The sequence below is a fragment of the Myodes glareolus genome, chromosome 16, assembly GCF_982192425.1.
Source record: "Myodes glareolus chromosome 16, mMyoGla1.1, whole genome shotgun sequence".
Lineage (NCBI taxonomy): Eukaryota > Metazoa > Chordata > Mammalia > Rodentia > Cricetidae > Myodes > Myodes glareolus.
This window is the reverse complement of record NC_142041.1, coordinates 73,293,821-73,365,909: the sequence shown is the minus strand read 5'-3', so window position 1 is coordinate 73,365,909 and position 72,089 is coordinate 73,293,821. Positions and strand designations below refer to the sequence as shown.

At 36.7% G+C, this 72,089-nt stretch overlaps 1 protein-coding gene and 1 pseudogene across 1 annotated transcript; both read right to left on the bottom strand.

Annotated features, from left to right (window-relative positions):
- Positions 1-16,302: 16,302 nt before the first annotated feature.
- Positions 16,303-55,535, bottom strand: LOC125390890 (solute carrier family 7 member 12-like). The gene is made up of 4 exons (XM_048420045.3): positions 54,768-55,535; positions 22,045-22,176; positions 20,188-20,549; positions 16,303-16,790 (listed from the first exon to the last, which is right to left on the bottom strand). The coding sequence occupies exons 1-4, from the start codon at positions 55,432-55,434 to the stop codon at positions 16,545-16,547; spliced, it is 1,407 nt and encodes a 468-aa protein (XP_048276002.1). The 5' UTR covers positions 55,435-55,535; the 3' UTR covers positions 16,303-16,544.
- Positions 25,373-27,649, bottom strand: LOC148119615 (keratin, type II cytoskeletal 8 pseudogene; annotated as a pseudogene).
- Positions 55,536-72,089: the final 16,554 nt, after the last annotated feature.

Sequence of the window (72,089 nt, the reverse complement as noted above, 5' to 3'; positions counted from 1 at the left end):
TTTGTTAAGAAAATGATAAGGACTTCGGCTTCTAATGTCAGGGCTATCCCTCATGATTTCTTACAGTTAGCTTCAGTGGTCCTTAAAGATGAACCTTCCTTGATGTTTGGAATTTATTTCAGGGAAGAATCCAAACATATGGAACAACAAGGAAGAGCAAAAGGTGTGGAGGTTTCACAGGATCAAATTCTTGGCATAGGAGCTTATGCTGATCCACAGGTCCAAGTTCTTTATGGTAATGAAGTATTGTCCCTAAGTTACAAAACAGTCTTAAAATGCCTGGGATAGATTACCAGAGCTAGGAAGAAATATAGAGTCATATACCAGGGTTAGACAGGGACAGGGAAAACTCTGTACTGACTTTTTGCCAAGATTAATTAAGGCTCTGAACACAGGAGGAACAGACCCAGAAGCTAGATGACTAATTCTTGAATCGCTGGATTTTGAAAATGAAAACTTAGACTGCAGAAAGATAATTGGGCCTTTAAGGTCTAGATCAGCACCTACGGATGAATGGATCCAGCATTACATGAATTTTCAGATCTTTAATTACTATGACGAATCTTGGGTAGGATAAGCGATTTTCAAAGTGATGAGGGGACATTGACCTGCCAAATGTTTTAATTGTGGTAAATTAGGACACCCCAAAAAGATTGCATTTAAGGAATTAATAGGAATAACACTTGATCTAGGAATGGTAGAAATAGGAAACCTTGGCCTTCAGGTATATGTAGCAGATGTGGTAAAGGATGACATTGGATGAATGGATGCAGATCAACAACAGACAGACAAGGCAACCTGATACCATCAGGAAACTCCCTGAGGGGCCTCTCGCAGGCCGCAAAGCCAAAAGTGGCCCAGTCATTCCCAGTAACCGTGGAGGATGTGTCGCACCAGGAAAACTAAAAACTCTAGAAGCTTCTGTACAAGATCATAAGGTTCTAAATGATTCAAATTTGGAGGATAAGTAAGAAATTCAATTAGGAAATAAGAAGTGTATATTTTGGTAAACTATAAATGATCAACGACCAAAGCTGAGAGTACATATAAATGGAATTGTGATTGTTGGATTGATAGACACAGGAGCCAATGTGAGTATCATCACTCCAGAATCTTGTCATCCAAATTGGCCTCTTCAAGAGGCAGATGCTCAATTACTAGAAATGGCAACCATATCTTGAGTTAAACAAAGCACGAGATGGGGTGACTGTATTGGGCCAGAAGGTCAAAGAGGAAAGTTAAGGCTATATGCAGCTGATATTGCAATAAATTTATGGGGCCGTGACCTGCTACAACAATGGAATACCCAGAATAACATTCCTGCAGTCCCAGGAACTCAAAATTCTGGGAAGGATGTAATAAGGTACTATGCACAAAGGTCACCAGCTCTTCAGGCTGTACAAGAACATAAAGCAACTAACAAACCTTTAGAGGAACCAACAGTCCTACCTTTAAAATTGCTGAGAAGCCAATATGGGTTAAAAAATGGCCATTAGCTGAAGAAAAATTCCATGCTTTAGTACAATTGGTACAGGAGCAATTAGATGCTAGAAATGCTGAAGAGTCAACTAACCCTTGGAATTCTCCTGTGTTTGTTGTAAAAAAGAAATCTGGCAAATGGAGAATGGTGACAGACCTAAGGGCTGTCATCAAGGTAATTCAACCTATGGGCCCTCTACAGTCTGGACTTCCTCTGCCTTCTCTGTTACTCAAAGGATGGCCTCTTATAGTTATTGACTTGAAGGATTTCTTCGTCACTATACCATTACAAGAAAAGGATAGAGAAAAATTTGCCTTCACAATGTCTACTTATAATAACTCTTAGCCTACTAGGAGATACCAGTGGACTATCCTCCCACAGGGAATGCTTAATAGCCCCAGCCTGTTTCAATACTTTGTAAGTCAGCCATTGGAAATAATACGTAAGCAATTCCCTCAGTCTATAATTTACCATTACATGGATGACATGTTGCTTTCCAACAACTTTCAAACATAGATACTTTAGAAAAAATGTTTGAGGAAGTAAAGATAATTTTGCCTAAATGGGGATTATAAATTGCTCCTGAAAAGATTCAAAGAGGAGATTCTGTTAATTACCTAGGTTTATAGAAAATTAGGACACAAAAGGCACAAATTAGGAAACACTGGTTAGGAACTCTTAATGACTTTCAAAGATTGTTAGGAGACATTTCCAATCTATGACCAGTTGTTGGGATAACACCTGACCTAATAATTCATTTAAACAAAACCTTAGATGATGATGAAGATTTGAATAGTCCCAGAGAGTTAACAGCTGAATCAGAAAAGGAAATGATGATAGTTGAGGAAAAATTACAGGAAACACATGTGGAGAGGGTGGATACAAATCTTAGTTGCATTCTAGTCATATTGCATTCCAGAATTTCTCCTACGGGAATTTTAATACAGAGGGAAGATACTATTTTAGAATGGATTTTTTAACACAAAAACCAAGCAAAAAATTGAAAACTTATGTAGAAAATGTCTCTGAATTAATTATAAAAGGTAAACTGAGACTTCATAAACTAGCAGATATAGACCCAACAGAAATTATAGTGCCTTTCTCTACTGATGAAATGAAAAAGTTATGGGAAGACAATGAACCATGACAAAGAGCTTGTGCTAATTTATTAGGAAAAATTAATAGCAACTATCCCCAAAGCGGTAGACTTAACTTTATAAAGAGAACTTCTTGGATTCTTCCTCGAATTGTGCGTGATGCTCCAATAGCTGGAGCCTGTATATTTTATACTGATGAAAGTAAATCAGGGAAAGCTGGTTACAAATCAGATGAATTGAGTAAGTTGGAACAAAGCCCTTATAATTCTGTCCAGAAGGCAGAATTATATGCCATTCTTATGGTGTTAAGGGATTTTAAAGAACCTCTTAGGTACGGATTCACAATATGCAGAAAGAGTTATCTTGCATATTGAAACCACTGAATTTATACCAGATGACACAGAGTTGACTTCATTGTTTATCCAGGTACAAGACATAATCAGGAATAGGCTTTGTCCGATGTACATAACACACATTCAGTCCCATATGTGTCTGCCAGGTCCTCTAGCACAAGGAAATGTAGAAACTGATCAATTATTGATTAGAAGCATTTGCAGACCTCAGAATTTCATTAAAAAAATCACGTTATAGCAAAGGTTTAAAGAAAGAGTTTTCCATTACATGGCAACAAGCTCAGGAGATTATATAGAGATGCCCTACTTGCTCTTTATATAACCAAACACCACTACCTGCAGGGACTAACCCAAAGGGTACTCAAAGGAATGAAATCTGGCATATGGATGTGTTCCACTTTGCAAAATTTGGACAATTAAAATATGTACATCACACCTTTGACACTAAGTCAGGCTTTCAATGGGTAATTGTTTTAAGATCAAAAAAGGCTGACTCAGTAATCACACATTTATTAGAAGTCATGGCCATCATGGGTATACATGCACAAATATAAACAGATAATGATCCAGCTTATGTCTCTAGAAAAACAAGATGGTTTTTTGCTTATTATAATATTAAGTATGTTACAGGTCAAGCAGTCATAGAAAGATCAAATCAAACTATGAAGGATATGTTAAATAAACAGAAAGGGGTGGAAAAAGGCCACAGAAATAGATTACATAATGCCTTATTAATCTTGAATTTTCTTAACGCTAATGAGAAAGGAACAACAGCAGCAGAAAGACATTGGATAATGGAAAAGTCTGCTGAACTAAATCAACCAGCGTATTTCAAGGATGTGCTGACCTCTCAATGGAAGCCAGGAGATGTGCTACATTGGGGAAGTGGTTTTGCTCTTTTTTCCAGAGGAGAAGAAAAATTGTGGATACTAACAAAATTAATAAAGGTTAAATTTGAAGACAAGAAAGCTCTTGGAAATGAGAATTGACAGCTCATCCACAATGATGATAATCATACAGGTCGTAAGAAAAACATATAGAATGGGGGCAGGGTTCTGTTCTTATCTCTGCAGGAAAACACTCATCTTTGAAAAATTCAAGGGACCCTGGATGTTTGGATATTGACAGGTGGAAAAATAACTACCTAATAGGATCTCTCAAGAAAACTGAATAGGTTCTGTAAGTAAGATATAATAAATCATATTTCTAAATTTATAGAGCTGGTTTTGGAGTAGGACTCTGGCTCAGTCCCACTCTAATTCCAAGCCTTTTGTTAAGAGAAAAACCCAGTGTTTCTGGAGTTTCTGTCTCATGTCAGGAGCCATGATATGGGACAGAAAGAAATATGAGTTTAGAAAGCATCTTTACTTTTCTTCATATCTATCATACCTTTCATTAAATATATCCATCATGCCTTTCATTGAATATATGTATGTCTGTATATGTCTATATGATTATTGTTTAAGTTTTCCACAATGAGCAATGAATTTCTCCTGCACTGACATTTGAAGTTTCCAGGAAGAAGATGGGGCCCTCATAACAACAACTTCACTTGGTTGATATGACATCATGATACTGATAGCGCTACTACAAGACCTGTTTTGGGTACCAGCTGCACAAGACGGTTCCAACGTGGTTAGCTGAAATGGTGCACATCTTGTACAACATTCTGGCCAGACCTCCACAAAATACTCAGAGACTATTTGCAATGTTAAAAGACATTGATCTTGAAATTTAACCATCATTTTACTTTCACAGGATCCCCCAGAAAGAACGTCACCCCCATGACAGCTCTAAGTACTTCTAGAGGATGACATCCCCTCTCCCAGTAAAGTTTGTCCTTAGGTTTAGGGACATTATTTTGTGGTTGATTATAATTAGTATACGGTTGAGGGTTGGGGGAGGAATTTTATAAGCTCAAGATCTTTTTTGGAAAGAAAAAATAGGGGGAAAATTGGATGATAAGATAATAGATGGGTATTTGTGAGTTACTATTTGTAGATAATTACATTGGCATAGATTTTTGTATATGGATACAAAGTTAAATTATATTAAATATTGGATGCATACATGCTTCTACCTCTGTTTAAAACATTTTTATGTATGGATATATATATATATATATATGCCATATTGTAGTGTACATTTCTATCTTTGATTAAGATACTTATATATTGTTTATGTATTGCTATACATTGTTTACAATTGGGGGTCATTGTTCTAATTTATTGGACAGTTGTTTATTCTCTTAGTCTTTAAGGTATTAAGAATTGTAGATGAATGGTCATCTATGTCTGTCATATTTATAGTTAGACTAATCAGGTTCTTTAGATACATAGAGATTATATTCTGGGTAAATAACCTTCAACCTCTTCAAAGATCTGTAGAAAATGGCATTTAAGCTAATTTAGAGTTCTATGGTAGTGAGACACAATCACTCCTGGCAACACTGATCTATTCCCGAGAGATTGTTGAGCACCAAAGACACTCCAATTGGAGCTTGTCTTCTTCGTGGCAAAACTGGCCTCTGGGCAAGGAACTGCCCATACCTCAACTACTGAAAAAATAAGCAGTTCTGATAAGCAGAACTGTCAAATCTTGCCAAGACAGGGTAAGATGGTTTTAAAAAATCTCTTGCCTTTAAAAATATGAAATCACCAGATCCCAACGACCCTACAATAGAAGAAATTGAACCTCTTAATTCAGAAGAATTGGAAAAAAAATGCCATGATGAAAGCAATAGAGTCCCTTAAACAGGATATGAATAATTCCCTTAAAGAACTGGATGAGAAGTACAACAAAAGGATTGAAGAAATGAGAAAAGAAATGGATGAGAAATATAACAAAAAGTTTGAAGAAATGAGTAAATCCGTGAATGATACACTGGGAAACCAAGAAAAAAACAATCAAACAGGTAATGGAAACAGTTCAAGAATTGAAAACTGAAATGAGGCAATGAAGAAAACACAAAACGAGGGCCGGCTGGATATGGAAAATCTAGGTAAATGAACAGAGACTACAGAATCAAGCATAACCAATAGGATACAAGAGATGGAAGAATGAATCACAGAGTCTGAAGATACCATAGAGAAAAAAAATGCTCAGATCAAAGAAAACAGCAAATCCAACAAATTCTAACCACAAAACATTCAAGAAATCTGGGACACAATAAAAAAAAACCAAATCTAATAATAATAGGGATTGAAGAAGGAGAAGAACTGCAGATCAAAGGCCCAGAAAATATATTCAACAAAATTATAGAAGAAAACTTTCCCAACCTAAAGAATGATATTCCTATGAAGGTTCAAGAAGCATACAGAACACCGAAGAGACTTGATAAAAAAAAAAAAACATCCCCTCGCCATATAATAAACAAAACACAAAATATACATTAAAGAAAGAATATTAGGAGCTGCAAAGGAAAAAGGTCAAGTAACTTATAAAGGTAAACCTATCAGACTTACACCAGACTTCTCTATGGAAACCATGAAAGCCAGAAGGTCATGGATAGAGGTACTGCAGAAACTAAGAGACCATGGATGCAAACCCAGACTACTATACCCAGCCAAGCTATCGTTCACTATCAACGGAGAAAACAAAATATTCCAGGATAAGAACAAATTTAAACAATTCATAGCCACAAACCCAGGCTTACAGAAAGTAATAGAAGGAAAATCACAACCCAAGGAATCCAACATTGCCAACACTGCCTACAATAACTCAGACATCTAGCGACCCTTCATGAGCTTAACTCAAAGAAGGAACACATACAAACTCTATTAAACAAATAAAAAATAATAATAACCGGAGTCATCAACCACTGGTCATTAATATCACTTAATATTAATGGACTCAATTCACCTATAAAAAGGCACAGACTAAGAGATTGGACACAAAAACAGGATCCAACATTCTGCTGTTTACAAGAAACACACCTCAAACACAAAGACAGACATCTACTCAGAGTAAAGGGTTGGGAAAAGGTTTATCAAGCAAACGGACCTAAGAAACAAGCAGGTGTAGCCATTCTAATTTCCAACAAAATTGATTTTAAACTAAAATCAATCAGAAGAGATGGAGACGGACATTTTAAACTCATAACAGAAACAATTCACCAGAAGGAAGTCTCAATCCTGAATATCTATGCCCCTAGTATAAAGCCTCCTACTTATGTAAAAGAAACACTTCTAGAACTCAAGGCAGTCATCAATCCACAGACACTAATAGTAGGAGACTTCAACACTCCACTCTCACCAATGGACAGTTCAATCAGACAGAAACCTAGCAGAGAAATAAGAGAATTATTGGAGGTATTGAATCAAATGGACTTAACAGATATCTATAGAACATTCCACCCAAATAGGAAAGAATATATCTTCTTCTCTGCTGCACATGGAACCTTCTCAAAAATTGACCACATACTTGGTAACAAAGCAAACTTCCACAGATACAAAAAAATATTAGTAACCACCTGTGTCTTGTCAGACCACCATGGATTAAAGTTAGAATTCAACAACAGTGCTACCCCCAGAAAGCCAACAAATTCATGGAAGTTGAACAGTCAACTACTGAATCACCCCTGGGTCAAGGAAGAAATAAAGAAAGAAATTAAAGTCTTCCTTGAATTTAATGAAAATAAAGACGCAACATACTCAAACCTATGAGACTATGAAAGCAGTGTTAAGAGGAAAGTTCATAGCACTAAGTGCCCAATTAAAGAAAATGGAGAAAGCACACATTGGAGACTTAACAGCACAATTGAAAGCTCTAGAAAAAAAGAAGCTGATACACCCAGGAGGTCTAGAAGTCTGGAAATAATCAAACTGAGGGCTGAAATCAACAAAATAGAAACACAGAAAACAATCCAAAGAATCAATGAATCAAAAAGCTGGTTCTTGGAGAAAATCAACAAGATTGACAAACCCCTATCCAAGTTAATGAAACGGCAGAGAGAGAACATGCAAATTAATAAGATCAGAAATGAAAAGGGGGACATAACCACAGACACAGAGGAAATTCAGAGAATCATTAGATATTACTATGAAAATTTATATGCCACAAAGTTGGAAAATGTAAAAGAAATGGACATATTTTTAGATAAGTACCATATACCAAAGTTGAACCAAGACCAGGTGAACAATCTAAATAGACCTGTCAGTTGTGAAGAATTAGAAGCTGTTATCAAAAATCTCCCTACCAAAAAAGTCCTGGACCAGATGGTTTCAATGTAGAATTCTACCAGTACTTCCAGGAAGAGCTAATACCTATATTCCTTAATGTATTTTACAATATAGAAACAGAATAATCATTGCCAAACTCTTTTTATGAAGCTACGGTTACTCTGATTCCAAAACCACACAAAGACACAACCGAGAAAGAGAATTACAGACCAATCTCACTCATGAACATTGACGCAAAAATACTCAATAAAATACTGGCAAACCGAATCCAAGAATACATTAGAAAAATCATCCATTATGATCAAGTGGGCTTCATCCCAGAGATGCAGGGTTGGTTCAACATACGCAAATCTATCAATGTAGTCCATCATATAAATAAACTGAAAGAAAAGAACCATATGATCATTTCATTGGATGCTGAAAAAGCATTTGACAAAATTCAACACCCATTTATGATAAGGGTGCTGGAGAGATTGGGTTTACGAGGATCATACTTGAATATAATAAAGCAATATATAGCAAGCCGACAGATAACATCAAATTGAATGGAGAGAAACTCAAAGCCATTCCACTAAAATCAGGAACACGACAAGGCTGTCCACTCTGTCCATACCTCTTCAATATAGTGCTTGAAGTTCTAGCAATAGCAATAAGACAACATAAGGGGATCAAGGGGATTTGAATTGGAAAGGATGAAGTTAAACTTTCGTTATTTGCAGACAATATGATAGTATACATAAGCGACCCCAAAAACTCTACCAAAGAACTACAGTTGATAAACACCGTTAGTAATGTGGCAGGATACAAAATCAACTCCAAAAACTCGGTTGCCCTCCTATACACAAAGGACAAAGAAGCAGAGAGGGAAATCAGAGAAACATCACCTTTCATGATAGCCACAAATAGCATAAAATATCTTGGGGTTACCCTAACCAAGGAAGTGAAAGACCTATTTGACAAGAACTTTAAGTCCTTGAAGAAAGAAATTGAGGAGGATACCAGAAAATGGAAAGACCTCCCCTGCTCTTGGATTGGGAGAATCAACATAGTAAAAATGACAATTCTACCAAAAGCAATCTATAGATTCAATGCAATTCCCATCAAAATCCCACCAAACTTCTTCACAGACCTTGAGAAAACAATAATCAAGTTTATATGGAAAAACAAAAAACCCAGGATAGCCAAAACAATCTTATACAATAAAGGAACTTCTGGAGGCATTACCATCCCTGACTTCAAACTCTATTACAGAGCAACAGTATTGAAAACAGCTTGGTATTGGCATAACAACAGAGAAGTCGACCTATGGAATCGAATAGAAGACCCGGGTATTAACCCACAAACTTATGAACACCTGATTTTCGACAAGGGTTCTAAAGGTATACAATGGAAGAAGGAAAGCGTCTTTAACAATGGTGCTGGCATAACTGGATGTCAACCTGTAGAAAAATGAAAATAGATCCATATCTATCACCATGCACAAAACTCAGGTCCAAATGGATTAAAGACATCAACATTAATCTGACCACTTTGAACCTGATAAAAGAGAAAGTGGGAAGTAGTCTACAAGATATAGGCACAGGAGACCACTTCCTATGCAGAACCCCAGGAATGCAGACAATAAGAGAAACAATGAATAAATGGGACCTACTGAAACTGAGAAGCTTCTGTAAAGCAAAGGACACTGTCAGTAAGACCAAAAGTCTACCTTCCGACTGAGAGAAGATCTTCACAAACCCCTCATCAGACAAAGGTCTGATCTCCAAAATATACAAAGAACTCAAGAAACTAGACACTAAAACTCCAATTAACACAATTAAAAAACGGGGGTACTGGTCTGAACAGAGAATTCACAACAGATGAACTTCGAATGGCCAAAAGACACTTAAGGTCATGTTCAACCTCCTTAGTCATCAGGGAAATGCAAATCAAAACAACTTTGAGATATCATCTTACACCTGTCAGAATAGCCAAACTCAAAAACACCACTGATAGCCTATGCTGAAGAGGATGTAGAATGAGCGGAACACTCATCCATTGTTGGTGGGAATGCAATCTTGTGCAGCCACTGTGGAAATCAGTGTGTCGGTTTCTCAGGAAAGTGGGAGTCAACCTCCCTCAGGACCCAGCAATTCCACTCTTGGGAATATACCCTAGAGATTCCCTAACATACTACAAAATCATTTGTTCAACTATGTTCATAGCAGTACTATTTGTAATAGCCAGAACCTGGAAGCAGCCTAGGTGCCCCTCAATAGAAGAATGGTTAAAAAGGTGTGGAACATATACACATTAGAGTTTTATTCAGCGGTAAAAAACAATGACATCTTGAATTTTGCATGCAAATGGATGGAAATAGAAAACGCTTTACTGAGTGAGGTAAGCTAGACCATAAAAGAGGAACACGGTATGTATTCACTCATAAGTGGATTCTAACCATAATTAAAGGTCTTTGAGCCTATTATTCGAGATCCTAGAGAAGCTAAATAAGAAGATGAACCTGATGAAGATTATTTAGCTATCCTCCAGGAGGTAGGAAATAGACAAGAGTCCCAGGTAACCTCGGGTGCATGGGCGTGGGTGGGAGGGTTGTTGGAAGGGGAGAGGGTTAGAGAGAAGGAAGTAGGGGAGGAATGGGGAATGCTCAGTGGACCGGGATGAGGGGGAGGGAGGAAGGATGAATATGGGATCAGGCAAGAATATATTTCAACTAAGGGAGTCATTTTAGGGTTTACAGGAGACTTGATTATATATGGGATCCCAGGTCCAGGAGGGATCCCCAGATTGTTCTCTGGACAGAGGAGAGGGTGCCTGAACCTGCCTTGGCACATAGCCATACTGATGAATATTTTGCTTATCACCATAGAACCTTCATCTGGCGATGGATGGAGATAGAGACAGAGACCCACATCAGAACACTGGACTTAACTCCCTAGGTCCAAAGGAGAAGCAGAAGGAAAGAGAACGTGAGCAAAGAAGGAAAGACCAGAGGGAACCTTCACCCGACGATGGATGGCGATACAGATGAAGACCCACATTGGAGCACCGGACTGAGCCCCCCAAGGTCCAAATGAGGAGCAGAAGGACAAAGAAAATGAAAAAGGAAATAAGGACTGCAAGGGATGCTATCACCCACTGATACAAGGGGACCGGTCTAATGAGAGCTTACCAAGGCCATTTGGACTGGGACTGAACGAGGACTTGGTCCAACCAGATTCTCTGAATATGGTCGGATTCTCTGAATGTGGCTGGCCCAGAGTCTTTCCGAAAAGCCATTTACAATGACTCTGGGACTTGTTTCCTCTGCATATACTGGATTTTGGGGATCCAGTCTGTTAGGATACTCACCTTCCTGGACCTGGAGGGAGGGGAGAGGAACTTGAACTTCCCACAGGGCAGGAAACCCTGACTGCCCTTAGGGACGATGAGGGAGGAGGAGAGGGAGTTGGGGGAGTGGGAGGGTGTTGGGAGGAGGGGCAGAAATGGAAACTTTTATAATTTAATAAAATTACTTTCAAAAAAAACAAAAAGACCCAAAGAATTGTAGATGAATGGTCATCTATGTCTGTCATATTTATAGTTAGACTAATCAGGTTCTTTAGGTACATAGAGATTATATTCTGTGTAAATAACCTTCAACCTCTTCAAAGATCTGTTGAAAATGGCATTTAAGCTATTTTAGAGTTCTATGATAGTGAGACACAATCACTCCTGGCAACACTGATTTATTCCTGAGAGATTGTTGAGCACCAAAGACACTCCAATTGGAGCTTGTCTTCTTGACAAAACTGGCCTCTGGGCAAGGAACTGCCCATACCTCAACTACTGAAAAAATACATAGTATCTGGAAATGGATAAGCAGAACTGTCAAATCTTGCCAAGACAGGGTAAGATGGTTTTGAAAAATCTCTTGCCTTTAAAAATAATCTTTCTGTTATTCTAGGCCTTAGCCAAAGTTGGTTGCTTCAATGCTGTAAATGTGACTTTGAGTGATTGCCCAGATAGCCAGTTTTCTCTTTGATTTGTTGCATGTTTTGGAAGTTGTTTGATTGTACTTCCTAATTACTCAGGTAACATTATTTTCTTTCTCAGATCTTTGATCGGGTTGAAGACTAGATAAATGTAGTTACATTTTCTTATGACTTGGCCAATTTATTTGTTATGTAAGATGTAAGCTAGTTAGGATAGGATATTTGTTCTTATTGTATATAATTTTATAGTAGATTTAGAACTCTCTTACTTAAACCAAAGGGGCAGGTGCTGCGGGAGTGCCTTCTGCTCCTTCAGCCAATAGCCGCTGAAATACCAGCCCATGGGCCGTGGTCTATTTCTCTTTAAAAAAGAACGGCAGTCGTTTCCTCGCTCTCTTGCTTCTGGCTCTTGGTTCTGGCTCTTGGACCAGCGATTAGACTCCTTTCCTGGCTGTCAGTGTTCTGTAAGTTTCCCCTAAAATAAATACCCTCTTTGAATCAAGACTCTTGTGGAATTGTTTTGTGCATTATTAACCAATTGTTGGTTGCTTTGTTGTTGTTGTTGGTGGTGGTGGTGGTGTTGGTTGTGATGAAGCTGTATGTGTGCATGTAACTGTGTTTTCCTTTCTTTGATTTTGATTGTATTATTATTTCTCATTTTTTTCATATTTGTAGTTAATGTCCTTAGGTGGGAGTCTTAATTCTAGGACTGTGTGTTGGTCTGTATTTGCAGATAAGTATTGTTTAACTTTGGTTTTATCATGAAATAACTTATTTTTTCCATCTACTGTGATTGAAGGTTTTGCTGGGTATAATAGTCTGGGCTGGCATGTGTAGTTTCTTAGAATATTCAGTACATCTCTCCAAATGTTTTGCATTTTAGACTCTCCATTGAGAAGTCAGGTAAAATTCTAAAATGTTAACTTTTATATATTATTTGCTCTTTTCTATTTGGAGCTTAAAATATTATTTCTTTGTATTATATGTTTATTGTTTTGATTATTATGTTCCTAAGGGACTTCTTTATGTATTCCAATCTATTTGCTAGTCTGTGTTCTTCCTGTGTCTTTATGGGCAACTTTATCTTTAGGTTAGGAAATTTTTCTTCATTGATTTTGTTGAAAATATTTTCTGGACCTGTAAGCTGTGCTTCTACTCCTTCTTTGATTTCTATTATTCTTAGATTTGTTTCTTTCAAACTATCCCAGATTTACTGGATGTTTCAAATCTCACAACAATATCAAGCCACTATTCTCTTGATTCCATTCTCTCATGAGTGTACAGGAAGTCTTTTAGACTACACATAACCTATGGCTCTCAATAGATATAATACAGAAAAAGTTGATACTCTTAATTGCTTAATTTTATTTTATTTATTTATTCTTTCGTAAGTATACATATTTTTCTGATATATGCATTTATACCATATTCTTACTTACATGACAGTTACATTCAGAGGCCAAAAAAGGAATGCTGAAATCCCTAGAAGTGAAGTTACTAATATACTTGGAGTTGGTTGTGACATGCCATATTGTTCAACTTTATAGTTTTTGTTTTCTTTTCTTATAATTGAATAAGCTAATGAACGAGTGAATGAAAACTTAACCACTAAGGTAAAGGTTAACAACTTAACTGTCACTTATATCTGTTTGGAGGGGGAAATCCAATTTTCTCAAATAAATTGTGATACTAGTTGTGTCAACCACCCCTGTGAATATGTATGTATCAGACATCAAAGAATAAAGAAAACTATGAGAATGGTTGAAGAGGTCTGATATGAGTAGGGTGAGAGAAGAATGGGTGGGTAATAAAGTGTAACTATAATGAAATCAGAAGTGAGAACTGCTTTGCAGAAAGGTGACAACTAGAGAAATGAGAGTACGGTGGGGACAATATGAAAATTCCAAAGAAATATGCATGTAGATGTCACAATGAATCTCAAAATATTGCTGTTAAAAATAAAATAGGAAACAATTGTGGAATACATATTTTTAAAATTTTAAATTTACCTCAATTTGTAGAAAGAATATTATAATCTGATGAATAATTGCATTTAATGTTATAAAATCAGAGTAGTCAAAATTTTCCTTTGAAATCTTTTAAAATGTTTTGGTTAAGAAATCAATTACACATTTCTTCCTCATATATCTTATATGTTAACTCATTGATAGTTTATGTTACACATTAAATATTTTTTCACAGGACAGAAACCTAGTTTACTTTCTTTCTTATTTATTGACAAGATACTATTTTGTCTCATTCAGTATTGTATGTTGTAGGGCCCGGTCTTTGCATAAAACAAAAAAGGGGGATTATGGTTTACCCCCAGAGACCATTTGTCTTTTATATTATACATTTTAAGTTTTTTGACTGTTGATGCTCAATCTCAGACCGCTGCTGAGCAACATTGGTGGCCAAATTCTTCTAGGATGCCTCATGTTAAATGGAAGAATCTAGCAGGTGGCACCTGGTATGGTCAAGATCCTGTACTAATGTGGGGTAGAAGAGCTGTTTGTGTTTTTCCACAGGATGTTGACAATCCAATTTGGGTACCTGAGCGTCTGGTGTGTGCTATGGATTTTCCTATCCAGAAGTCTGAAGACAGGACAAAACCAAGAGATTCAGCAGACACTGGCTTGCCAACTGAAGAGTTGCTGGGTTCCTGAGGAGCTGGCTGTGGTGGTCCGAGTGCCAAGGATTGTTCCTTTACCTATATACCCTTCCCATGTCATTGGCAGCCAGTGCTGTGGCTGCCAGAGAGGCTTATGTTGCTGGATTTTCCTTTAATCAGTTAGTTGCCTCTTCAAGCACAATGGATACCTTCTCAGGACAGGTGGCAAATACCTTGGCTGATCAAATTGAGCTAAATTTACAATTGAATACTGCAGTTTATTTTACAATTGGTTGTGGGTTTTGACCTCTGCTAAGTTACAGAAAAAGCTTTTTGCTGTTATTCATGGACCCTGGAGTACAAGATTTACAAATTGGCTATTATTTATTATTCTAGTTAACTATACTAGGGTTCCTTCCACCAGCGCTGAGACCTTACTTAAAGGGCTCCATTTTGGGCAGATTTATTTAGGATTGAACAGGCACAGTCTCCTTTAGGAGTGCTTATATGTGCTGGAGCATCATCTTCATGGTTTCATGGTGCCAGAGCCACAGGCAAGCTCAGGTCAATGTTGCCACGTGGCAAGTCCTCTTAGCATTTGCCCTGGAGTATCTTTCAGCACAAATCTGGCTAAACTTGGTGATGGGTGACTAGTGAGCCAATGACGAGTAAGGTTTTTGGAGGGCTGCCCTAACCTAAGACAGGAAATGTGTTTTGACCTGGATGTTTTCCCCTGACGGGTAAGGAGTATTGCCTGATGTCCAATGCCACCCAAGACAGGCCTAGTCATATAATTTATATAAAAGGCGGACCTGTAGGGCCCGGTCTACCCTTGCTCCTTGGGGCGAATTTCTAGGACGGTTTCTGACCAGCTGGCTAAGCATCCTGTTTTCTCCTGTGCCCCCTCTGCCTTAGCCTGGTGATTAGCTGTAGGGCATTATTTTATCTTTGGTATGGTAATTTCCCACCTGCCTGGGAGGAAATCCTTTTGCAGCAGCCAAAGTATATTAGTTTTGCAAAAAGCTGAATAAAGTGGCATTCAGCTGATCTCCTTTCGAATGACCCAGGCCTCTTGTGTGTTTCTTTCAATCTCCATGCCTTTGCCCAACTAGCGTAAGGTACAGTTGCGAGCGAACTGTACCGAGAGCATAACACAGAATTGGGTGTTACCGTATGTTGCCTTATCATACCCCAAATGTACATACACAAATACCTCACAAATTATAATAGACCATAAATCATTACTTGCTAATATACTCAGCAAAACATTTGAAATTAAGAGTTGGTAACATTTTCTGAAGTGTAAATAAGGGCATATTTTCAGCTGTAAACGTAGTGTGGTCTCTTTTACCACTGTTGAAGTCTATCAATGTATGGAGAGAGCAGCCAGAGAGAAATCACTGACTGACTCGTTGGGTAGAGTACACTGACTCTTCTGTGTACACAGCACATTACACAAACTTCCCTGTTAGTGAAAATATTCTAAATATGTCATAAAAGAATTCTACCTAAAAATGCTATGATTTGCTGTGTGGCAAAATACATTTTGCCAAGGTGCTAAAATGCCTTAGACACATATGTCTCCCTTAATGAGAAATAAAACTTTCATATTCTTGTAGTTATTGTTTATTTGTAAACTTTAATCTCATTTCTATTCATTATTTACTCCATGATGACATTTAAGAAGTGAAAGTGAAATTGTTTAACAAATTTTTAGGGTAGACATAATATAAGCAAAAACTATGTTTAATGGTATTCACATCTAAAAAGTAAAATTGCAATAAAATTGTACTCATATCTTAAAAATTATATTACACATAATCTCAAATATATTTCTCCTTTAGTAAGGAATTTAGAAATTAATTAATTTATCTTGGTTTTCAGATGGTGAGACATTGAAAAATAATTGGCAATAATAAGTGATTTTGTCAAAACAAACAGCATGTCTTTTAAGGTGAGTTTGGAGCCAGTAACACAGAAGGCCACAGAGAAGAAAGGCAACCTGATAAACATGTTCAATATTAGGAGACTGAATCATTGGTGTGAAAATTAGAAAAACTGATAAAGCTAAAGTTCCAAATACAAATGGCAGCCATACCTGAAAGGAGAAAGAAAATTAAGATTTGTGATGTCATGGAAAGTTCTTATGACAAAATAACATTAAATGTGCTATAGAACCAAAAGAAAGTGAGGCATAAACATCTTCAAAAGTTTTAGAGTAGGCAGTCCTGGCATTAGTTAATAGTAAATTAGATATTCCTTACGACAAAATGTCACTTTGAACTTACTTATTTACCTGTAGTATCCATAAATATCTATTCTATTAACTGAGTCATCATTCAGAAAAGTCAGTGCTTTATTTTCAAACAGTATAGACAACATTTGCCATAAATATCCTTTTCTTTCTTGCTTATCTCTTTCCTTCTACAAAATTGTTTTAACTTACGCTTCCTGATATATGTTTGATTTTCTCTTCTTGTTTTCATAAATCTCTGCCTTTTAGGCATCATCATTTCTTGTGATTTCACTTCTGTACTTATGTCTGATATATGCATATGTACAAATACATATTTTAACAAAGAAATGTGATTTCTGACCTTAAGTCTAGTTTCGTGTAATATTGTAATTATTGACTTAAATATGTTCAATTATCCTTGCATTCCTTAAATTAAGCCAAAGTTTCCTGTTATGTTTGATCCCCCTTTTGCACTCTTAAACTCAGATTGGCAGTATTTTGTTAAAATTTGTTGCACATATATTCATCAGAAAAATCGTTCTATAGTTTTATTTGTTTTTGTTGGGTTTTTATGTAGTTTTGATATTAGTGTACTGTTGGCTTTGTAGAATGATTTATTAGCATTCCTTTCCTTTTGTTTTATGGAATTGAGAAGCATTGGTGCCAGCTTTTAAAGGTTGGTTGATTTCAGTAGCTCCTTAAAACTGCTTCTTCCAGTACGAACAACACTACTCAGGGATGAAGGTTCTAATTAGGCATTAGCTCGTCTCTGTGTTTAATGAGTTGTGTGGAGATTTTCTCCAATAGGGCCTTTCTTTCAGTTTGTTCAGAGAAACAAATATCATTGATAATAGCCTGGGTTGTTTGGGAGCTTCAACTCTTTTAGATGTAACCCATATCTTGTCCTGGAAGCTTCATTTGGAGACAAGAGATTTCGGGTTTTGGCTCAATCTCCTTTATTATTTGTAAGCTTTATTGAGATTGTTTATGTACATGTATATATTTTAGGAAGTATCTAATTTATTAGTTTTTTCTCAAACTGCAATTATTTTAGGAGTCCCACCCATACTCTACAGAAATGTACAGTTTCCTCTGCTACTACTTTCTAGTATTTTCTATTATGATCTGATCAGAGACAAATTATTGTAGAAATTTTTAACATAAATTTTTGGACTTTTGAGAGAAATTTATAATCAATGAATATTTTGAAGATACCCTTAAAATTTATGTGATGTATAGTATAGTTTATCTCTGAAATCTTTAAATTTATTTTTGGTTTGAATGAACTACATAAAGAACAGAGTGTTGGATCTGATCTTACTTACTATCATTGCACCAGGACTTCACTGATATTTTATGTTCCTTAGTGTTTAGCAATTTTAAAATGAAATTGGGAATTCTAATCATTTAGTAGATATTTCCTGTTTATATATATATTCCTAGTGAATTGTTCATCTTATTTGTATGTAGCATTTTACCTACTATTTTTTTCTAGTGATTTTCAGTCTAGATTATTGTGATTTCTTTTTTCTCCTCTATTTATGTGAGTTTACTTGTTAAGAATGTTAGTAACAATGTATCCCTTTCTACTTCTCCATTAATCATCTATTCCTCTCATAAAATTTATTCTTGGTGGTGGTTTTATGACAGAGATTTTCTTTCTTCATTCTTGATATACAGTATTCATTTAAGTACATACTGCACAGATGGTTTGATGACCATGAGTATTTTAACATCTACCTATTTGTTTTTAACTGTCCTAATTTCCATATTAGTTTTGTAATATAGTTTTGGTGGATGTAGCAATCTTGGTTAGCTGTCATTTACCTTGAAACAAAATTGGTTAGATTGCTTTTAAGTTTTAAACAATATACCATTACACAGAAGACTCAATGTTTTCTTCAATAGGAGTGCTTTCTGTGTCCATTTCAAAATGACTGACACCAAGTATGCCTTAAATATAGATCTGAATACTGATTTATTTAAGATCTGTTGTTGCTGAGTATTTATACTGTGATACATAAATAACCAGCATTTCAGTGAATTCACACATTCAGATTGATAATGTTTTCAGCATGAATTCTCATACTTTTGAGATACACCTACTTGCCATTTACTACAACCAATGCTCAGGAAAGATAATAAAAATCAATAAACTGTAATCTGAAAGGTTTTTTTGAAGGTGTCTCACAGGTAATTGATTTATTCATCAGATTTTTTACTTTCAAGATGATATCTGATATGATTCTTATGAAGTTTATATGAAAATCAAATTCACTAGAATGTGCTCAAAAATGAAATTTTTTCATTAACTTTTACTGAAGTGTTACACTTTTTAGTGAATTGTTACACTTCCTCAATATAGTAAGAGTCTCAAAATATATTAACCTTAGTTTCTCTGAATTACGTACATGATTGTCTGAAATATATACACAATGTATCTAAGGTATCATTCACCTGGATGACTTGAAATACACTTGAAGAAGAAACAATTTCAAAAAAGAATTTGGAATATGATATAGACTGATATTTCTCAAAATACAATTAGTTTTCACTATATATTAGGATCCCATGATAAAAAATATTAGTATACATTCCTGTGGTCCAATAGACACTGAATCAGAATGCCTAGGAAAAAATTTATGAATGTGTAATTTATTAACGATGCTAATGAGCTTATTATAGTCACTGTCAAAAATACAGAATTGTTTTTATCATTTTATATTATCTCAGCAACCATTATATAGCTTAAATCTTTAGGATATTCATAGGACTATTGAACAGGAAGGCAAAAATAATGGAACATCACTGAATTTATGTTATATAACTGTGTGATTTACACATTATCATGACAATTTAAATGAAAACCCTACAACATGAATCTTTTCTTAAAATCTTCAATTAATAAAATGTCTACTAAGGAAATAAGCAAAAAAAGGAAGCTACTTCTACTATGTAAAATTATGAGGTGAGGAAGCTCATTTGAGCATGGAAACTGTAATTTTCTCCTTAGTATTATTGTTTGCTCCCTGGAAGATAATGATGCCATCTGTTTTCCTGCAATATATCAGTTTTCACCTTTCATACAATAAAAATGAAGCCTCAAATGGCCAAAATCACAAATGCTTGGTAAGAAGAAAAAAGTTATTGCTTCATATAGGGAGTTTTATAACTGATTAGAAGAATCTCACAGCTATTGAGAAAGTTTTGACAACAAACAAACTGTATATTCAACTTTAGTATTTGCCTATCGTCTTACCTTATAAGGTCTTGGCAGATCAGGCTTCTGGTACCTCATTTTAAGCAACCCTATCATATTCATCAAATTTATACACCATGATCCTAGTCCCATATATTTCACTAAGTAAATTAAATTTGAAGTTATTATTGAAATAGAAGACAAAATGACAATCAGGAAGACTGCAACAACTGGAGAATGATGTTCATTAAGCATTGAGTATATGAAAGGTAAGTTTCCATCCTGACTTGCACAGTAAAATACTCTTGATGCTGAAATTATTCCACAAGAAATGGTGTTCATCAGTGAAGCTGAGATCCCCAAAGAAAGAGCCCATTGTGCCGAAGGGAAAACTCTGTTCATCCATGTGACAGCAATAGAATCTGAAAAATTAAATAAAAATTCAAAAAGTCAAAGTAATTTTTTGCTTGAAATCAAATAGAGCAGCATTCTGTAATTATTCCTGCATCCATAAATTATGTAACAGAATTTGTTAATTCATTCTAAGAGAAGTGGTCTCTTACTGCTTAAATCTGTTATTCCTTGTGGCTGGTTTTTGTCCAACATTAGAAGTACGTATTTGAGAGTTACAAGGCTGCTCAGTGGCAGGAATAATAGTTCTAGTTCTTGCTCTCCTGATTCTTAATATGTCTATCTCATGTATTAACAACACACAATCTTTTTATCAGATAATAAGACAGTAAAATGCAATACTAGCTGTGAAGCCCTGCACTGCATGATACATGTCTCCCAGCAAAAGTGGCCTAAAACTTAGCTACTATTGTATAGAATACATTGTGAAGTTTGTGAACTGTGACATTTCCCTCATATCTTCCCCTTAATGTCCCTACATTGCAGATCTACTTAGAAACACTCCTTCCTGTACAGTGTCCCCTTTGACATTGACAAATATTGCTTTTACTACTGTCATTTTGTGACCATTCATATAAGATGGAAAATATCCTAAAGAAAGACTGTGTATGCCCTTTCTTTTTAATCATGCTGTTTAAAATCAGTGCTGCTGCCTATGCCTGGAATAGAAATTTTCTCATTTTTCATGTGGATGAAGGGAATGTTGAAGTCCTAGTTCCAACCTGAATAAGCATTTATCGCCACAAAAAAAATCATGTTTTTGACTATTTGTCACACTAAACAGAGCAAGTCCTGACAATAATGAATGAGTGGTGGTGGAGCCACACTTATTTGTAGTGATATTGTGATATATATAAAATAAAATATATATAATATATATAATATATAAAATATGTAATAAAAATTGTTCCTCACATTTATAATTAACTAGCAATATCCTAGAGAAGGACAATGTTATAATAATAATATGCAAAGTGTAGCTGAGAACTGGCTATGATTTACATTTTGAGTAATATATGACAGATGCAAATTATAGCCTAATGAAAATCTTGGCACTGGGTTTTACATCTAACAAAGTAAGGATATGGTACCTATTTTGAACAGCCTCTTTCATTGTAAAGATATAAGTGTATATTGAAGGATGAAGCATCTGAGCATAGTATCTATGCTTTGTGTTCTTCCTCTCTCTGCTCAGCTGTCTTGTCTTCATTTTCTTTGTTCTCTTTTTCTACTCTTTTTTTCTTTTTCCTTTATTTTAGTTCCTGTTGGTACATGGCGTTCTGTATTTATAATTTACTTGTTCACATGTGATTATTTATCTTATAATTTAAGCTTAGGTCATTATATTTTCTTTAGATTCATTGAAAAGCCCAAAATATAAACATTTTCTTCTGTATAATTTTGTACATAAGTATATATACATAAATATTTATATCATAAAAACTTGCCATCTTTAACTATGAAAATAGAGAGGCATCTATCTTATTTACTTCTACATATTCATACCTGAAGAGATGATTTCTTGGGGTGTCAGAACTGTCAAGTATGATATATTAGTCAGTAAGTACATCAGAATAACAATAGACAGGCCAGACATTAAAGATTTTGGAATTGTATTGGAAGGACTTTTTATTTCCCCTGTGGAAAATAAATAAATAAATACATTAGAAAGTGATACATTAAACATATGAACTTCTCATGTCCCATATTATGGAGACAATCTAATTAGATCTTCTTTAAAGTAATTCTTCCTGTCACTAGACATTATGTACTGTCTTCCTTTTACTGAGATAATATTGATGACTTAGTTATCCAACACATGTCTTTATGTATTTAGCGAACCTATTGAATATAAAGTAGTGCTTTGTTTCCTTCAGTGCTTCCTTAAGATAAGAATTTAGACGTATTTCCTCTTTTTAGATACATAATGTAGAACAAAATGTCTCATGAGACAACTAGGAAAGACACAATTTTGTTCATCTTATTATGAAGTAACCCAAGTCAACAAATGTATTATAGATTTACAGCAATGTTAATGTACTGTGGTCTGTAAGTTCAATTTCAGTCAGTGTAATGTTCCCAAAGCCCAAAGTCTTAAATATTGGTTTGCCTTCATATTTGGGGTCATTTAGCCTAAAGTGGATAACATGAGAAATTGGCAACAATAATATATTTTTATTGTGTAATACCAAATAATAATTCATAATCAAACTTGCAGTAAGCTTGAAGTCTTTCTTTCAGTGAGCATATCATGTGCACATTACACAAAATGTGGTTGTCTAACTGCAGAGATCAACAGGTGCTACCCATAATGCGTCTGCTAAGATTTGAGAAAATTGGATACTATAAATTTTACTATATCTATATAGTTTCTTCCAATAAAGAATTTCAACTATGCCAAGCGAATATTCTTGTGTTTTCCTACCAAATTTCTAGGCACATATGTGCCAAATGGGTACATAATTTAACTGCATTGTATTAGAATGTTTGATATTTTAGTATTGCTGATTGATGATGACTAAAGTTTCATAAAATTTAGAATGACTTCTACCATAATTGCTATCCCAACACAGAGGGTGATATTGTTGAGCCCCATACATCCATGAAGAACTATGAGAAATTAACAATTGGTAAGAGAGATAGAATTAGTCTTCTCAATGGATGAACACACTAATTGGAGCCAGTCAGCCATAGAAACTTACATATGCCAGCAACACTGAATGAACACAACAGGTTGCACGTATGTTTGTTTAGGTGTACATGTGACAACAGTTGTTAAAAATGTAAGTGTGAATTTGGGGGATAAGGTGCCAACATGGGAAGGTGAGATGAAGGAATGATGAGAGAATAGCATATTTATATATAAATTAAGTTAAAATTTACTGTTGTTTGTAGTTTGCTTGACATTAATACCAATGTCTAATAATATCCAAACTGCTACTGCATGAGTTATTTTCTTCTACTGTGACAAAGCATCATGACCAATAGACTTCACTGAAGGAAAGATGTATTTATGTTTTCAGATTCTGAGGGATAAGAGTCCACCATGTTGAAGTGGTCTAGAAGGCATGGTGGTTGTAGTACAAAGCTGAGAACTCACACCCTTTTAAACAAGCAGGAAGCATGGATGGCATTAACAAATTAAGCGTGTGAACATGGGTATTCAAATTCCACTCTAGTTATATACTTCCTCCAGCAAGGCTCTATTTTAAGGTTCTATTAAACTCTTCAAATACCACTACCAACTGAGGAACCTCAGTTCAAATATATCCATCCTGTGAAGAATATTTTCATTCAAACAACCACAGGCCCTAAATACTTCTGCAAATTTTACTAGATATTTATATAAAATAGTATGTTTAGCTTTAACAGTTATAAAACCAAAGTATCCGATATCTTGAAATTGTATATGATAGCTTAAGTAAAATATTATCAACTATCTAGCACAGATTTTATTCTTTAGGTGAAGAACACAAGCACAGTCTGTACCATTATGATAAAAATTTTCTTTTCTATTTGTTCAATGATGACTTTTATTTATTTTCAATAAATTTGAACAACGTTATGATTTATTATCATCATACATTTTATCTGTGTACTTTATATATATGCACACATACACACGCACACACACACACACGAGGGTAAGATGGAGCATTACCATGTAGTTCTATTCCTTCTTCTATACCATGCCCTGATCTGTTATCAAGTGAGGCAAACTTTGAACTAAAATGAATGGCCTTTACTTGGCAGTGATGATAAGAAATGAGGGCTTTCTGACTTAATTCAGAAAAGTTGATGATTCTTAAAGGAAATAAACACATCTATGACTGGACAGGTATTCCAGTAGAGCAGTTGGCTGGTCTTCACACACAAGTTCATTAATAACGGGTTAGTTATAATTGCTGAAGAATTATTAAATAGAACTTATTTCTGAGGAAAGTTTTCAACACGAAAAAAGGTTTCCCATGAAATGAAAGAAGTTCATCTTTAAGTGAAGACTATAAACTCCTCTCATCAAGCAGTTTAGCTTTAGGGAATTGTAAAGAAAATAACCCAGAGAGTAAAATATCAGATTACTACATATTATAAATAAGAGGAATCCTAAAATTACTTGGAACAATAGTCCAGAAATGATTGTATTGAGTTAGGAATTTGTTTCTTGAATTACAAGAAAAAATATGAATCCCACATATTAATAGATTTTAATACGTGAATCTGTATAATTTCCTTTAATTAATAACCTTACATAAAATTATGAGGCAAGTAATGACAATAGCACTCAAACTGTTAAAAGGAAGAACTACAATTAATTAAATTTATGTATGTGGAAAATGTATGTAGGACTCTCTCCTGGGAAGTTGTTGATGACCCTAGCATGGGATCAGATAGACACTCTTCCCAGTTCTTCCTTTCCCCAGTTTTCAGCATCTTGATCTCATCTCCAAGTCTGTAGTGAACTTTGTAAATGTGCTTGTCCTACCTTACTGACTGCAAACCCTAATTTGGTGGTAACCAAATCCTATGGCAGGTCCATCTTTCTTTCTTCTTGTGAACCTTCTTTCCTCCCTCCCTCCCTCCCTCCCTCCCTCCCTCCCTCCCTCCCTCCCTCCCTCCCTCCCTCCCTCCCTCCTTTCTTTCTTTTCTTTCTTTCTTTTTTTTTATGGAGCCAGCTGAGGCTTTATTTTGAAAAGTACAATTGAACTGGGTTTTGAGGGGAGGTGGTGGGGTGGCTAGATAGGTACACCAGATGGAACATTCCAGAGGGCTGGGGCTGATCCTCTGGTGGGTCTCTCATTTTCTGCACTCTGACATACAACTCTCTCCTCCTGGGCAGCTGCAAGAGCACAGGCTGGCAGCGTCTCCAGTGGCCGTTCACTTGGGCAGGATATGAGAGGACTCAGACACCAGCTTCCCATCGCGGGTTTCAATCTTCTTCACAACCACAGCCTTGATGCGACTGTAAGAGCTGGAGCCCCCAACAGAGCCTAAGACGGGCTGGAAGGAGCTCAAGCCATAGCTGAAGCCAGGGCTGGAGAGTCCCCTATAGGCTCCTTCTGAGTAGCCACTGCTGGTCTTTGTACGGATGCTCAAGTTCTGCATCCCAGTCTCTAGCCGGCTCTTCTTGCCCTCCAGCAGTTTGCAGTAGGTGGCGAACTCAATGTCCAGGGCCAGCTTAACATTCATGAGCTCCTGGTACTCCCGCAGCTGTCTGGCCATGTCCTGCTTGCCTGCTGCAGGGTAACCTCCACCTGGGCCAGCTTGGCGTTGGCATCCTTAATGGCCATCTCCCCACGCTGCTCGGCATCAGCAATGGCAGCCAGCCTCCAAGGTAGCTTTCTGGCCTTTGAGGCCATCAATCTCTGCCTGCAGGCGGCTGATGTTGCGATTCATCTCAGAGATCTCAGTCTTTGTGCGGCGCAAGTCATCCCCATGCTTCCCAGTCAGGGTCTGCAATTCCTCAAACTTAACCTGGTATATGCTTTCAGCCTCAGCCCGGCTGTGGTTGGCGATGTGCTCATACTGGGCACGGACTTCAGCAATGATGCTGTCCATGCCCAGAGAGCGGCTGTTGTCCATAGACAGCACCACAGACGTGTCTGAGATCTGAGACTGCAGTTCACGGATCTCTTCTTCGTGGATCTGCGAAGGAAGTTGATCTCATCAGTCAGCCCTTCCAGGTGGGACTCCAGTTCCACCTTGTTCATATAGGCTTCATCCGCATCCTTCTTGATGAGGACAAATTCAATCTCCATCTCCGTACGCTTGTTGATCTCATCCTCATACTTGTTCTTGAAGTCCTCCACCAGGCCCTGCATGTTGCCAAGTTCCGCCTCCAGCTTCAGCTTCTCCTGGCTCAGGGCTTCCAGCTGCCCTCGCAGGTTGTTGATGTAGCTCTCAAACATGTTGTCCATGTTGCTCCTCTATGTCTTCTGCTGCTGCAACAGGCTCCACTTGGTCTCCAGCATCTTGTTCTGCTGCTCCAAGAAGCGCACCTTGTCAATGAAGGAGGCAAACTTGTTAAGAGATTTAATCTGCTCCTTCTCCTGGGTGCGCACGGCCTGGATGTTGGGGTCCACCTCCAGCTTCAAGGGGCTCAGCAGGCTCTGGTTCACCATGACTGCTGTGATACCTCCTCCTATATCAGCCCTGCTGAAGGGACCCAGACCCATGCTGGTGCCCAGGCCGCCCCGGAAGATGCTGCCGCTGCCCACCCGGGAAAAGCTGGAAGAGGTGAAGAGCGCACCGGGTCCACTCGTGTATGAACGAAGGCCTGGGGGCCAGAGATGGACACCTTGTAGGACTTCTGGGTCACCTTGATGGACGTGGTGAAGTCTGGCGTGACGGCAGTGAGCTGAAGACAGAGGTTCGAGAGCAAGCGAAGCAGCTGCTTCTAGGCCATCTCCCCTCCTCCTTTCCTTCCTTCCTTCCTTCCTTCCTTCCTTCCTTCCTTCCTTCCTTCCTTCCTTCCTTCCTTCCTTCCTTCCTTCCTTCCTTCTGTCCTTTTCCCTTCCTTCCTTTTTCCTTCTTTCTATTCTTTTTTCTTCCTTCCTCCCTCCCTCCTTTCCTTCCTCCCTCCCTCCCTTTGCCTTGTACTCCTTTGCTCTTTCTTTCTTTCTTTCTTTCTTTCTTTCTTTCTTTCTTTCTTTCTTCCTTCCTTCCTTCCTTCCTGTCTGTCTGTCTGTCTGTCTTTCTGTCTGTCTTTCTGTCTTTCTTTCTTTCTTTTGTATTTTCAAGACAGGTTTCTCTGTGTAGACTTGCCTGTCCTGAAACTACCTTAGTAGACAGTCTAGCCTTGAACTCACAGTGATCTCCCTGCCACTCCCTCCTGAGTATTGGGATTAAAGGCATGCACCACCATCGTCCAGTTTCCTGTGAACATTTTAATCTTGCAGCTTCTAAGGCAACCCCATTCCTCTGTCCATCTATAAATCCTAGGAACACATTTCAGCCAGGAACACTAGGAAACATGTCAGCCAGGGTTCAGAAGCAATCCACAACCACTAAAATTCCTAAGATCCAGAAAGGACAACAAAGGTAGAATAAAGAGTGGAAACACCTACTTTTTAAAAACACAATAACAGATATAAGCACTTACCATTTTAACCATCTGGAAATCCAGGGTACAAGATACCATCAGAAAACCACAGCCATTAACAGCAAAGAAATTATTCCTTCCCCAGAACTCAGAAACAATACTAGAGTAGGACCAGATAAATTCAATATAGGTAAATTGTAAGAAAAGACTTCAAAATACCCACTAGAAATGTGCTCTAAGGCCACAGAAAGGGCATGAATAAACTTATTAATTAAATCTGTGAAAACATGACCAGTGGAATGGGATGATTAAAGAAATAAAATTAGAAGTTGAATAACTAAGGGGAATCAATTCTATACTACATCAGTACTGGTAAATTTAGAAAATCAAACAAAAACCTCAGAGGTAAGTCTCACAGCCCAGTACATGAAATGTAATAAAGACTCTCAGACAATGAAGATAAGACAGAAGATACAGAAGTCTCAGTATAAAACACCAGCCACAAAACATCCAGGAAATATGGAACAATATGAAAAGACCAAATATACAAAAATAGAAATATAAAAATCTCAGTTCAAAGGCATAGAAAAATATTTTAACAATATCACAGGAGAAATATTTTCTAACCTGAAGAAGGATGTTCCTATCAAGGTACAAGAAGCATACAGGCATGAAAAAGACTGGATCAGGAAAGAAATTTTCCAGGAAACATAATAATCAAAACACTGAATTTATAGATCAAAGAAAGAACATTAAAAGCTGCAATGTAAAAACATATTGTGTAAATCTAAACTAATTAGAATACCATTGACGTCACAAGGGAAACTTTAAAATCCAAAAGGAGCTAGAAAGATTTCCTACAAACTGTAGGAAACTAGAGATGCCAACCCAGACTACTATAACCAACAAAACTTTTAATCACAAAATTTGAAAAAAAAACACTCAACAATAAAACCAATTTAAGCAATGTTTATCTAAAAATACAGTTCTACAGAAGGGCCAAGAATGAAAATTTCAAGGTGAAGTGGTTAAAAATACCCAATGAAACACAAAGGAGAAATAGTATCAGACCATTACTTTAAAATTAGGTGGGGGGGAGTTCTTCCCAGAGAGGTGAGTGGATGCTCGCCTGGGCAGTCTGCCTGTCCGGGAAGAGAGCACAGCCCCCCCCCTCAGCTTCTGCAGCAGGGTCTTCGGTGTTCCAAGGGACCCCTCCCCTCCCCCTACTGCTGCAGGCCCTTTGTCTCCCGGGTCCTGGGAAGACCAGCTAGCCCTGTTGCACTGCTGAGGAGCTCTTCCCAGAGAGGTGAGTGAGGGCTCGCCTGGGCAGCCTGCCTGTCCGGGAAGAGAGCACAGCCCTTCCCCCCTCAGCTTCTATGTCAGGGTCTTAGGTGTTCCAAGGGACCCCTCCCCCCCACTGCTGCGGGCCCTTTGTCTCCCGGGTCCTGGGAAGACCAGCTAGCCCTGTTGCACTGCTGAGGAGCTCTTCCCAGAGAGGGCTGAGGAGCTCTATCCAGAGAGTGCTGTGAAGTCCTACCCAGAGAGTATTGAGGAGTTCTATCCAGAAAGTGCTGAGGAGTTTCATCCAGAGTGGAGGAGATGGGCAGGCGCCAATGCAAGAATTCCTCCAACAACCTGAAAGGCAACATGACATCTCCAGAATCCAGGGAGCTCAAAACTAGAAGAATTGAACACCCTACTCCAGAAGAAATAGAAGAAATTGACTCTAAGCACTTCTTTATGAAAATAATAGAGGAATTTAAACAGGAGGTGAAAATTTGCCGGAAAGAAATGGAAGATAAGTATAACAAAAAGATTGAGGAAATGAGTAAAGAAATGGAAGAGAAATATACCAAAAAGTTTGAAGGAATGAGTAAATCTGTAAATGAAATTCTGGGAAACCAAGAAAAAACAATCAAACAGGTAATAGAAACAGTTCAAGATTTGAAAACTGAAATGGAGTCAATGAAGAAATCACAAACCGAGGGCTGGCTGGCTATGGAAAATCTAGGTAAACGAACAGAGACTTCAGAAACAAGCTTAACCAATAGAATACAAGAGATAGAAGAAAGAATCTCAGACTCTGAGGACACCATAGAGAAATTAAACACTCTGACCAAAGAAAACAGCAAATCCAACAAATTCTCATCACAAAACATTCAGGAACTGTGGGACACAATAAAAAAACCAAATCTAAGAATAATAGGAGTAGAAGAAGGAGAAGAATTGCATTTCAAAGGTCCAGAAAATATACTCAACAAAATTATAGAAGAAAACTTTCCCATCCTAAAGAACGATATTCCTATGAAGGTTCAAGAAGCATACAGAACACCGAATAGACTGGATCAGAAAAAAACATTCCCTCGTCATATAATAATCAAAACACAAAGCATTCAGACTAAAGAAAGGATATTGAGAGCTGCAAAGGAAAAAGGTCAAGTAACTTATAAAGGTAAACCTATCAGACTTACACCAGACTTCTCTATGGAAACCATGAAAGTCAGAAGGTCCTGGATAGAGGTACTGCAGAAACTAAGAGACCATGGATTCAAGCCCAGACTACTTTACCCAGTCAAGCTATCGTTCACTATCAACGGAGAAAACAAAATATTCCAGGATAAAAAAAATTTAAACAATACGTAGCTACTAATCCAGCCTTACAGAGAATATTAGAAGGAAAATCACAACCAAAGGAATCCAACATTCCCAACACTGCCTACATTAACTCAGACATCTAGCGACCCTTCACAAGCAAAAATCAAAGAAGGAAAACACATACACTCTACTACCCAAAAAAAATGACCGGAGACATCAATCACTGGTCATTAATATCACTTAATATCAATGGACTCGACTCACCTATAAAGAGGCACAGACTTAGAGATTGGATACGAAAACAGGATCCAACATTCTACTGTTTACAAGAAACATACCTCAACCACAAAGACAGACACCTACTCAGAGTAAAGGGCTGGGAAAAGGTTTTCCAAGCAAATGGACCTAAGAACAAGCGGGTGTGGCCATTCTAATATCTAACAAAATTGACTTCAAACTAAAATCAATCAGAAGAGATGGAGATGGACATTTCATACTCATAACTGGAACAATTCATCAGGAAGAAGTCTCAATCTTGAATATCTATGCCCCTAATATAAAGGCACCCACATATGTAAAAGAAAATCTTCTAGAACTCAAGGCAGTCATCAAACCACACACACTAATAGTAGGAGACTTCAACACTCCTCTCTCACCAATGGACAGGTCAATCAGACAGAAACCAAACAGAGAAATAAGAGATTTATTGGAGGTACTGAATCAAATGGACTTAACAGACATCTATAGAACACTCCACCCAAATAGGAAAGAATATACCTTCTTCTCTGCAGCTCATGGAACCTTCTCAAAAATTGACCACATACTTGGTAACAAAGCAAACTTCCCCAGATACAAAAAAATATTAGTAACCAACTGTGTCTTGTCAGATCACCATGGATTAAAATTAGAATTCAACAGCAATGGTACCCCCAGGAAGCCAACAAACTCATGGAAGTTGAACAGTCAACTACTAAATCACCCCTGTGTCAAGGAAGAAATAAAGAAAGAAATTAAAGTCTTCCTTGAATTTAATGAAAATAAAGACACAACATACTCAAACCTATGAGACTATGAAAGCAGTGTTAAGAGGAAAGTACATAGCACTAAGTGCCCAATTAAAGAAAACGGAGAAAGCACAAATTGGAGACTTAACAGCACACTTGAAAGCTCTAGAAAAAAAAGAAGCTGATTTACCCAGGAGGAGTAGAAGACTGGAAATAATCAAACTGAGGGCTGAAATCAACAAAATAGAAACACAGAAACAATCCAAAGAATCAATAAATCAAAAAGCTGGTTCTTGGAGAAAATTAACAAGATTGACAAACCCCTATCCAAACTAATCAAATGGCAGAGAGAGAACTTGCAAATTAATAGGATCAGAAATGAAAAGGGGGACATAACCACAGACACAGAGGAAATTCAGAGAATCATTAGATCTTACTACGAAAGTTTATATGCCACAAAGTTGGAAAATGTAAAAGAAATGGACATTTTTCTAGATAAGTACCATATACCAAAGTTGAACCAAGAACAGGTGAACAATCTAAATAGACCTGTTAGTCCTGAAGAATTAGAAGCTGTTATCAAAAATCTCCCTACCAAAAAAAGCCCAGGACCAGATGGTTTCAATGCAGAATTCTACCAGAACTTCCAGGAAGAGCTAATACCTATACTCCTTAATGTATTCCAAATATAGAAAAAAGAAGAGTCACAGTCAAACTCCTTTTATGAAGCTACAGTCACCCTAATACCAAAACCAAACAAAGACAAAACCAAGAAAGAGAATTGCAGGCCAATCTCACTCATGAACATCGATGCGAAAATTCTCAATAAAATACTGGCAAACCGAATCCAAGAACACATTAGAAAAATCATCCATTATGATCATGTAGGCTTCATCCCAGAGATGCAGAGATGGTTCAACATACGCAAATCTATCAATGTAATCCATCATATAAATAAACTGAAAGAAAAAAACCATATGATCATTTCATTGGATGTTGAAAAAGCATTTGACAAAATTCAACACCCATTTATGATAAAGGTGTTGGAGAGACTGGGGATACAAGGATCATACCTAAATATAATAAATGCAATATACAGCAAGCCGACAGCTAACATCAAATTGAATGGAGAGAAACTCAAAGCCTTTCCACTAAAATCAGGAACAAGACAAGGCTGTCCACTCTGTCCATACCTCTTCAATATAGTGCTTGAAGTTCTAGCAATAGCAATAAGACAACATAAGGAGATCAAGGGGATTCGAATTGGAAAGGATGAAGTTAAACTTTCGTTATTTGTTGACGATATGATAGTGTACATAAGCGACCCCAAAAACTCTACCAAAGAACTCCTACAGCTGATAAACACCTTTAGTAACGTGGCAGGAAACAAGATCAATTCCAAAAAATCAGTGGCACTCCTATACACAAAGGATAAAGAAGCAGAGAGGGAAATCAGAGAAACATCACCTTTCACGATAGCCACAAATAGCATAAAATATCTTGGGGTTACTCTAACCAAGGAAGTGAAAGACCAATTTGACAAGAACTTTAAGCCTTTGAAAAGAGAAATTGAGGAGGATACCAGAAAATGGAAAGACCTCCCCTGCTCTTGGATTGGGAGAATCAACATAGTAAAAATGGCCATTCTACCAAAAGCAATCTATAGATTCAATGCAATCCCCATCAAAATCCCATCAAACTTCTTCACAGACCTTGAGAGAACAATAATCAATTTTATATGGAAAAACAAAAAACCCAGGATAGCCAAAACAATCTTATACAATAAAGGAACTTCTGGAGGCATTACTATCCCTGACTTCAAACACTATTACAGAGCTACAGTATTGAAAACAGCTTGGTATTGGCATAAGAACAGAGAAGTCGACCTATGGAATCGAATAGAAGACCCAGATACTAACCCTCAAACCTATGAACACCTAATTTTTGACAAGGGAGCTAAAGGTATACAACGGAAGAAGGAAAGCGTCTTTAACAAATGGTGCTGGCATAACTGGATGTCAACCTGTAGAAGAATGAAAATAGATCCATATCTGTCACCATGCACAAAACTCAAGTCCAAATGGATTAAAGACATCAACATCAATCTGTCCACTTTGAACCTGATAGAAGAGAAAGTGGGAAGTAGTCTACAAGATATAGGCACAGGAGGCCACTTCCTAAGTAGGACCCCAGTAGCACAGACAATAAGAGAAACAATGAATAAATGGGACCTGCTGAAACTGAGAAGCTTCTGTAAAGCAAAGGACACTGTCAGTAAGACAAAAAGGCTGCCTTCTGACTTGGAGAAGATCTTCACCAACCCCTCATCAGACAAAGGTCTGATCTCCAGAATATACAAAGAACTCAAGAAACTAGACACTAAAACTCTAATTAACCCAATTAAAAAATGGGGTACTGATCTGAACAGAGAATTCACAACAGATGAACTTCGAATGGTCAGAAGACACTTAAGGTCATGCTCAACCTCCTTAGCGATCAGGGAAATGCAAATCAAAACCACTTTGAGATACCATCTTACACCTGTCAGAATAGCTAAAGTCAAAAACACCCATGATAGCCTATGCTGGAGAGGATGTGGAATGAGGGGAACACTCATCCATTGTTGGTGGGAATGTAAACTTGTGCAGCCACTCTGGAAATCAGTGTGGCGGTTTCTCAGGAAACTGGGAGTCAACCTCCCTCAGGACCCAGCAATTCCACTCTTGGGAATATACCCTAGAGATTCCCTAACATACCACAAAAGCATTTGTTCAACTATGTTCATAGCAGCACTATTTGTAATAGCCAGAACCTGGAAACAGCCTAGGTGCCCCTCAATAGAAGAATGGTTAAAAAGGTGTGGAACATATACACATTAGAGTTTTACTCAGCGGTAAAAAACAATGACATCTTGAATTTTGCATGCAAATGGATGGAAATAGAAAACGCTTTACTGAGTAAGGTAAGCCAGACCCAAAAAGAGGAACACGGTATGTATTCACTCATAAGTGGATTCTAACCATAATTAAAGGTCTTTGAGCCTATTATTCGAGATCCTAGAGAAGCTAAATAAGAAGATGAACCTGATGAAGATTATTTAGCTATCCTCCAGGAGGTAGGAAATTGACAAGAGTCCCAGGTAACCTCGGGTGCATGGTGGGAGTGGGAGGGTTGTTGGAAGGGGAGAGGGTTAGAGAGAAGGAAGTAGGGGAGGAATGGGGAAAGCTCGGTGGACCTGGATGGGGGGAAGGGAGGAAGGATGAATATGGGATCAGGGAAGAATATATTTCAACTAAGGGAGTCATTTTAGGTTTTACAGGAGACATGATTTTATATGGGATCTCAGGTCAAAGGAGAGATCCCCAGATTGTTCTCTGGACAGAGGAGAGGGTGCCTGAACCTGCCTTGGCCCATAACCATACTGATGAATATTTTGCTTACACCATAGATCCTTCATCTGGCGAAGAATGGCGATACAGACGGAGACCCACATTGGAGCACTGGACTGAGCCCCACAAGGTCCAAATGAGGAGCAGAAGGACGAAGAAAATGAAAAAGGAAATAAGGACTGCGAGGGATGCTATCACCCACTGATACAAGGGGACTGATCTAATGAGAGTTTACCAAGGCCAGCTGGACTGGGGCTGAGCGAGGATGTGATCTAACCAGATTCTCTGAATTTGGCCGGATTCTCTGAATGTGGCTGGCCCGAAGACTTTCAGAAAAGCCATTGACTATGACACTGGGACTTGTTTCCTCTGCATATATTGGATTTTGGGGATCCAGTCTGTTTGGATACTCACCTTCCTGGACCTGGAGGGAGGGGGGAGGAACTTGAACTTCCCACAGGGCAGGAAACCCTGACTGCCCTAAGGGACGAAGAGGGAGGAGGAGAGGGAGTGGGGGGAGTGGGAGGGTGTTGGGAAGAGGGGCGGAAATCGAAACCTTTATAATTTAATAAAATTACTTTAAAAAAATAAAATAAAATTAGTTGGGGACAGCAGGATTCCCCACACCACAACACAAAGTAATGGAAATTAACAAACACTGGTAATTAATAATTCTCAATATAAATTGTCGTAGTTTTCCAAAAGAAAGACACAGACTATCAGATTAGTTTAGAAGACATGTTTCATCTTTATTCTGCATCCAAGAAATATACTTATCTTCAAGGAGAGAAGTCCACCTTAGGATAAAATGATGACATTCCCAGCAAAGGTACCAAAGAATCAAGTTGGTATAGCCAATTTAAAATGTGACAAATAGATTTAAAAACAAAACTAATAAAAAATTAACAGGTAAGGGGACTATATATTCATCAAAGGAAAAATCACAATGAAGTAATAACCATTTTAAATATTTTTACACAAACCACAATGCAACCAAGTTCCAAACAGAAACAGCACAATAGCTAAAATCATATATTGACACTCACACAATGATACTTGTGACTTCAAGATCTTACTCTTGCCAACTGGAAGATTATCCAAAGAAAAACTATAAAACAGAAATGATGGCACTAAATGACATCTTTAATCAAATACACTAAGCAGATATTTACAGAACATTATACTCAAATACAAAAGAATATACCTTCTTTTCTGTATCTCACATAACATACTCTAAAATTGATTACATACTCATAACTTAAATAAAGTCTCAACAGATACAAGACAATTAAAATAACACCCTGAACCCTATCTGACCACTATGGGGTTAAAGTGAATATCAATAACTGAAACAAGATAAACCTTAAAAACTCATGGAACCTGAACAACTCACTATTTACTGAAAAGTGGGTGAGGAAAAAGTAAAATAAACTGACAACTTTATAGAATTTAATGACAATGAAAACGTAACCCATCCAAAACTATGGGGAGCAATGAAGGCACTTCTAAGAGACAAGCTAATATGATAAATTGCCCACCAAAACACTAGAGTGATCTCATACTAACAACTTAATAGCACATCTGGAAGACCTGGGAAAAAGAATAGTTTATATTCAGAAGAAGTAAATAGCAGGAAATAATCATCTCATGATGAAAAGAACATGAATAAAATACAAAGATTAACTGAAATAAAAAGGTTTTTTTTTTATCAGCTTTAGGAATTCCTTGGTAGAATTTTTTGGGTTGCTATGCACACTATCATATCATCTATAAATGGCAATATGTTGACTTCTTCCTTTCCAATTTGTATCTTCTTTATCCCCTTTCATTGTCTTATTGCTCTAGCTAAAACTCCAACTGCTATATTGAATAGATATGGAAAGAGTGGACAGCTTTGTCTTGTTCCTGATTTTTGTGGATTTGCTTTGAATTTCCCTCCCCTGAAGTTGATGTTGGCTAAAGGTTTGTAGTCAATGGCCTTTGTTATGTTTACATATGTCCCTTGTAGCCCTGATTTTCCTAAGACTTTTATCTTGTTGGATTTTGTTAAAGACTCTTTCAGTATCTAATGAGATAATCAGGTGTTTTTTGCTTTCAGTTTGTTTATATGGTAGATTACATTAACATATTTTCTTATGTTCAACCTTCCCTGAATCTATTGTGATAAAGCTTATTTGATTATTGTAGACTAAAAACAATACTTCTCCATTTCTGGTAGGAATTGTAAACTTGTACAACCACTTTGGGACTTAATAAGACAATTTCTCAGAAAATAATTTGGGAATTAACTGACTTCAGGTCCCACTATACCACTCCTATACTCAAATGACATACCATAAACCTTCAGTACATTTGCTCAAATATCTTCACATCAGCTTTATTCATTATATATCCAGAAACTTGAACCAACGTAGGTGTCCCTCAACTGAAGAGTGGATAAATAAGATGGACATTTACATAATGGAGTATTACACCTATATTTTAAAAAATTTAGGCAAATGGATGGAAGTAGAAAAAAAATCCTGAATGAGACAAGCCAACCCAGAAGTACAAACATGTCATGTACTCACTTATAAATAGGTATTAGTTGCAAAGAAAATGATAGTCATGCTATAATCCACAGACCCAGAGAGCCTAAGAAACAAGGAGGGCTCAAGAGGGGACACAAGGATCTCCCCGGGAAGGGGAAATAGAATAGATTTTCTTGGTGGACTGAGGTGGGAACAAGAGGGAATCAGGTGTAGGGGATGAAGGAAAATAGTACTGGGAGTAGAATCTAGTATAAATATCAGAATGAAATAGTTGTAATTTTTTTTACTGTATCTACAATTAAAATTATACTAGCGTAATATTAGAATATAGTAGTTGTTTGATAAAGGTACATAGACCTTAAAGAAAGTATTGCAGGAAATAGTGTTTGCCTTCAAATCAAACAACTAGAGTTTTTTTTTTTTTTTGAGAAAGTTTCCTATCCATTGCATGACTTGTGTCACAGGCCTATCATGTATATCTGGAGCATCATGGATATTGGGTACTGAAAACAATACACAATAAAGACTAAATTTGTGTGTCTGTTTATGATTTCCTTCAGATCATATAGAATAGATCAAAGGTGTTTTGATGCGGGAATTGTTTTACCTTTAAAAGAATAAACAGCTTTGTAAACAATCAAAAATCAGCATTTGCACAGTCCATCAAGACGCAGCTCACAGAAACTCTTTGTCCTTGATGACTGTAAGCCTAAACCTATGATCTGGAGATGCTCACCTTCTTTGAATGTCCTATACAACAAAAAAAAATTGACATTTCGTACCCAACGTCATGAGGCTCGAAGAAGAGAGATGCCTGGATACTTAGGGACTGAAGGTATACTCCAGAACTGGATACACAATTATAGGTTAGACTCCAGATTTTGGCAGAGACCTAGGGAATTCATCATCTCAGGATCAGGAGTATGTGCAATTGCTAAAGTGTTCTTAAAAGGAAATGGAATGAAAGTGAGAAAGAAGTAGCCTACAGAGCTTTTTATAGTTAAATGGTATTATTATTGGTTTCAGGCAACACCTCATATTCAATTAAATCTGATAGTATGGAAGCAGGAGCTGAAGGAACTTTAAGGAGAATTCATCAGAGATGGAAATCTATACCAGTAAAGAATTGATCTTTATGTAATTTGTTCTCTAATTCTCTGGATCCCATTGCAGAATGAGTAGTCACAGAGAGTCCACTAAAATATGGAACAAGGAATTAAAAAGGATAGCATTCTCGCTAGAAATTTTCAGTCAGCAGAGCAGAATGTTTTCTAACATGAAGATAGGGATGCTGTTTCAGAAGAAAAGGAAGTGAAAAAAACATCAAAACACTGGAGATGAATCTCTTTCTTCTTTAGAAGAAACAGACTTAGAAGGGAGAAAGTCTGAGTCACATTGTAGGAATTATAAACAAACATGAAAAGAACTCTCAAGACAAAAAAATAAGAAAAAAAAAGAGTGTATTCCTGATAGAAAAGAGGGAAGGAAATGAAACCAAAAATTATTTTCCCAGTAAAAACTTGAAAAATTGAAAGCTTTTAGTCAAAGAACTATAATACTATCTTATTAAGAAAGAGAGAAATGGTTGCCTAAAATCATTAGGACAACTTCACAGATGTTTCCAATTGCTATACAAGAAATGCCCACAAATAATCAATATTCTCAGTGCTAAGTTCAGTTTGCAGATATAAATACATGACAGATTTAAAATGATTTAAGAAGAATTGGCGATATATAGAATGCATTCAACTTACATAAGACATATTTTAAATATTTGGGTTTCTTAGAATCTAATTATCCCACACAATTTGAAGTTGATTCTCAATTACAGTGGTTGACCTGGTGGAGGGCAGTGACAGCCATGGAGCAGCACAACATTGCTAGCCGAGCGGATACATTGAAGGGTTAGTTTCCAGGTAAAGGTAAATATGCTGATTTACAAAAGATAGGTACAGTGTGATGATGCTACTATCTTGTAATGACATTCAACAACATCAAGGCTCTGGGATAAACTTAAAGAGAAGAAATATCACACTTAGAAAATTTTCACTAAGTTAGGAGAATCTGACACTGAATTTTTTTACAGTTTTCTTTTTTTTGTTATTTTATGTTTATTTTTTAAAAAAACCAATCTTTTTTATTATATATACCAATCTGAGTTCCCACTCTCTCTCCTCCTCCAATTCCCTCCACTTAAACCCCCACTCCACCCCCATGCACTCTTCTGAAAGGGTAAGACACATTGCTTTGGGGAAGGTCCAAGAACCTCACTACTATATCTAGGCTGAGTAAGGTATCCATCCAAAGAGAATAGGTTCCCCAAAAGCCAGTACAAGCAGTAGAGATAAATTCTGGTGTCACTGCCTGTGGCCCTTCATTCCACCCCAGGCATGCAGCTCTCAATCACATTCAGAGGGACTAGTTTGAATGCTTGTTTCTTCCCTGTCTGTTAGAGTTTGTGAGCTCCAATAAGGTCAGGTATACTGTTTCAGTGGGTGTATCCATCAAGGCCTTGACCTCTGTCCTCATAATTTTACTCCTCACACTCTTCAGCTGGACTTTGGGAGCTCAGTCCAGTGCTCCCATGTAGGTCTCTGCCTGTGTTTCCATCAGTTGCTGAATGAAGGTTCTATGGTGACATTTAAGATATTCATCAATCTGACTACAGGGCAAGACCAGACTGGGCACCTCCTTTATTGCTTAGGGTCTTAATTGGGATCATGCTTGTGGATTCCTGGAAATTTCTCTAGAGACAGGTTTCTTGCTAGCCACATAATAATTTCCTTAATCAATATATCTCTTACCTTGCTCTCATCTCTGTACTTCCTCCATCTCTACTATACCATTCTCTCAAGTTCTCCTCTCCTCTCCCCTTCCCCCTTCTCTTTCCCTTCCACCCCCCCTTTTCCCCCACGTCCATGCTCCCATTTTTGTCAGGTAATATTGTCTATTTTGACTTTCAGGTGGATCTACATATGTTTTTCTTAGAGTTCACCTTGTTACTTAGCTTCTGTGGGATCCTACATATTAGGTTCAATATATTTTTTTAATAGCTAGCATCTACTTATGAGTGATTATATACCATATTCATCTTTTTGTGCCTGGGTTGAATCACTCAGGATGGTGTTTTTTAGTTCCATCCATTTTCATGCAAATTTCAAGACATCATTGCTTTGGGTTCCCCCCCCCCCACTGAATAGTACTCTAATGAGTAAATGTGCCATACTTTATTTACCCAGTCTTTGGTTGAGGGCCATCTAGGTTGTTTCCAGGTTCTGACTATTACAAATAATGCTGCTATGAACACAGTTGAACCAATGTCTTTGTAGTATGATTGAGCATCTCTTGGGTATATGACCAAGAGAGGTATTTCTGGATCCTGAGGTTGGTTGATTCCCAATTTCTGAGGAACTGCTATATTAATTTCCAAAGTGCTTGTACAAGTTTGCATTCCCACCAGCAATGAATGAGTTTTTCACATACTACACACCCTCTCCAGCATAAGGTGTTATTGGTGTTTTTGATCTTAATCATTCTTACTGGTGTAAAATGGTATCTCAGAGTTTTGTGACTTGATTTGCATTTTCCTGATGGCTAAGAATGTTGAATATTTCCTTAAGCTAACGCTGAATTTTTACAAAAGCAATGTGTCGAGCAATAGATAATTCTGTATTAGGAAGAATTTATTTGAGTCTTTGGCATTTGAAAAATTTCGAGAAGAAATGCTTCTCCTGAGCAAAATCAACAAAAAAGGCCTCAACCCCTGGAATTTGTAGGAGGCACAAAAAAGGTAGACATTGTACTAATGGATGTAGATCTATCAGAGATGTGCAAGGCAAACTTTCTGTCCAGAAACCTGATGTAATCTTAGTTTGGGTCCCTAGAATAAACAATACAAACCAATAGTATTCTGTCAGCAATAGAATAGCTCATCAGAAAAGCAATAACAGGAACCCAATTCCAAATTGGATATTTAATATATTCTACTCCAGGAAGTGCTGTTTTAAATTTACCAGTACATAAACATTTAACATTACCTGCACAAATTCCTTGTTACAAAATAGTCACTGGAATGTACAGTCTTCTGATAGTGACAGTTGCGATAGTTAGGCAGAGGTAGCTTAAAATCTCAAGGATTTAATGTAAACCAGTGACTTATAGATGAAGAATAATGAAATAGATCCCCAAAATAAACAATTTCAATTAATAAGAAGAGCTGAATGGATTCTTCCCCGTGCAGTGCAAAGAACACCTATTTCTGGTATGCTTACATTGTATAATGAAGGAAATAGTATGGAAATGACTGATTATACAACATAAAACATGAATAAGTCCAAAGTCCCTATGCTTCTCTTCAAAAATCAAAATTATTTACCATTCTAAAGGTGTTATTACATTTTAACGAACCTCTTAATATGATTACTTATTCTCAATATGTAGAAGGTGTTGTATTATACCTAAAAATTGCTGGATTTATTTCTGATTAACTTTACTATTTATACAACTGCAAGAGGCAATCTTAGACAGAAATTTCATACTATATATTATTCATATTTGGTCTCATATGGGATTGCCTTGTCCATTAACCAAAGAAAATCAAGAAATTGATCAACTACTAATAAGAAATGCATTAAAAGCTTCAGAATTTCATAAAAAATCATATTCGTAGTAAAGGTTTAAAGAAAATTTTTTATTACTTGTTAACAATTTAAAGAAGTTATAAAAATATTGTCCCACTTCTTCTTTGGGTAATCGAGTTCCTTTACCTGCAAAAAGTAACCCTAAGGTCATTTAAAGAAATGACATTTGGCACATGGTTGTATTTTACTTGGCAGAATTTGGAAAATTAAAATATGTTCATCATTCTGATGATGCATACTCTGGATTTCAATGGGCCTCTTCTCTAAATTGTGAAAAGTCGGTTTGCATAATTATACATTTATTAGAGTAAATGGTATAATGAGTATACCAATACAAATGCAACATCACAATTCTCTTAATTATATTTTCAGTAAGAAGAAATAATTTTTTGTACAGTATAATTCAAATCACATTATTAAAAGGATGCCAAATAATTCTACAGACAAGCAATTGTTACCACATTTTAAAAGAAATACTTGTACAACAAAAGGAGAATATGAGCACTCTTAGAGATAGCTTATATAATTCTCTACTAACTCTAAATTTTAATAGATATTGAAGCAGGCATAACAGCTTCCGAAAGACATTAGAACGCCGAAAGACATTAGAGCGCGAAAAAAACTGCTGAGTTCGTTCAGCATGTGCAGTACAAGGATCTTTTGACATCAAAATGGATAGCATGAAAGGTGTTACAATGGTGTTGAGGTTATGTTTCTATTTCTGAAGAATATTGGAAGTGTGGATACCATTGAAACCAATAAATCTTCAACATGAACAAGAGAAGTCTCTTGGATGTCTTGGTTGTTGACATGGATAACATAACTTTAAGAAGAGATACAGGAAGCCTTGAAGCAGATGACTGATCCTCCTACTTAGAGAGAAGTTAAGTCATTGTCTGAAAAAGGTGAAGCAAGAATTACCTGGATAAGAAACTTATAAATGCTGCAACTTTGCTCCTTGTTGTGCTTTCTGTGGTAATTCTACAGGTAACAGGAACCAATCATATTTAATTGCATTATATTCCTAAGCCTTCAATTAACAGATGGGTAAATTGGGGAGATATGGTATTCCTGTTGAAGTCAATAAATCTTCTTGGCTACCTAACTGGTCCATATGGCCACAGAGGACCTGCTAGGCCCAAAGAAGAGGGTGAAAAATTTACAAATTATACTTTGGTAGTGCAAGGAATTCCTATTTATGTGAGTCAAGGGACTCACTGTTTAAGTGTAACCTTTCTAATTTACTTATGTATAGTTAAACTGCACAGAATTTTCATGATAAATTTTATATGTTTCACTCATCTGGTTTTAGAGGACAGGAGATAAATGTTATACTTTTCAAAATTCTGCTATTTTGTGAGATGTGGCTTACCAACAAGAAATATGACTAACACCTTGACAACAAAGTAAAAGTGAGAACTCCAGTTTTTTTTAATATCTCCTAAGTAGAAGTCAATGGTGCCCATATAACTTCCCTCAGGAAAATTTTCTCACTCCGAATTCAGATGGCAAAGATATTATTTGTGTAGAACTTGGAGAATTAGTTATAATGTTGACAAATCTATTCAATGTTACAGAGTAGAATTTCATGTCCTATTTTGGAATTTGGAAATTTACATAAGAGTAATTTGGGAAAATAGCAAGTGTCTTACATTTTCCCAAAGCATAGAAAGGAGGTTAAATATTAATTATGGCAAATACATTTTGTCTTTTAGATTAAATTGATGTAATAATTTTGCAGCATTTGTACCACCATATATTATTGAAAGGACCTATACAATGTCACCCTAATAACTATAGTAACACTTGTGAATGCTGTACTCTTTATTCTTGTATTAATTCTAGTATAACATTAAATGTAACTTCAAAAAATTTGTGTATTCTTAAAATAAGACCAGAAGATTGGATTTCACTGAAGTTGTTGAGACAATGATAAAAGTCACCTATGAAGATTCCAGTTCAGAAACTCACTGAAAGAATATTAATAGAGACTGGACTGTTCCGGTAGTAGGCACAATTATCTGAATAATTGCTTGAAATGCTATGACTGAGACAGCTAGATTGGGTTTTTATAAGAAAATTTAGATGACTAAATTTATAAAAACTGTCATAAGCATTCTGCAGAACTTTGGACTCAGCAGAATAAAATAGATAATGTGGTAGTTGAAGAAAAAGTTGATTTGGGATAAATTGTAATCTTACTGGGAGATCAGTTAGAGACATTGGGAGAGCAAATTAAATTAAAATGTGATTAGTATATTTACCTATTGCATTAAATTTTTATGATATAATGAAAGAAAGTATGATTAAGAAAGGGTTATAATGCATTTGTTGAGTCACCCTAATTCTTGTTAGATGATCTATGATTTACAGCAAGAAATTAAGGGACCTATTTATGATAGATATTATGGTAAGCATTATAGATACCTTAGATTTATTCAGATCTATCCATCATTTAATAGATTTCTAATTTTAGCAACTATTTATAATTTTTGCTTTAATAATTTTACTGACTTTAAAATGTATTAAAATATGGATCAGCGACCTGATCCACAGTTAGCAATCTCCACCGGAACAGGTACAGGGGAATAACTACTGAGAGACTGAACCAGAGCCAGAGACCACTGAGGGTCTTGATGTGAATCTGGGACCTTCAAGGGAGTTGACGTGAGTCTAGGACCTCCCAGGAACTAGGTCTGAGCCAGGACCTCTGCCAGTCTGGGCATGAATCTCGGACCTCTGAGGATGTAGGCAGGAACCAGAGACCTCTGCAGGGCCAGGCATGTGTCTGGATCCTCAGAGAGAGAAGGCCTGAGGCAGGACCTCTGTGGGTCCAGGAATTGTCCTGGGACATCAAAGGGAACAGGCAGGGACCTGGAACCTAGGCCAAAGTAAGTGCTGAAGATACAATAGAAGAAACAGGCTCAACAGTGAAAAAAAAACATTAAATCTAACAAAAACTTAACGCAAAATATCCAGGAAATATGAGACACCATAAAAAGGCAAAGTCTAAAAATAACAGGAATAGAAGAAGGAGAAAAAGTTCATCTCAAAAGCAGAGAAAATATATATTTAACAAAGTCATAGAAGAAAACTTTCCCAACCTAAAGAAAGAACAGTACTCAACTTCATATCGAAAAGCAAAAAACCCAGGATAGCCAAAATAATCCTGTACAATAAAAGAACTTCTGGGAGCATCACAGTCTCTGACTTCAAACTCTACTACAGAGCTACAGTACTGAGAACAGCCTGGTATTGGCATAAGAACAGACAGGAGGACCAATAGAACTGAATCAAAGAACCAGATATTAATCCACACATCTTTGAACACCTGATTTTTGGAAAAGAAGCCAAAATATCAAATGGAAAAATGGAAGCATATTTAACATGTGTTTCTGGCATAACTGGATATCAACAAGTAGAAGAATGGAAATAGACCCATATCTATCACCATGCACAGAATTCAAGTCCAAATTGATCAAAGACAGCCAGCCACACTGAACCTTATAGAAGAGAAAGCGGGAAGTACATTTGAACGCATTGGTAGAGGGAATCATTTTCTAAATATAACCCCAGCAGCACAGAGATTGAAAGAAACAATTAATAATTGGGACCTCCTGAAAGTGAAAAGCTTCTGTAAAGCAAAGGATGTGGTCAACAAGGCAAAACTACAGCTTATAGAATGGGAAAATATCTTCACTAACCCCACATAAGACAGAGGTCTGATCTCCAAAATATACAAAGAACTCAAGAAATTGATCATCAAAAGAATACATAATCCAATAATTAAATGGAGTACAGACCTAAACAAAGAACTCTCTACAGAGGAGTCTAAAATGGCTGAAAGACACTTAAGAAAATGTCCCAACATCCTTAGTCATTAGAGAAATACAAATCAAAACAACTCTGAGATTTTATCTTACACCTGTAAGAATGGTCCCACAGGGCAGGAAACCCTGACTGCTCTTAGGGATGGAGAGGGAGGAGGAGAGGGAGTGGGGGGAGTGGGAGGGTGTTGGGAGGAGGGGCGGAAATGGAAACTTTTATAATTTAATAAACTTTGAAAAAAAACAAAACAAAAAACAAAAAAAATCTACTGACAGTCAATGTGGATGAGAACTAACCTACTGAATCTCAAATAAAGTTGGAGAACTGCCTTCAGAAAAAAGAAAAAGTATTATATGTTGAGTGGTCTTAAGAGTAGGGAAATGAATATGTGTAGCATTTAATTATATAAAGGTTTTTTTATGTCTCTAGAAATCTGCCCAAGAAACTAATAACATAGGTTAACTGTTTTAGTGTAGGCATGGAAACCAGCAGATGGGAGAATGATAAAGAAGAACTTTGCATTTATTTTTACCCTTGTTAATGTTTTGAACCATGTGAATATATTATTCACTTGAAAATTAAACAAATGTTAAGATACAGTAACTACTTTTTAGAAGGTGTCCATCTTATCCCTCTACAGTATCTAATACCAGGCATCTGAAAGCATGACTTGGTACCCTCACTAGTTGGCCAAAAAAGTCTTGAAAGTCTTACAAATAGGGTGACTGTTTCTAATCACCATTTCTTACAATTTGTTGAAAACACAGAAATAATAAGCTATAATGGAGTAAAAATTCTGAAGTATTTTCCCATTTAGAAACATTCCCATATCTTTTGTTTACTTGGTTTAAGAACATGCTGTTTCAAAATAAAAAAAAAAATTAAAGGGAGGTAGGCCAGTAACTGTCTCAAAATAAATAAATAAATAGTGGACAAAAAAACCTGATGATAACTTATGCTGGAGAGGTTGTGGGAAAATGGAAACACTTCTGCATTGCTGGTGGGAATGAAAGCTTGTACAGCTCCTTTGGATGTCAGTGTGGTGATTTCTCAGAAAATTAGGAAACAACCTTCCTCAAAACCCGGTAATTCCACCTTTGGATATATATCCAAAGGACGCTCAATCATGCCACAAGGACATGTGCTCAACTATATTCATAGCAGCATTGTTTGTCATAGCCAGAACCTGGAAACAACCTATATGCCCCTTGACTGAAGAATGGATAAGGAAAATGTGATACGTTTACACAATGGAGTACTACACAGCAGAAAACAAAAATGACATTTTGAATTTTTCAGGAAAATGGATGGAGCTAGAAAACATTAGATTGAGTGAGGTAACCCTGAAACAGAAAGACAATTATCACATGTGCTCACTCATAGGTGGTTTTTTAAACATAAAGCAAAGAAAGCCAGCCTACAAACCACAATCCCAGAGAACTTAGACAACAATGAGGACACTAAGAGAGACACACATCGATCTAATCTATATGGGAAGTAGAAAAGACAAAATCTCCTAAGTAAATTAGGAGCATGGGAACCTTGGGGATATGTTGAAGAGGGGAGGGGAGAGGCAGACAGGGGAACAGAGAAAAATGTAGAGCTCAATAAAAATCAATAAAAAATGACTAGAAGAGAAAAATGTATTCTGATTTATCTATATAAGACTATGAGTCAACACAATACATAGGAGGCTGTCTTCATAGTGTGACTGCATAATCTTCAATATAATTAACATAGACTAAACAAATGGGGTAAATGTAGTGCAAATCTAGTAGATTCATTGAATAAAGGGTAAACATTAGAATGAAATAGTTTTTTTTCTCATAGTATCTAGGGTAACATTAGAATGCAATGGTTGTTGGAAGTACATAGACCTTGAAGAAATTTTAGCAAACAGTGATTTTTTTCTGTGATTTGTAGGGTTACTTTTCTTAGGAAGCTTTCGATCTATCCCATGGCAATGGTCACAAGACTATCCTGGCACACCAGGAGCACCGTGAATTATTAGGCACTACAAACAGTACACAATAAAGACTAGAATTGAAGGAATGTGGTGATTTTCCTCAAACAACATATATAATTGATTAAAAGGATTTTGGTATGAGAAACTTGTTTTATCTCCCCAATAAAACTTTGCTTAACACTCAATAAATAAAGCTTTTTTCAGCTATTTATGGTTCATTTCACAGAAACTCTTCCTCCCTGATGTCAGTGAGCCTAAACTTACATTCTGGAGGAACTCTCTTTTTCTGAATGTCCTACATGAATAATTGCAAAGAGACAACTGGAGTTAGAGTTAGGGAATATTTGGGGAGCAAAGTAGAAACCAAGTGCAATGGAAACTTCTTGAAATCTACAGAGGTGTCCTTAGCAAAGCCTCCTAGTAATGAGAAATACAGAACTTGCAATGTCCATCTTAGGTAACCAGTGGAGGGACAGGGACACCAACCAACACACAAAACCTTCAACTTACAATGTGTGCTGGAGTAAAGGTAGAATAGAGCTTGTGGGAGTGACCAATCAATATCAGTTCCAAATTGAGGCCCACATGAGGAGAGTATTCCATGACTAAAACCACCTGGAGGGGCAAAAACCAGAGGCCGGGTAACTCAGAGACCTAGGATAAAACCAAACATGACTGGCATAAAATGCTAATGAAATGATTCCTGTTGCTATTCTGCTCTAGTTATAGACTTGTGCCTAGAATAATTGACATCAGACAGGCTTTATCTAATAGCTGATAGGAGCAGACACAGAAACCTACACTCAATACAGTCAAACACTAGGTAGAGCTCAGGTAATCCTGCTGAAGAAGGGGAGGAAGGATATTGGGAGTCAGAGATCTCAAGAACATGGCCCTCAGATTCTCGGAATTTGGCCGGATTCTCTGACTGTGGCTGGCCCGGGGTCTTTCTGAAAAGCCATTGACTATGACACTGGGACCTGTTTCCTCTGCATATGCTGGATTTTGGGGATCCAGTCTGTTTGGACGCTCGCCTTCCTGGACCTGGAGGGAGGGGGAGGGAGCTGGAGCTTCCCACAGGAGTGGGAGGGTGTTGGGAGGGGGGGCGGAAATGGAAACTTTTATAATTTAATAAAATTTACAAAAAAAAAAAGAAAAGAACATGGCCCTCAAAATCAACTAATCATGGTTTGTAGAAGTTCACAGAGACTTAACTGACAACTACGAAGCCTGTATATATTTGATCCAAGTCATCTGCATATGTGTTGTGAGGGTTATGGTCATGTATCTTGATGTTCTTGTGAAACTTCTACCAGTGGGATCAGGGGCAATCCTTGACGTTTTTGCTGCTTTTGAGAGACGATTTTTGCTACAAACAACAAAATTATATAGTAATTGCTCACTCATCTTTTCACAAGCTACTTATCAGAACCAAGGGATCTGGTAAAGACTAAACCAAAAAGCAAGACTTATTAGCGTTATTGCTTTGTGAATAAAGTGGCTGTCCTTTGCTGTAAATTTTTCACTAAAGGTAGCTAACTCCCTTTCTGTTACACATTTGGGAATTAATTCTCTAGTTCAGAACAGTTTTTCACTCCCAAGCCTTGTTCCTCTCTCTTAGGTAAGTGTAGAGATCTGCCTTCCTGCAATTATCTTTATCAGCAGGCATTTGATCAATGCTTAGGGCCCAGGAATATAGCATCCCATCTAAGATACCCACAAATATCTATGTACATAGAATCGCTACCTGCCAAAGTTGCTGTTCTGGTTTTGCTCCACTTAAAAGATTATTAACTTCTTACACACACTTTCACCTCAGTTTACTGATGACTTTAATTCAGGAAATTTACAACTTCTGTTTTAATCTTTAAGGCTAAGACTAAAACCTTTAAGGCTCTCTAAAACTTTTCCTCCTACTGACTTGTTCTCTCCAGCCTTGATATGAGGGTTTTGCCTAGTCTTACTGTTTCTTGTTATTCCTTGCTTGCTTGATACCCTGGGAGGCTTGCTCTTTTCTGAGGAGAAACAGAGGAGTAGATCTCAGGGAGACAGAAGGTAGGTACCTGTTGGGACATGGAGAGTTTTGGGAGGGAAAGCTTCAGTCATGATGTAATATATTAAAGATGAGAAAATAAAAATAAAAACAAAATTGTTTTTGAGAGAATATATAAGAATGATAAAACTTTCAATTAGCTAACTGTTAGAGAGAGAAAATCCAAATACACAAAATTAGAGACAAAATAGGATATTAAAAACAGATGACAAGAAAGTTCAGAGAGGCATAACAACATATTTTAAAAATCTGGACTCCATCATATCAAAAAACCTATAAATATTGAGTAATTTACAGATATATATCACCTACCAAAGTTAAATCCATAACAGATAAGTAAAAGAAGCAAAATTATAACCCATAGTACAATAGAAGCAATAATTATACATATTCCAACTCCCAATACCACAAGGCCAGATTTACTCAGTGATGAATTCTACCAGATGTTAAAAAATAGTTTAGAAAAGACAAGATGTCCTGAGTAAATTGGGAGCGTGGGGACCTTGGGAGAGGGTTGAAGGAGGAAGGGGAAAGGCAGGAAAAGGTGCAGGGAAAAATGGAAAGCTCAACAAAATCAATTAAAAAAAATATTAATTAAGGCCAATACTTCTATATTTTTTCTGCACAATAAAAACAGAAATAAAATCATATTATTAGTATGGGGTCATATTTACCCTAGTACCTAAACAAACATGAAAGTAGGACAATTTTCTTTACAAAAATAAACACAAAATTTTCCAATTATTTTTATCAGGCCACAATTACCCAGACACTCAAACCACATAAAACCAAAGACCAAAATATAGACCAGGATTCCTATCAAACATAGATGCAAATTTTTTCAATAAAGTACTCACAAAGTATACAGAAAAAGATATCATAAAGATCGTCCACTGATCATTCATCCCAGACATGCAGGCATGACACAAAGTATGTAAGTACGTAAATATAATCCACCACATAAGCAGATTGAAGGAGAAATGACATGTGATTATTCACTGAATGCTGAAAAGGACTTTGACAAAATTCCACACTCCTTCCATGATAAAAATTCTTGAGAGTAAATTAACATACTTCAACAAAATAAAGGAAATTTAAGCAAGTCCACAGCTAGCATCCACCTAAATATGGAGAAAGTCAAAGAATTCACTAATATAAAGAAAAATACAAGGTTATTCACTCCCTCCATACCTATTCTTTACAGTATAAGGAGACTTAGCCAGAGCTTTAAGAAAATTGAAATAGATCAAGGGGATACAGCAGGAAATGAAGAAATCAAACTATCATTACTTTCAGTTGATCTGATTTTATATATAAATGATCCCAAAATCTCCACCGTGGGACTCCTACAACTCATAAACATGTTGGAGGATTTAAAATTAATGTACAAACATTAGTAACTTCAAATGTACAAATGCCAAATGGTCTGAGAAAGAAGTCAAGCCAACAATACCTTTCACAATAGTCTAAAAAGATCGTTTTTTTGTCTAAAAATATCTTGTGGTAACTGTAACCAAGCTAGTGAAAACTGTTTAATACAAACTGTAAGAAACTGAAGAAAGAAATTTAAGAAAGTATCAGAAGATGGAAATATCTCAAAAGATCATTGACTACAAGGATTAATGCAGTAAAAATGGCCATTTTACCAAAAGCAATCTACAGATTATACACAATCCCCATTGAAATCCAACACAATTCTTGCAAACCTTGAAAGAACAGTATTCAATTCTATATATTAAAAAACAAATGTTCAAAATAGTTAAAACAATCCTGAGCAAGAAAATAATTTCTGGATGTATCGCTAATCCTGTTTTCAAACAGTACTACAGAGCTATAGCAATAAAAAATTCAGATGGTGTTGATCAATGAAATTGATAGAGGAACAGATGTTAGTGCATACCTGCTTTTTGATTAAGAATTCAGAAAGGCACATGGAAAGAAAGAAGGAAGCAAAGAGTAGAGAACAGTTTCAGTGCAATGGGGATAGTAGAAAATAGGTGGCATAAATGGGAAAAGCAGTATGTATAATGGAGCAAAGATGTTAAAGTTGGACACATGATGGGTGAAAATGTGAGAGGAAAAAGAAAAGAGTAAAGATAACTAATAGTAAATATTTTGTAAAACCCATATTGAACATTATTGTAGAAACTTTATAAATAAATAAATGTATATCCAAATTAAACAGTTTTAATGGAGTTACCATTTTCAAGGGGATAATCCCTTGCCTAGATGTCAAAGACTATTAAACAAAAGCTCTTTTTCAGTTGCAGAATGCTTTCTTTAAAGTTGTTAATCAATAAGTTCTCTTAGAGTCCTTAAAAAAATGCAGGCTACTATTATTACTCCTGGTTACCCTCTGGTACTTGGTGGTAAGATTATATTGCTGAAGACACAATATACTTGAGTCACATGTCACTGGGAAATCAAGCTTGTACTGACTTGAAAACATTATTCTCACTCTATATTTTTATAGTGTAGTATATGCTAATAATTCCAGCAAAGGCCAAAAATAATCATCAGTTTTACCTAGCTGTATGCCCTGTCAGCTATAATAACAGACCTGGAAGGAAAGGACAATTAGTATAACAGTAACACAAATGTTTTGAGAGTAACCAACTACTTCATAATTGTATATAAGACCCACATTGCAAGCTGAAATTTGTGCCTCATACTGTTTGTTAACTAGGCCAAGAGTCAATGTTAAGGTACAATCATAGGTTTAGATGAGAACATTTTTCTATTGTTCAGATAATTGGGCATAGTGTTATGGTAAATCTTAAATATTTATCATTATAAACACATATCACTCTAAACCTTCATAATGAAAACTTTTTGTTGCAGTAGATGGTGTTTATTACAGTGACCCACATTTATCAAAGAGTAGATAGTAAGAGATTATGGTAAGTTTAGCCATAATTAAAATATCTATATCAGAATCCCCCCTCAATGTCTTAGGGAACATTATGGAAGGGCGTAGAGAAAGAAAGAGTGTAAGAGTCAGAGATAGTAGAGGAAACAGTGTTTTCAAATCATGAGAGAAACCTTGAAAACACGAACTTGCAGCAACTGTTGCTATGTACACAAGACCTACATAAGATTCAATCTGAATTGATCTGTGTGAGTCTCAAGAAACACTGCCTCTATCAGAAGAGCTATTAACAACTCTTGCTGGAGGAAGATTCCATGACTGTACTTTGGAGATGGACCATTATAGGCTGACAATGTTTCTATATAGGGCCATATGTACATATTGGAAGTACTACTAAGATGACTTTGTTGTGGATTGAGAAACAAATTACATGAAGCTGAACTAAAAGTGTTGGTATGATTGTCAAAGAGTTTGATTAGATGGAGTTGGAGTGGACTTCATTTGAAATTTAAAAAATATATTGTGTCCCAATGATGAAAACCATTGTCAAATTTTATAGACATTAAAAAAAATAACATCAATGATCCTCACAACGTTGCAGTCTATGAAATGAGAAACAAAACATAAAAGTCTCATTCCATTAAGTCAGCTTTATCATATTCACACCATCAGCATAAATAGATCAGCAGGTTGTATTTACATATAAACATATTCATAAATATTTTTCCAAAAATAATAATTATAGAAAAAGAGGCTATCCATGTCAGAGTTTGAGAAAACATTTGAAGGGTTTGGTGGGAGGCTATCTCAGAGGGACTAGAGGGAGGAAACTATGAACAAAAGTGAGATAACTAAACCTCAATTAAAACAAAAATAAGATTATATGTGTGTGTGTGTGTGTGTGTGTGTGCATGCGTGTGCGTGTGTGTGTGTTTATATAGGTCATAAACCTAGAAACAATTATGACAGAAGTGGATGTATGACAAGGGAGAAGATTAAGAATATATGTGATAGAAAAATAATGGTCAAGAAGAAGGGGAAATATCCAAAAGGTGAAAGAGAGAATGGAAGAAAGGTAGTGGAGAAAGGACCAATTGATGACAAAATATGAGACATATAGTGCTCGCTAATTTAATGTCAACTTGACAACAAGCTAGAATCTCTTTAGAAGAGGGAACCTTAATTGAGAGATTGACATGTGACAAGTCTGTGGTGCATTGTCTTGATTGATGGTTGATATGTGAGGTCACAGACTGTGACTCGTGCCACCTTTGGCCTTGTGGTCCTGTGCTGTGTAAGAAAACAGGTTGAGGAAGCAATGAAGAAAAAGCTACAAAGTAGCATTCCTCCATGGTCTCTGCATTAGTTTGTGTTTGTAGGTTTCTGCCCTGACTTCCACGGATGATAGATGACAACGTGTAAGATGAAATAAACCCTTCCTTCTTGAGTTGCTTTTTTGGCCATGGTTGTTATATCACAACAATAAAAACCCTCACTAAGGCAAACAGGTATTAAAATGGCACAATGAAACTCATCACTCTGTATTTTAAGCAATTACTGAAAATTAATAAAATTGTATATGATAAGTAATGAATTACCTTCTTTAAATCTTTTTGATATTGCAGGCAGAGTTGTGGGCAAATATTATCAAATTCCCTTGGTACCTTGAAATCTGGATGAGAATTATTGTTCTACTAAACATATTATTACATTCTCAAAAATATTCATTATAGCACTGTGTCTAGTATGAAAATATCAGAGACACTTATGCTCACAATAGTGAGAAGTGTCATTTCAGAATATTTAAGTAATTATACTAGTGCAGTGGAATAAAATTTATTGGACATTTTATTATTCAATATAGTTTTCAATGCACATGCACCACGAGTGATGACCTCTCACAAAGAACTTGATAGTGTTGATAGTGGGTATTTCAGGGAAGAGAACAAAGTTTTGAGTTGAAGTGAAGTATATTAATATCTAAGATCTGTTTTAACTGTATAAGTGTGAGTTTACTAATACAGTTCTTTGTAATTATTACTTATTTCAAGATATTGGGATCACATGAAATAAAACTAAGAGTATAGAAAAATCTAAATACTTTTTTGAAAATTCTTAACTTTCCCAGGTTTTTATAAAAGGCATGAATGTAAGAAAACTAAATTTTATACAGTCTACATTAATGAATATTCATGGGTGCTTTTATTATAACCCCACATTATAGAGAAGATTGTATTTCCTTACAGAGCATTAAACAATAATATTAAGACACACTCTTATGGCATAGTGCCAGATATTCTTATGGATAGATTTACCTGCTATGTTGATCAGGAGTGATGATCCTAAATATGAATAGTACACTTGGAGAAAGGCTTCTGCAAACTGTGAGGCATCAGGAAGTTCAGCATCCAAAATATTCTCAAACCTGGACACATTCTCATTTTTTCCAGTTACTAACAGAATAATCCCAGTTATAGAAATAAGACAAAGAATAGCTATCTTCATCAGACTGCTTATAGTCTGAGCATGAACCACTGTTTTCATCGACCAACCACTGAGAATACCAAATGACCACAAGGCAGCCAAAGCCAGACATTTCTTTGGGAGCTCTGGAGCAGGACACCCAGAATAGAAAGGCTGAATTAGATAACTAGCTATTAGAAGGCTTTGAGCACCAATGCCTAGTAAATGAACAAAAAGTTTTATCCAAAGACTCAGAAAAGCAGCAGAGGATCCAAGAGTTCTCTTGAGGAAATAATAAGATACTCCACTCACAGGGAAGGTGGTTGCTAGCTCTGCAAGACAGAGAGCATTCATCATGCTCAGCAGGCCACCCAAGACCCAAATACTCAGACAAACAGGGATGTTCAGTGAAGAGTATATTAATACTCCTTTAGGAGTCACAAAAATCCCTGCCCCTATGGTGGCACTAAGCAAAAGCATGTTTCCATTGATGAATCCTACCACTCTCAAGAGTTGCATGATTTTTTTTCTTTTTCTCTCTTTCAAGTCTTCAAAAATAGAGCTCCTTTCTATTATTTTTCTGTCAGTAACTTCAAAATCCAAGGTGTTTCATTGACTAAAGTATCTTCTTTATAAGTGCTTTTTAAGTTTAAACTTAATTTGGGTTTGAAAATCATTAACTTTTAGTTGGGTGGTGGTGGTACATGCCTTTAATCCCAGCAGTCTGAAGGCAGAAAAAGGCAAATCTCTGAGTTCAGAGTCAACCTGTTCTACAAAGCAAGTTCCAGGACAGCTAGAACTGTTATAATGAGAAACCCTGTCTCAACAAACAAAAGCAAACAAACAAGAAACAAAATAGCAAAACCTTAATTTTAACTTCCTTCTAAGACCACAGATAACATACTTCCTTTTCATAATATTTAAAATATTACATATGACATGGACCAAGTTACTATATGCAAGAGAAGTATATTCAGTCATTGTGTAAGATACTTTTGTTGGTAGAACACTACACTCTATATAACCTGTTTGCTTGTTGCACTAAAACCAATAAATGGGAGGTAATTGGTGGAAAAGAAAAAGAAGTTTTTCAGTAAAAGATACTGGAAGGATTAGGAGACATCTAATATCAATTACTTCAAAAAACAGACATACATACATACTAATCAAAACAAATAAACAAAAACAAAAGCACACAATGACAGCACTTATGAAAGAAAAACATATAAAGGAGATTTTCAAAGACAGTGCAAGGGACAGCAACATGAACATGCTGGAAAAGTCTCATCATGCAACTTTGTTCCAACTTTCTTATTTTTTTGTCCCTTTCATGAACAATGTCATCCATGTCGACCTCCTCGAAGTAGTTCCTGGAATTTGTCAGTGAAGCACATTGTTTTTCTACTAGTTAAACATTATGATGACTTGCCTTCTCCCTCTGAGTTGTTATACATGACTGAGAAGTAAAGAACCTTTACTATTCTAAAGGAAATTTGTTACAGATGTTCTGGTTCCTGCCAAGCAAAATAGGGTTATTCATAGTGAAACTTCTAGCCAGGTATGAGAGACCCTCACCCCTTTTTTTCAAAGGGAACAGAATTTCCTAGCAACATGTTTTAAAATTAGAAACACAAATTAGCAGCGCTTTCCTTTCCCCCTCCCACCAGGAAGATTCCAAGCACAAAGTCACTTAGCCAGCCAGCCACCTGGTGATAACAAGTAAAACAAGAAGAAAAAGGAGAAAGCTGACTGACTTATCAGGATAGGAGAGGGCAGAAGGCCTTGTACCATGACAAAAGCCACTTCAAAAAGCCTTTTTGTAGATTGCACCTTTTAAAAACTAACCCTGCAAAGAAATTTTTAACGTCTCTCTCTACCTTGTTGTTTTGGGGTAGTGAAGAGGAAGTTCCTGGCCAGCCAGAAATTGCCTGTATTTGCTTGTACTTGCAATGATAGAGTTAACCTTGCATTTTGCAATCCGGTCCACTCTGCTTTCTGGTGGTTTCCCTCTGAGGGGAGGTGGCATGCTCTGGGCACAACAAGGTATTCTTGCTTTTTTCATAGAAGAATGCAGTGAAGAGAGGGCAGTTTACTCTCAAAGAACAGTTCTGAAGAAAACAGCTACTGCTGTAATATTATATAACAGTGATGTACAACTTTACAAATTTACACCAAGACAACACCTTATAGATGTTGTATATATTATGTACTTTGAACTTAAGCAGACAAAGATTTAAACTTCACCATGCCATTTATCAGTTTTTAGTAAGAGGCTATTGTTTCATTTTCAAGAATTCAATCCCCATTTTCTTATAGGTATTAGCGTACATTACTCCTACTCATCAATGCATTCCAACTGAAGTAATTTGTCACATGAATGTATTATACATTTTTTTTTCCAGAGATGGTATCAGTGGTATCCCATTGAAGTAAATTCTTGGTTCTTTGTAAGTTGAACAAAGTGAGAAAACTATGGAGTTCTAACACAGAAAATGTAACTTTTTGAAAGGTAATGGTAAAAGCATGAAGTAATTTCACAGAATAGGTCTGGCTTGTATAGGCATGTCACTTCAAAACCTACTTTTCTTGGTTAAGGGACTTTTATTCATCAGAAATGTTAAAGAAGAGTGTTAGAAGGGGCTATATTTTTAGGCTGTTGCAGATGACTGACTGGCTTTATGGTGTAGTGAGGTTTTATAATTCTTTGGATGTTCTAAAGCAAATTCATGACAATTTTTTGATTGTTGAGTCCTCAAATTAACTTATTTATGGCTCATATACATGTATTGGCTTATTTTCCTACCTTGTTTGTCCTTGAGAGACATGATCCTTGAAAATAAAATCTTCATGAGAAGCCAAGGCAAAGAAGACCTGATATTAAGTAACTGTTACCAATTACAAAGATATGTGTTTTCTATTTATAGAGAATCACGAGCTCTCACCCCAGATGATCCAGCTGAGCATAGAGAACTGAATCTTGTTCTAGAATTGATCAGAAACATTGAAGTAATAGAGATCATGGCCTCTAGGAAAGAAGAAGCAGATTAATTTAGAATTTTTGTTGAAAATTTCTGAACAGTAGGACTATGAGAAACAAAGAATGGCATTGCCAAGGGAAAGAATCAAAATATCCAATGTCAAGTTTTAGACCATTAGTCATATAGTTCACATAGCTGCTGAATTTTGTTGACATGGCCTATCAATTTTTATTCAGCATTTCTGACCAATCCTGACTGATTAACAGTAAATAGCACTCTTCTTCAAGGACGAGATGCAATACCCCTTTCAGCACCTGAATACTATAAGCCCCTTCAATTTTGGGAGCCCCTGTCTCTAGTGAATATATTTGGTTTTGAAGGGTATACTCTATAAAACTCTGAGCAAGGTCTTCCATGCTCTCAGAGACAACTTTAAATAATTCTTTGATAATATGAAAGGAAACAAGTCACTCACAGCACTATGTATTCTGGTAGTGACTTTACTCCCATTCATACATGAAAAAGAATGAATTTCCTGACAAGTGCTTCCAAAAGAATAGCTAAAATGGTTTTTTAGGGGTTATGTCCATATTATGGATTAAATAAATCAGCATGCATCTTTCTACCCAATTTACTGTGAGGAAAAGGATAAGGCTATTTTATAATATTATTTTAAGTTGTATTATATTCATTTATGCCATGGCACATTTGTTTTAATAATTCAGAGATGTTGCATTCTTTATGTTGCATTTGTTTACGTCTGTGAAGCTTGATACTTTGCCTGTCTAAACCCTGATTGGTCTAATAAAGAGATGAATGACCAATAGCAAAACAGGAGAGAGAAATAGGCAGAAGTTTCACAAAATATATATTCATTAATGGTAAACTCAGTCCACCAACGCTCTATAAATAACTTCCATCCTAATCTAGAGAAGGAAGGTAGAATTTTTCATTTTTCCTGTCTTGAATAATCTGCCATCATACCAGTCACAAACCAATAATAGGTGACATTACATCATAAATACATCAGAGACCGCTCCTTTCAGAAGAAACTATGACATTTATATTCTCAGAATTATTAATTGAGTGATGACAAGATGACTCGACTCAGGATTTACAGGCACAAAGAATGAATGATAGGAAAAATTTTGGAAAAAAAGGTAGAAGAAATGGTAAAGAAGGAGAGGAGGCTGTCAAGGGCCAGCCACCAAGCTATGCTATACAGCCATTAACAGAGTAAGAAGTAAAGAAAAGTATGAGAAATAGAGAAAGAAAAAAGTGCAAGGGCAAAAGGTAAATGGTATAATTTAAATTAAGAAATGCTAGCTAGAAAAAAAGCAACACTAAGGCTAGGCATTTGTAAGCAATTATAACCCTTCATGTGTGATTTATTTAAGAGTTGGGTGGGACTCCCCCAAAGAGCAAAGAGCTAAGATTAAGACAAAGCCCAACAACATTTGAAAGGATTTTACACATTATTAAAATATCCTAAGTTTCAAGAGAAAAGGTGACATTAATTGTGAACACTTAGGTGAAGTCATCAAATTAATTTTCCAAAGTAAATAAAGTTGTCAATAGTATAACCTTATTAAAGCTCTACTTTTTTTGGTTTATTGGATCAAATGTTTCTAATGGTTTTGAATCACAGCCAAGTGGAGATTCCAATGGAATTGTGGAATATTTTCCTTATAATGTTCTACAGGTCAGAATGGGAGACCAAAGGAGAAGGAAACTAGAGGTACAGTGTTCCTCTAGGGATATCACTCTGAGCTATATCTAAACCTTACAACTACTCCTTTGAGATTTCCAATCTGTGACTCACCTTTGAGTAAGAAAATGACTCTAATACTTGAGTAGTTTCTGATCCTACTTGGAGCAACCTCAGTAGGATATACTTTTTCTTCAAGATTGAGTGTCTGTCTTGGGACTTTAGCATTGTGCCAATTCCGATATATTATCTCCAGCCAAGATTTCCAAAAGATAAGTCTTTTATCTGTAGTTATAACCATAATAAGGAGAGGATCATTTTTGGAAGGACTTAATAGCATATCCCCAATTTATTACATAAAAAGTAAGTCTACAGTGATTCTGGGAGACAATATTTACTGGGAGTTTTTCTCTAGAATTTTTACTATGCTTAAGGTCTAATATCCATTTATGAGTGTATGCAGTGTTTGTCTTCCTGGGTCCAGGTTACATCATTCAGGATGTTTTTGTCTTGTTTCTGATTTTAGTGTAATCATATTGAGCTTCTTGCCATTTAATTTGATGTTTTAGCTTGCTGTAAATTGTTTTTTTATGTTGAGATATATTTCTTGATTCCAGTATCTTTCCAAGACCTTTATCATGAAGGGGTATTGGACTTTGTCGAATGCGTTTTTAATCATCTAATAAGACGATCATATATTTTTATTTCAGTTTATTTATATTGATAGATTTTCATGTATTGGACAATCTCTGAGTCTCTGGGATAAAGCCAATTTTATTGTTATTGATGATTTTTTGATGTGCTCTTGGATTCAATTTGCTAGTCCTTTAATGAGTATTGTTGTATCTTCAATGTACATGAGCAATATTGGTCTACAATTCTCTTTTTTATTTGGTTGTGTCTTTATGTGGCTTCACTATCGGGTGTAACTCTTGCATTATTCTCGGTATATTTTGCATGCCACTGTACCATTCACAAGCTGTGCAATGGCCTGGAGACTAAAGAACACACAAGAGACCTGGGTCATTTGAAAGGAGATCAGCCAAATGACATTTATTCACGCTTAGAAAAGTTCTTATATACCTAGCTGCTGCACAATGGAATTCCTCCAAGGCAGGTGGGAAATTACCATGCCCAATATGGAGTAAACAATGGCCCTATAGCCAACCACCAGGAGGGCAGAGGGAGCACAGGAACAAACAGGAGATTTGAAGCCACAGGGCGATTGGTAGTGAAAGGTCCCCAGACTATCTTAATACAAAATATACAGCTTTAATAAACAGAAGTAACACTTACACCAGTTTACACCAGAATCCAAACGATCCATCCGGACACAGGAGCCAGGTGAGAGATAGATAGATAGAGATAGAGAGAAAGAGAGAGAGAGAGAGAGAGAGAGAGAGAGAGAGAGAGAGAGTGCTAGCGAGAATGCGCTTGCAGGTTTATAGGCAAGCTTTAGCCTAAGGGCGACAAGCACCCCAAACAGAATGTGATTGACTGAACTCCTCTATCATTTCCCCCTTTTTTCTAAAATAAGACAGAACCAAACCAAATACAACTATATACAATAGAAGCAAATAATAAATATAAAGTTACAAACAACAAACAATGTTAAGCAAGAAACATATAACAAAAGTTCTGCTAAACATTCAATCTCAGGGAGTCTAAATAATGTAGATGGTAACTACAACTATCTAATCTTCAACTCCATCAAAGATCTGAGAAGGAAAATAATTTTACTCAATCAGCCCTGAAGTACAATAGGAAACTTCTGAAATGTGCAACAAATGGAAGAGACAACTGAATACCTAGGCAATTACCCAAAATCTCATATGCAATGTTGAGTCAACCTACTTTGGCTAAGGCCTGATGTAACTGACATGCCATTTTTCAAAGACAAGAAACCTTTTAGGACTCTCTTACCCTATCTTGGCAAGATAAGACAATCCAGCTTTTAATTCTGTCAGTGGTTGAGGTATGAGCTTTTTCTTTGCCCAAAGGCCAGTTCTGCCAGGAAGAAGACAAGCTCCATGTGGAGTGTCTTTGGTGCTCAATGTTCTCTCTGGAGTAGAGTGGTGATGCCAGGAGCGATTGTGTCTCACGACTATAGAACTATGAGTTAGATTAAAGGCCATTTTCAACAGCTCTTCAAAAAGGTTGAAGATTACACTATCTATACTAAGTACGTTCTCTATGCACCTAAATAACCTGATTAGCCTAAATATAAATATAATAAGAATATATGACTATGGATTTCTATCTATCTAACTTGAAGACTAAGAGAATGAACAACTGTGCAGTGAGTGAGGACAATGACCTCCAAATGTAAACGATGTATATCATTACATAAATACCTTAATCAGAGGTAGGAATTTAAGTATATGTATATATATTAATACAAATAGAGGTAGAACCATACTCACATACAATATTCAATATGTCAATGTACAAAAATCAATACCAATACAATTTTCTAAAAGCAATAACTCACAAATACCATTATATTATTATCCCAATCAATCCCACCCTTTTTTGATAAACACCCCTGAGCTTACAAAATACCTCCCCCATTCCCTCATCCCTATATCAATTGTAACCAACTCCTAAATGATGTCCCTAAACCTGAGGGCAAATTCTACTGGGAGAGGGGACGTCATCCTCTAAAATTGCTTCCAGTTGTCATGGGGGCGACATTTCTCTTAGGGGGTCCTGTGAAAATAATTGATGGTAAAATTTCCATATAAACATTTTGTGTGAGAAAGTTGTAAATAGTCTCTGAGTAATTTGATGAGTTCTGGCCAGAGCATTGTCAAATATTGTGAATCATCCAGAACTGATTTGTGTATCTGGTACCAAAAAAGAGGTCTAAAAAATAATACTATCAACATTATGATGTCATAGTAACCAGGTGGAGTTGGTGTTGTGAGGCCCTATCTTCATCCTAGAACCTTTAAAGATTACTGCAGGAAAATTTATTGTTTGTCATGGGAAAGTAAAACAATATCTATGAAGACATATACAGACATATATATATATGTAATATATATATATATATAATATGTATATATTAATAAAGATAGAAACAGATGTGGGGAAAGGCAAAGAAAATTTATCAATTATAATTATTCTGTCCCGTATCTTGGCTCTTGACATGAGACAGAAACTCTGGGATATATCTTAACAGCAGGCTTGGAAATGAAGAGGGACTGAGCCATAGTTCAACTCCAAAACCAGCTCTACATATTTATAAATAAATGCACATTAGTACATATTAAAAAAAATAGTAATACTTACCTAAACTAATTGGATTCATTATTGATCCTATTTAGGTCGTAGGCGGTTTCTATATTCAATTATCCAGGGTCCCTTGGTTCCTTTGAAAATGAGCGTTCTCCTGTGGAGACAAGAAGAGAACCCTGCCCCCTACCTATATATTTCTCTTACCTTTGGTGTGATTATTATCCTTGTAAGTAAGTTATCATTTATCTCTTCCAAGAGGCTTCTCCTCTTCAAACCGAACCTTTATTAATTTTGATAGTATCCACAATTTTTCCTCTCCTGTGGAAACAAGAGCAAAACCCCTTCCCCAATGCAGCACATCTCCTGACTTCCACTGTGAGGTCAGCACGTCCTTGAAATAAATTGGTTGATTTAATTCAACAGACTTTTCCAATATCCAATGTCTTTCTGCAGCCGTTGTCCCCTTCTCATTAGTGCTGAGAAAATTCAAGGTTAATAAAGCATTATGTAACCTATTCCTGGGGGTATTTTCCACCCCTTTCTGTATGTTCAGCATATCTTTTATAGTTTGATTTGATCTTTCTATAACTGCTTGACCTGTAGGATTGTATGGTATACATGTAACATGCTTAATATTATAATAAGCAAAAAATCGTTTCATTTTTCTAGAAACATAAGCTGGACCATTATCCATCATTATCTGTGTAGGTATACCCATGATGGCCATAACTTCTAATAAATGAGTGATTACTGTATCAGTTTTTTCTGAGCTTAAAGCAGTTGCCCATTGGAAACCTGAGTACGTGTCAATGGTGTGATGTACATATTTTAATTTGCCAAATTCTGGAAAGTGAAACACACCCATCTGCCAAATTTCATTTCTTTTAATACCCTTTGGATTAGTCCTTGCAGGCAATGGTGTTTGGTTATAAAAAGAGCAAGCAGGGCATTTCTTTACAATCTCCTTAGCTTGTTGCCATATAATAGAAAACTCTTTTTTCAAGCCTTTGCTATTGACATGATGTTTTTTATGAAATTCAGATGCCTGAAGCACACTACCAATCAATAATTGATCAATGTCTGCATTACCTTGTGCTAGAGGACCTGGCAGACCCATATGGGATTGGATGTGTGTTATATACATAGGGCAAAGCCTATTGCTAATCATGTCTTGTACCTGGATAAACCATTAGGTCAGTTCTGTATCATCAAGTATAAATTCAACAGTTTTAATTTGCAAGATAACTCTTTCTGCATATTGTGAGTCAGTAATTATATAAAGAGGTTCTTTAAAATCCCTAAGCACCATAAGAATGGCATATAATTCTGCCTTCTGGACAGAATCATAAGGACTTTGTTCCACTTTACTCAATTCTTCTGATTTGTAACCTGCTTTCCCTGACTTATTAGCATCAGTATAAAATGTATGGACTCTGGTTATTGGAGCATCACAGACAATTCGAGGAAGGATCCAAGAAGTTCTCATCATAAAATTAAGTCTCTTGCTTTTTGGGTAATTGTTATTGATTTCTTCCAAAAAAATTTGAACAAGCTCATTGCCACAGTTCATTGTATTCCCACAACTTTTTTATCTCATCAGCAGTGAAAGGCACTATAATTTCTGCTGGGTCTATATCTGCTAATTGACAAAGTCTCAATTCTCCTTTTATAATCAGTTCAGAGACTTTTTCCACATAAGTTTTTAATTTTTTACTTGGTTTGTGTGGCAAAAAGATCCATTCCAAGATATCGTCTCTTTGCATCAAGATTTCTGTAGGAGAAATTCTGGAAGGCAATATAACGAGAATACAACTAAGCTTTGGATTTACCCTGTCCACATGAGCCTCCTGTAATTTTTCTTCAACTATTGTCAGTTCCTTTTCTGCTTCAGCTGTTAATTCTCTGGGACTGTTCAAGTCTTTATCACCATGCAAGGTTTTGTTTAAATGAATTATTAGATCAGGTGTTATCCCAACAGCCGGTCGTTGGCTGGAGATGTCTCCTGATAATCTTTGAAAGTCATTAAGAGTTTGTAATTGGTCTCTCCTGATTTGTGCCTTTTGTGTCTTAATTCTTTGTAAACCTATTTTATAACCTAAATAATTAACAGAATCTCCTCTCTGAATTTTTTCAGGAGCAATTTGCAATCCCCATTTAGGTAACACTATTTTTACTTCTTCAACCAGCCTTTCTAAGGTATCTTTGTTTTGATCAGAGATCAGGATATCATCCATATAGTGAAATATTATGGACTTAGGAAATTGTTTGCATATAATTTTTAATGGTTGGCTTACAAAATATTGGCACAGGGTAGGAGAGTTTAACATTCCCTGTGGGAGGACAGTCCACTGGTACCTCCTTGCAGGCTGAGAGTTATTATAAGTAGGCACTGTGAAGGCAAACTTTTCTCTATCTTTTTCTTATAAAGGTATAGAGAAGAAACAATCTTTCAGATCAATATCTATAAGAGGCCATCCCTTTGGTAACAGGGAGGGCAGAGGAATTCCAGATTAGAGGGCCCATTGGTTGAATAACATTGTTGATAGCTCTAAGATTTGTCACCATTCTCCATTTAGCAGATTTTTTTTAACAACAAATACAGGAGAATTTCAAGGGCTGGTAGATTCTTCTATATGTCGAGCATCTAATTGCTCTTGTACCAGCTGTTTTAAAGACTGTAACTTTTCCTCAGCTGTAAAGGTCATTGTTTAGTCCATATTGGTTTTTCAGTCAACCATTGTAGAGGCATGGCTGTTGGTACCTCTGAAGGGCCATCAACTGTGTTGTGTTCTTGTGTAGCTCTAATGGCTGGTTTCCGCCATCTGTAATATCTTGTAATATTTTCCTCAGAAATATAGGCTCTAGAATCAGCAGGAATGTTAATTTGGATATTCCATTGCTGCAATAGGTCACGCCCCCATAAATTCACTGCAATATTGGCTACATATGGCCTTAGTTTTCCTATTTGTCTGTCTGGACCTATATAATTGATCCATCTCATGCTTTGTCTTACTCGAGATAGAGTTCCAGTTCCTAGGAACTGAATATCTACCTCCTGAAGAGGCCAATGCAGATGTCAAGATTCTGGAGTAATGATACTTACATCTGCACCTGTGTCCGGCAAGCCAGTAATAAATTTGCCATTTACACACACTCTTAGCTTTGGTCTTTGTTCATTTATAGAAGTCTGCCAGAATATGCATTTACTTTGTTCTCTTAGATTCCTTGATTCATTCACCACATTTAACTCATCCTTCAGGTCATTATTGTTTTAACTGCAGGCATGGGGCATTCTAATTTCCCTGCAGAGGCATGTTCTCTGCAGTGATTGGAAATGACTGGACCACATTTTCCATGGGGGCCTGCCTGAGGTCCCCCATTGAGTTTTCCAATGGCAACGGGTTGCCCTGTTTATCTCTTGTTGACCTACACTCATTCGTCCAATGCCTGCCCTTTCCACATCTCCTACATAAACCTGAAGGCTGAGTCCTCCTATTCCTGTTATTCCTAGAAGAGGCATTATTCCTGGAATTCCACTGTCTGCAGTCCCTTTTCATGTGTCCCATTTTGCCACAATGAAAGCATTTTGTAATCTGATGTCTCCTTTTACCTTTGGAAATTACTTCTTGCACCCATGTTTCATTGCCATAATCAAATGTATCAACACTCATTGTATGTGAAACCCATTCATCCAAAGGCACTGATCTGATCTTTAAAGGCCCCAGGATCCTTTTGCATTCTATGTTGGCATTCTCACAAGTCAAAGACTCAATTACTATATTTCTTGCTTCTGGATCAGCTATCCCTATTTATACAGCCTTAGTTAGTCTTTGTTTTACCCTGATATATAATTCTACTCTCTGACCTGAGTCTTGAACCCTGTCCCAGGCCCTTAGAGCTACTGTGGTACATATGGATAAAATGTTTTCATCATAAAGAACTTGTTCCTGAGGATCAGAGTAAAGTCCTTCACCTAGAATTTGATCTAGAGAAACCTCAATTCCTTTCGCTGATTCTTGGTGTTGTAAAAGTCTGGTCTCTTGCTTGAATAGGCATTTAAAATGCCATAAAGGTCCATTCTCCATGACAGCTGACATGAGCTGGTTCCAATCTTGAGGGGTGGCCCTGCTGCTAAGAGCCCAGGATTTCAAAATCTCTCTAACAAAGGATGAATGTAGTCCATAATTCACAATTGCTTGTTTAAATTCTTTCAGGTCATTCATATGTATAGACTCCCATGTATGTTCTTTAATGACCTTAGGGTTTTTGGAGCCAGTTATCTTTTCTGATGTTATTACTGGAAAAGCAGGTATAACTCTGTGTAGGCTCAGAGTTTTCAGAGGTAAATATTGCCTTTCTACCTTTTGCTCCTGTTCATCAGAGTCTATGATTTCCTCAATCTTATTAAATCTGCTCACCATTGCCTTCTGTAAGTCCTGAATCTCCTGTCCAGTATTATGCTCCAAAGCCTTCATTAACAATTCTAAGGAATGGAGCTTGTCCGTCAGAGACATCATTTCCTCCCTGGACACTATCGCCTTCACTGATAATACTAAGGTGTGGAGCTTGTCCATTAGAGATACCATATCCTCCTTGGACATAATCCTCATGGCATGTACTGTGCCTTCTTGTATGGAAATTCTGTCAATTAATCTTTCATACCCTTTTGATAAAGTCCAATTTTCACATTCAATGGTTTTAATCCTCTCAGCTAATGTTTCAGCACTTACAGTCATGGACTGGAGGTTACGAGTCATTTTGGTTGTCCTCTCCTTGAGAACTCCAAACTCTGATCTAGTCTCCTCCTTGAAAACTCCAAACTCTTTTTTGAGGAGGTTGGTGTCAGTCTGAATTGTCCTTAAGGTTTTAATCTCTGCCCTCAGCATTGTGGATTCAATCTGTAATGACTGCATTATCCTTATAAAATATCCTAACACCAGAGAAGTGACAAGCCCCAGAAATAACCAAGCAAGAGGAATATCAGAGACATCCTTCAGAATATCCTACATAGCACAATTAAAAAAGCCATTGAACTTTTGGATAGTAATATTTTCTGACATTTTTAACCAAAAGAAATCGTACTTGTATGTATGTATGTATTTTTTTTTATTTATTTTCAACCGAAAAGAAAAATCTTACCTGTAATGATCGTTGCCTGCCAGTAGGTGGTGGGGGCTCACCTGAATCCACGTGGCAATGGCGAACCAACAAGCAAACTCTAAAATATATACACTCAAATCCAGAGGTTAAATTCACAGATTAGTTGCGTGGCCCCGCAAATGTGGCTAGGATCTGGCTAGTCAGAGTAAAGGCCTTGGGTCTGCAAATAGACCCAGGTGTGGTCTGTGCTCAGGCTGCTAGGCCCATGCCACGAGGGGGGAAAAAGGCCCACGTTTGGGCTCCAGATGAAGCTGCAGGGCAATTGGTAATGAAAAGTCCCCAGATTATCTTAATACAAAACATACAGCTTTAATTAACAGAAGTAAAACTTACACCAGTTTACACCAGAATCCAAACGATCCGTAAGGACACAGGAGCCAGGAAAGAGAGAGAGCTAGCAGGAATGCACTTGCAGGTTTGTAGGCAAGCTTTAGCCTAAGGGCGACACGCCCCCCAAACAGAATGTGATTGGCTAAACTTCCTTATCAGATATTTAGCTGGCTGGTCAGAAACTATTTTCAAGATGTACCCCTGGAGCAGGGGTAGACCCATGGGTTCTACAGGTCCCCCTTTTATATAAATTATATGACTAGGTCTGTCTTAGATGGCATTGTACATCAAGCAATACCCCTTACCTATCAGGGGAAAGTGACCAGGTCAAAACACATTTCCTGTCTTAGGTTGGGGCAACCCCCCAAAAACATTTCCCATCATCAGCTCACTAGTCACCTATCACCGAGTTCAGTCAGATTTGCACTGAAAGATCATCCAGGACAATAGCTAAGAAAACTCACTAAGTGGTGACCTTGACCTGAACGGGCCTTCAGCTCTGGCACCATTAATGAAAACATGAAGATGATGTTCCAGCACATATAAGTACTTTTTAAGGAGGATGTGCCTGCACAATCCTTAATAAGTCTGACCGCAAATTGAAGCCCTTTAAGTAAGGTCTCAGAACTGGTGAGAGGAACCCTTGTATAGTTAACTAGAATAATCTCAAGAGCCAATTAGTAAATTGTGCATTCCCGGACCCATGAATAACAGATTAAGCCTATAACTATATAACCTAGCAGTGGTCTTTAACCAAAACCAAATGCAACTTTAACTGTAATATTCATTTGTAAATTTAGCTCAGTTTGAGTGGCCAAGGCATTTGCAACTTGCCCTAATAAGGTATCCTTTGTGCTAGCAGAAGCATCTGATTGACTAATGGAAAATTCAGCAGTTGTAGCCACTCTGGCAGTCACAACAATGGCAGTCATTTTCATGGGATGAGTTGATAGGTAGAGGAACAATCCTTGCCACTTGGACCACCACAGTCAGCTCCTCAGGATCTCAACAACTCTTGAGATCTTTTTGATCTCCTGGCTCTGTCCTGTCTTCAGGCTTCTGGACAGGAAAATCCACAGCACACACCAGATATTTAGGAACCCACACTGGACTGTCAGCATCCTGCATGAAAACACAAACAGCCCCTCTTCCCCACACCAGTATGGGATCTGGACCACACCAAGTGCCATCTGCTAGATTCTTCCTTTTGACATGAAACATCTAGGAAGAAACTGGCCACTAATGCCAATCAGCAGCAGAACAAGATTGACCATCAGCAGACAAAAAATTTTAAATGTATAAAATAAAAGAAAAATTGTCTCTGTGGGTGGAATCATATTACTCCCTTTTTTGATCTATGCAAAGAGGCTTTGGGCATATGATGGACATTCTCCACTATTGCTTATCCTTGAGGAGTATAAGGCATTCTTGTATTATGAAAAATAGAGAACTCAGAGCAAAATTTAGCAAATTCAATTCTGGTGTAGGCTGGTCCAATGTCAGTTTTTACAATTTTTGGAACTCTCATGTAGGCAAAAGCCTGGAGACTGACTTTTAACATCCCATAATTTATCTTCTGTATTGGCTGAGGCAAAAATAAGATGAGAATATGTATCCACGGCTACGTGAACATATTGCATACTCCCAAAAGAAGGAACATGGGTAACATCCATTTACCATAAATGATTAGGAGCAAGCCCAAGAGGATTAACTCCCAAATGGTGAACAGCTGAAAGTTCTGTACACAGAAAGCATTTTTCAGCAGTATCGGTGGCCTGCTCTTGAGATATCTTAAAATGAAATCTTAGAGACCCAGCATTGAGATGCAAACAATTATGAGTTTTTTTCTGCAGCTTCATAAGATTTTTTACTAACTGCACAAATTTGGCAAGTGAGCTGATCAACCAATGCATTCTCCTCACTCAAGGAATTAGGAAGGTCAGTATGAGCCCACAAATGCCCTGCATAAATGCAAACAGACCAGGCCAAAAGCAGTGTTTGAATATCCAATAACTGCATCTGAATTTGAGTTACAGAGGCAATATAAGCTTCAGTTTACAAAGTAGCAAAATTTTGCTTACATATTGACTGTCAGTAAAAAGATTAAATAGACTATCAGCATATTTCTCTAGGTCCATTAACAGAGAACAATTCAACCACCTGAGTGGATTTAGCATCAATAGGCTGAATATCAAAATCAGGAGAGGTGGCCACTATACCTGTCTTGGTGGAAGACTCATCAGTAAACACATTCTGTGCCCCTGCCAGAGGTTGCAAAGAAATAACTTTAGGGAAGCATAGCAGATGATTTTTGAAAAAGGTGACCAACTTATCAGAAGGATAATGATTTTCAAACTTGCAGGGATTAGTGCATAAAAACAAGGCCCAATCTTTAGCAAAATTTTGCACACAAGTTATTTCGGCCTGGGTATATGGTGTCACAACCTTATCGGGTAACATTCCAAAGGTTTGCAAACTAAGTTTATACCTTTTCTGAATAATACGTAGCACAGCTAATGAATACAAGATAACAATTTTTGCAAGTAACACATGTTCATGTACCCATAGGATGGATCCTTGTTTCCAAAAAAACTCCAGTATGACTATACTTAGAAAGAAAAATTATCAACAGCAAAGGTTGACTATAGTCAATATATTGACTAAAAGCAGAAGCAAACTTTACTTCATAATACACTGCCTTGCCTTAGGTGTCAACTTTGAGAAGGAGGTTGGATCTGAATTCCCTTACAGAATGTCAAAAAGTGGTTTTAAAACTCCCATAGGAATTCCTAGACTGGGCCGAACCCAATTGAGGTCTCCAAGCAATTTTTGAAAATCATTCAAAGTTTGTAGTTTATCTAAACAAAGAGTAACTCTCTGCAGTTTCACTCCTGTCTTCAACAGCTGATGTCCCAAGTACTGATATGGAAACTGTTTTTGTGACTTTTCAGAGGCAATCATCAAGTCTGCATTGCTAGGCATTCTTCTAAGTCAGTAAAAGCCTCAAAAACTATATCTGGGTCCTGTAAAGCTAATAGGATTTCATCCATATAATGAATGATATACAGTTGAGAATATTTATTCCTTATGGAGGTAATAACCCAGGCCACAAACATTTGGTAGATGATAGGACTATTAGACATTCCCTGGGGTAATGTTACCCATTGGTAGCATCTATATGGTTCTTTGAAATTTATAGACTGTTCACTGAAACAAATTTATCAGAACATTTTGGATGCAAAGGAATGGAGAAAAAAACAATCTTTCAGGTCAATAACTAAAAGATGATATCTTGAGGCAACCCAGGTTGAGTTGCCCCCAATATTTCCATACAATCATTTACTGCTCTAAGATCTTGCAGCAACCTCCATTTATTAGATGTTTTCTTAATAACAAAGATAGGAGTATTCCAGGAAGAAGTAGATGGCACTATGTTCCCTGTCTCTAACTCTTCCTAGACCAGGGTATGATCAGCCTGTAATTTTTCCTTACTTAGGGGTCATTGCTCTATCCATATAAGTTTTTCAATTTTCCATTTTATAGGAATGCTTTCTAGCTACTTTGCAATGGCCCCTACAAAAAATTTCCTAACACTGCACACTGTACAGATAACTGTTGTATTATTTTCTTGTCTGCTAAAATTTGTGTGTCTCCATGAAAATCTTTGCCCAACCCCTGACTAGATTCCTGGTTTGTTAACATGCACCTTACAAGTTCAGTGGCAGAACTGCTCCCACAGCTTGCAAAACATCTCTTCC

Coding starts and splice junctions, on each gene's coding strand:
- LOC125390890 (XM_048420045.3), bottom strand. CDS start 55,434: ATGCAACTCTTGAGAGTGGTAGGATTCATCAATGGAAACATGCTTTTG. Junction 20,550..22,044: donor CCAAGAAATCATCTCTTCAG/GTATGAATATGT, acceptor TTAATTTTTCAG/ATTCTATTGCTGTCACATGG. Junction 16,791..20,187: donor ATCTGCCAAGACCTTATAAG/GTAAGACGATAG, acceptor TTCTCCTTTCAG/GTATGGCTGCCATTTGTATT.